The 72,089-nt window shown below is 37.1% G+C and overlaps 1 protein-coding gene and 1 non-coding gene across 6 annotated transcripts; both read left to right on the top strand.

The window, feature by feature from the left end:
* Positions 1–37,889: 37,889 nt before the first annotated feature.
* LOC141707607 (uncharacterized) lies at positions 37,890–68,462 on the top strand. 5 transcript variants are annotated; one of them, XM_074510852.1, is made up of 5 exons: positions 37,890–38,589; positions 38,988–39,138; positions 39,236–40,155; positions 40,310–40,645; positions 59,571–60,312. In XM_074510852.1, exons 1-3 carry the CDS (start codon positions 37,891–37,893, stop codon positions 39,973–39,975), a joined length of 1,590 nt encoding a protein of 529 aa, XP_074366953.1. In that variant the 5' UTR covers position 37,890; the 3' UTR covers positions 39,976–40,155; positions 40,310–40,645; positions 59,571–60,312. The 5 variants fall into 5 exon arrangements, with proteins under 5 accessions (XP_074366953.1, XP_074366951.1, XP_074366952.1 ...); XM_074510850.1 differs by lacking the exon at positions 59,571–60,312 and adding exons at positions 58,178–58,267; positions 59,034–59,504 and having other exon boundaries at positions 39,236–40,645; XM_074510851.1 differs by lacking the exon at positions 59,571–60,312 and adding an exon at positions 68,301–68,462 and having other exon boundaries at positions 39,236–40,645.
* LOC141709728 (small nucleolar RNA R71) lies at positions 50,043–50,149 on the top strand. The gene has a single exon (XR_012570292.1). It is a non-coding gene; the product is annotated as a small nucleolar RNA R71 (small nucleolar RNA).
* Positions 68,463–72,089: the final 3,627 nt, after the last annotated feature.

Genomic DNA, 72,089 nt, shown 5'->3' with positions numbered 1-72,089 from the left:
AATGCTGACCTTAAGAAAACGGTGGTTAGACCTTTATAGATTCCTCAGTCTGTAAAACAGATCTTGGTAAATGTTGATCCTGAAACCTATAGATCTGTTTATCCTGATGTACAACCCACCACCACATCCCAAACACCACAGCAACCATCAGAACATACCACTCATACATTTATAACTCAACCCTCCCTCATAACATATCTCAAATCATATCTCACACCTTCACAGACAGCTCAACCTTCATCCTCAGCACCTACTGTGAAGCCTTCATCTTCCAAGCCCAAGAGGACAAAGACTGTTCCTCAGACACCACAGAAGAGAAGGAGGATTGTTCTGCGAGATGAGTCTGATAGTGAGGAACAGGTTTCTGCATCAGAACCTGTTGTCAAAGAAGCTGAGAAGGTCCCTTCTCATAAGGATTCTGGAATTGGGGGATCTAAGCTTCTCAAAAGGCTTAGAAGAATGACTTTTGCTGAACCTCCCAAGGAATCCCCACCTTCAAAGAGATACAAGAAACATAGAGCAAAAAGGCCAGCTTCAGATGATGAGGAAGCAGCAGCTAAGGAAGGAGATCAGGAATCTCTGATCTTAAAAGGACCAGAAAATGCTGAAGCTACTGCATCTCCCTCTCAATTGTCCCCAACCAAGGAAGCTGCTACAGATAAGACCACCACACCATCTGTGTCTCCTGTACATGAAATTGTATCTCCTGTAGACCCAGGCACAAGTGTTGAAGTTGATTTTCATAACCTGGTTGTGCCTGGGGTTCTTTACTTAGAAGCTCCAACATCAATTACTCCATCACCAACACCTTTTCCTGATGCTACTCAAACTCCAGAATTGTCTACAACACCTTCTCTGCATCTAGATGTTGATGATCAGAATATAGGTGAGCATTAGGATATGGCTGTTGATCAGAACTTGGAACCAGATCAGCACTTAGAGGATGATGCTGAAGCCTCAATTGCTTCTCATACTGTTGCTTTATCAGAACATGTTGATTCTGTTAGTTCTGATGCTTCAAATGCTGATACTACTGGTGATGCTGCTATTAATGCAGGTGCTGATGAAGCTGGTCCTTCAGGACATGCACCTACACACACTGTTCACAAATCTGAACTAGTTGAGAAGTTTGTGACAAGAGCAGCACCAGTTCCTTGGAGTGAAACTCCTAGAGGATAGGAGTGGACTAAGGAATGGAACTCAGTTACCTTTGTTCCATCTGACAAGACTCTTGCTGAGCACTTGGCAAAAGCTGATAAAATGTTAATTAATGAATATTTGAAGACACAGCTTCGAGTCACTGCATTGAGTACTAGACATCTGCAATGTCTTCATTCAACAACTCATGCAGAGTTACATAAAATTCAGGAAGAATTGCTCAAGCAAGAAACAGTTAAGAAAATTGAAAAGAAAAAATTCTTCCAATTTACCTTTGATAGAGTTGCTTATATTGAGAAGACCCAAGAGAAGCAACAGTCTCAGATTAATGATATTTTGAAAAATCAAGCTTCTCAGCAATCTCAACTCGATGAAATCCAAGCTTCAGTGAAATTGCTTGTCTCTCTTCTCTTACCTGCTGATGTCAAAAAGGGGGAGAAAGTAATTAAGTCCAAATGCAAAACTGATCAGACACTGAAGGGGAAGGATGATGACAAAGATGACCAGGAAAACTCTGGAATGGGTGGAGGTCATGGTCAAGGTAGAAGTCTCTCATCAAGAAGGACTGAAATTACAAGTCACAGGACAAGTTCTGATGCTGGAAAAAGAATTACTTTTGCTACTGGTAAAAGGATAAGTTCTGATGAACTTTTGGATCTTGATGAAGAATTATCAAGACAGTTATTTCTTAAGGAGAATCCAGGAATGGACTTTGAGAGTCTGATGGAAGAAGAAGCTAGACTTAAATCAGAAAAGGTCAAATCTAAATCTGAAGCTTCTGTTGGTAAAAAAGAAACTTCCAACGACCAAAGGCATTGTGATAAAGGAAAGAACAAATCCTGAAGCAACTAAGGCTAAATCACAATTGCAGATAGATCCAAGGTCCAAGGGCAAAGAGAAAGTTGGTGAACCTATCAAGGTTTATGTGCCTCCTGTGAATGAAGAAATTACTGTTGAAGATGCTGATCTTGCTCTGACTTCAAGAAAAATTTCTAAGACAACCTCTGACATGGCTCAAGTTGTTCAGAGTAAAGATATGGTTAGTTCTGATATCTCAAATAAGCAAGTAACCTCTGACATAGCTCAAGTTAACTTGAAATCAGAAGATAAATCAAAGGAAACCTATGACATTGCTCATGTTAAACCTTCAAAGATACTCCTACCAGGATTCACCAAAGCCAAACAAACTCAACCTTTAAAGACTGTTGCAAGTGGTTTTGAAGCAAGAGTGGTTACTTGCAAAAACACTGGCCGAAATTGGCCTTACTTTCCGATGACCGTCCATCTTCTCCCCTTTTTGTGACATGCATACATTAATTAGCTGTTTATTGCTTTCGTTGTTTCATATTCGTTGATTACGTATTCCACATACCTTGGATCGTAAGTGATTTCATCTAGTCTTCATAACCTAGACTGGTGTTAGACTCATAGGTCCCTCTGTCTTCAGACCATTGTTCGATTAGGGGTATTCCCCATTTTAGGGTTAGGCCTAAGTCCTTGATACGCCCTATCTTAGGCATATTTATATGTCTTACAGACCCCTAAGATCCAGTTACCCATATCCCAAGTATATGCTTATTTTTGGTCTTTACCCAACTCAAAACTCATCTGTCCCCCTTTCTTTGCTATACGGATGTTAGATATATTTGATAATGTCATGACTAATATGATTTATGTTTAGTTTTCAGATCTTACTTAAACAGGATAAATTAGTACTTAACTGAAATCAGCACTTATACTGAAGTCAGAACTTAAGTCATCAGTACTTAAGGTTCCGGAGATATTTATCAGAAGATAATATCAGGACTTAAAGGAAACGTTCAGATAAGGAAGGCAGCTGATTTACAGGAAGAGAAGATCGAGACAAACATAAGAAGAGATATGCATGAAGAAGGAATTCTATGAAGAATAGAATACTTGGAAAAAAAGATATCTGATTGATATATTTTAGGAAGCAGAATTATATTCCATATCAATTAGCAATTATCTTGTAACTGTGTAGTATATAAACACAGACATAGGGTTTACACTATAAGTGTTATCATTATCGAGAAGATTATTTATTGTAACCCTAGCAGCTCTCATGATATTTGTTCATCACTGAGAGAGGACAGTTCCATACTGTAACAGAGTTTATTGTTTTGAATAAAGTTTGTTTTCTATTACTTGAGTTATTAAAGTTCGATTTGATTGTGTTATACACTGTATTCACCTCCCTCTACAGTGTGTGTGACCTAACAACGGAAGCCCCCTTTTTGCGTCGTGTAAGAAATTTTAGAGTAGGTAATTTACTCTACTTTTTCTTTCGTAGATGTCTACCTCTGGGGCTTTTAGCAATTCTAAGCATTCTTGGTGATGCCTTCCCTTCATTTGAAAACACCGCTAGTGACGCCCTTATCCTGGTCAACCTATCTCAGGCTTTCCTATCTTCGGCCTCTACTGTCGGTGGTCGAACTCGCTCAAAAGTGAAAGTACTGGACCCTTTAAAAGCCCAGATATCCCTAAGAGCAGCCTCTTCCTCCAAAGACATTAGCCCTATTGATTTAGCTTCCTCTGATAATGAGGTAGATTCCCATAACCAGAATACCCCCATAGGTAGGGAAAAACTTTTCACTGAGGAGACCGAATCCTTGGTCCCTGATGAATCCCTTGACGACAAGCCTGTACCAGATGCTGATTGTCTTCATGAGGCTAACGCTGATTCCAGTCTAGCCCCGAAACCATATGACTGCTTAAAGCCTTCCATAACCTTGTTGACCCTTGACAGCCTTTTAGACAAATTAGTCCCAGGGTGCACGTTAGTGGTACCTCAACTCCACGAAAGGTGCCAGAATTTTGATAACCTTCAGTCATACCAGTTTGTTCCTAAGGCGGTGCTATCATCCCAATTCTTTAAGCAGGGGTTCTCTCTCCCCTACACCCATTTTTCCTTGAGATCCTAGATTTCTATGGGTTAGCCCCTCATATCGCACAGCTGCGAGTATGTATATCTTTTATCACCAGGAGTATTCTGAAGCGTTGTCGGCCTACGAATTGGGTTATTTTTACCAATTAAAACCGCTAGTAGGTCTAATGGGTTTTTCTATCTTACCCTGTGAAATGTCCACCATGGCAATTGTATGACTGGTTGTAAACAGAATATGACAGGTTGGGCCAATCAGTTTTTGTATTGTTATGATTATCCTTCGTACCGCACGTCCTTTAATGATACTCCATATATGCCCGTTTAATCCCCCCTAATAGGCGATGAGTTGATTAGGGCTCAATGTATTCTAGAAAAATACAAGGGTCTAAAGGATGACTCTGGTCTTTTCACCCCAGAAAATTTGTTTAAATTAAAATTTGGTTTATTCAAGGAGCACGCAACCCCTACCCCAGGTATTACTCCACTGTAGAGACTCTCCTCCCAAGGGGCTCTGCCCTTTCCTTATATAGTCCTTCAATTTACGATGTTTATTGAAAGATATGTGTTTTTATAAATAATCCATGCATATATCTAAAAAAATTTATATGCCACTCATCTTCTTAATTATTATGGCTAACACATACACATTATTCTGTAGATATGTCTTTCGTGAAGAACCCAACAAGCTACGATGACCTTTTTAGAAAGGACATGAAGGCTGAGGCTGCTTTAAGGGCTACCCCCGTGTCGCAGGCTCCCCCTCGCCAAACCTTAAAAGACCAACTCAGCAGGGCTTCCTAGCAAGAAGGGCATTCGCTCTCCTATGGACCCCCTACAAGCTCCGGATCTTGGTCTATGAAAGACTAAAACCTTCACTAGAAGATGCCCTTTCAAACAATTCCCCAAAGAAGCAGAATTTTTTTGACATGGTGGGAAACCAGATCCCGGAGACGGTTGTAGCAGAATGGGACAAGTTGAGACTGGTGTAGGCTGTTCGTGATCGATCTCTTGCTAGTGCGAAGGCCCTGTTTTTTGACATAAAGTTTGGAGAGCAAATCGTTGAGGTGGCTAGTAGTGATAAGAAGCTGAGGGAAGAAATAAAGCAGCTTAAAACCAGCCTGTTAGTGGCCTCGAAGAGATTGTCACCAAATTGAAGCTATCCGAAGCCAACTTAAAGAAGGAAAAGAGTTCTTTAGCTAAGTCTCTCCAGGCTTGTCAGAAGGAGAAGAAAAGTCTTTCTAAAAAGGTTGAAAGCTTGACTTTGCAAGTAGAGAGCCTATCCAGAGAAACCCGAGTGGCTAGGGAAAAGTTGGTTTTCAACACTGGCCGTGAGGCCGGTATTAAAGATTGTGTGAATACGGCGTATGAGAAGTTCACGGAGATCCCGTGGCCCGAGCTTGGGCCAGAAGCTGCAGAAGTTCTTGAGGAGGTGAAGGCTTAGAAGGCCAAGGAGGGTTGTATCTCGAAGATCGACCATGCTGAGGGTATAATCAAGGATGTTAATAAAAGAAGCCTTAGACACATATATTATGGAGAAAACCCCTACTACAAAGCCTTTGGTCGTTGACCCCCCAGCGGATGAATCTCTAGAGAAAAGCATCACGGAAAAGGAGCTCTCCCCGGCTGTTGACGCGTCCAAAACTATCCCTACCCATGAGGGTCAATATGCTTTTATCATTTTTCTCAGCTATACTATAGACTTTAATACCCTAGTATTGGGTGGATCTTTTACTATCTTAATTTGCATTATCCTAGGCCTTTTTGCCAAGACTTGGTTTTATTTGGATGAGGGTATGGGCACCTCCAAATGCCTCGCGAGTTGTAACTTTGACAACTTGATTTGTTTTAGCTTGCTATCTTCCTCTTTATATCGTACATTGTTTTTCTTTTAGTAATCTCATGTGTATCTTAGGTATAACCTATTAGTTCAATATTAACTCATGATAGATACTTTTATGGTAAGTTTAATGTAACCAGTATATTGGGACTTTATACATTCCCTAGCTACTTTATTATGGCCTAAGACCCATATCAATTCCTACATATCCCACAGGATATAGTGCCTTAAAGTTATTCCTTCCATATACCTTAACACACATAGGCCAACCTTAAGTATGCAGACCACAACTAGGATTTAGTAACCGGCCTTATACCTAATTCTTTTAAGTATTATTACTGTCGATTTCGTATTAGACTATAATTTCCTGTGATATGTTTTTTCGTGGGTAATTTCCTTACCCCTCCGCGGGTAAATTCCTTACCCTTACGCGGGTAAATTCCTTACCCTCCTGTGGATAATCCTCCACGAACAAGCTCGACTTTTGGGGGTATTATTACACAACCATTTTTCCACCTTGCGTACCCCCCCCCCGAGCATTAAACATGTATATAACCTGTCTCTTTAGATTTTACACATCATGTGTGATCATCATATTTCCATATACATCCTTAGTGTATTCCAAACTTATCCATTTTCTAGTGCATTCCACAATTATCCATTTTCTGGGTTACTGAAATGCCTAGTTTTTATAGGATTCCAAGGTAACCATATACCCTTTGGACTTTTCAACTAGCCCTTGGGTTTTCCTGATTAACAGGTCATGAAGTTATCCTACTTCATGTTAGAGACAGGTTTGAAGTATCCCTACTTTATTTTGAGTCTTGCACATTCCTAGCTTTCCCAAGCCATGCGCAACCCTCAGCCATTGTCCGAAATCCGTATAGCCCGGTATCCCCATGTTTTCCAAATACATCCCGACATAATCTATGTTCAATCCATTTTTATCCATTCATAATATCCCATTCTTAACAAAATTATGGATTTTAATTTTCCTTATAAATATTCCATTTCAAGGTTATTCAAGATAGGTGTGTACGCCTATACATTTTTATTCCAAATTATTAATTTCCCTTAAAATTATACCATTTCATGGCCATCCAGGATAAACGTATATACCCATATATATACTACTACCCCCTGAGTTCTTTAGCATTAATAAATTTTATGGTGAAGAACTAAGGCAGACATTATCATATCAGTAAATATTCATGTTCTTTAGAGCAATTGTATTCCAAATAATCATGTTATAATTGTTTCAAACACATAGGCTTAACCATGACAATCATCTAAAAATAAAAAGCAATAGTTGATATTCCAGAAGTAGACAAAATGAGAACTAAGCATAATTTATTAAGGCGAACTGCCACAACGTGTTTCTCCGGAAGGTGTATATGCACTACCTCCTGGCCATCTACCGAAACAGGTTAAACAACTAAATGAATAATCCCTAAAATATAATAGCCCCAGCTAGTAGGCTATCTTTATTATTCCTATAGCCTGAAAGAGGCCTATGAGAGAATTACCTTGATCGGTTACTGATAGTACATATTTAAGAGTTCAACGTTCCACTCCCGCAGAAGTAACTTCCCATCCAAATTTTCCAGATGATACTTGCCTTCCCACAAGACAGTTTTTATCATATACGGGCCTTCCCAATTTTCCCCGAAGGCTCCATGTCCTGGAACCCTCATGTTGGGCAATACCTTCCTTAGAATGAGGTCCCCCACTTGCAATGGTCAGGCTCTAACCTTCTTGTCAAAGTACTTACGGGTTCTTTGCTGGTAGGCGGCTAGCTTCAGCTGGGAGGTTGCCCGTACCACTTCCACAAGATCCAAATATAGCCGATGATTAACTTTATTATCCATGGGGTTATAATTATCATGCCTGAATGACCCATAGCCTATCTCCACCGGAAACATAGCTTCACATCCGTATGTCAAAGTGAATGGGGATTCTCCAGTGGTCGTCCTGGGCGTAGTGTTATAAGACCATAACACAATGGGTAATTCTTCAGGCCAACATCCCTTCTTCTCCTCAATCTTTTCCTTGAGGGTATGCTTTATTATCTTATTCACTGCTTCAGTTTGTCCATTGCTCTATGGGCGACAAAGTGCAGAGAAACCCTTCTGGATTTTCAAGTCATCACAAAGCTGCTTCCCATTGTCCGAGATCAATTTATAGGGGACCCCAAACCTGCACACAATAGCCCGAAAAACAAATTCCTTCAACTTAGCTGCAGTAATGGTAGCCAATGGCTCAGCTTCCGTCCACTTGGTGAAATAATTGACAGATACTAAAGCGTATTTTACCCCGCCTTTACCCTTAGGTAATTCCCCAGTCAGGTTTATTCCCAAACAGCAAAAGGCCAGGGGCTAGTTAAGGGCTTCAAAGTTACAGCAGGGTTGTTATTCAGGTTAGCAAACCTTTGGCATCGGTCACACGCGCGGGTGAATTCATGAGCGTCTTTCTGCAGGGCTGACCAGTAATACCCTTGCCTCAATATCTTGTGAGCAAGAGAAGTTCCCCCAACATTGTTTCCACAAATACCCCCATGTACTTCTCGCATAATATAGTCACATTCGTTCCCAGTTACACACCTCAAAAGAGGCCTGTTGAAACCCCTTTTGTACAGATTCTCATTGTAGATAGCATACCTCGCTGCTTTGTACTTAATCCTTCTAGCCTCATCTTTGTCTGCAGGGAGTGTTCCTTTTGTGATATAGTTCAAAATGGGAGTGACCCATGATTCTTCTTTCTGGACATCTACCCCCATTGTGATGCCCTCCAAACCCAGGTCAGAAGTTTGGGGTTCACAACACACACACACACTCAAATTATAAATACCTGCTTATGAAAGTAATATATACAAAGACCCTTCTTCCCACAACCATGGATCGCAACAGGTTAAAGTATGAAAATAAGCCACAACCTTAACTTTTATTACATCGTACCAAATCCCGACTAGTTCTGCTTACAACTGATAACGATATTGTTTATTTTTCTCAATCTTACACAACTCATCCATATTATAAAGCTCCCGCTAACTCGGTCCATCTTATCCTGAAATCCTAGCTTGCACACTGGACAAGGAATCCTTATTACCAACAATTTCCTTTTCAACTGTAAAATAAGATACACAGATTTGCAAGAGTGAGCTAACTAGCTCAGCAAGTCAAAATAACAATAGCTGAGGTTCAACAATGATCAGTTGAAATGATTCATAAGAATCAAGTTTCTAGATAAGCAATGAATAGAATTGGATATTCTTTTCATTTTTAAAAACCAAGGTTAGGCTGCTGATTAGTCACGCACTAACCCCAAGCAAGGCTCCCAACTTTGCTCTATATACTGGATCCAAGGCACGCATTGGCCTAATATGACCACGAATCTGGTCTGACCACGAATCTGGTCCACATTTATAAAACCATCCAATTCTAAAATAATTCAATAGGATAGCCATTGCAATTCAATAAAATATAATCATAATCAACATTGATAAAACATTTATCTCAGAACAAAAAATATTTCACAGGTATCACCAGGGTGTATCAAGGTGTAAATATGAAGAACGAATTTAAGCCTGATGAAAAATCAAGTATCGGAAGAACAATGGTTCAATAATAATACAGGGTATTGACCTTTGATGTGTTAGGGTATTCCAGGGTGTATAAGTTTTTGCGTACTCAAGAAATTCTGTTGAAATACTTGGTTTACGGTATGTATGTATTTGTGGAGTAGTATCGTATATGTCTGGCTCGTATATGAGAATTCAACAATCAATAGTTTATGAAGAATAAGGCTTATGGCTCAAGATCAATAAGAATCTGGGTTTAAGGTTGAATAGTTTAAAACGCTTGCAGTATAAAACAAGATTTATTTTGAATAATAGCAACATGTTATGAGAAATTTCAGAAATATTCACAATATATCTCGAAAAAAGGTTCAGAAAGACTTGCCTTATCATGAATGATTTCCAACTTCACTTGTACTCATCTAACAGTTCTACTCAGCAATCACTTTCCTTCTTTTTTCTATGCCTTGCTTTTATTCGTCAATCACTTGCCTTCCCTTTCTATGCTTCAATTCTATCTACGCATCATTGACTTTTTTTTATACCTCACTTAATCTGCTAGGCATCATAATCATCTATCAATACTCAATCTCATACTATTCTAATCATCACATAGCAGTCATAAGCTTTTATCTACCCTTCGTTTTACCCAAATCTGATTTACGGATTGAAAGTTACAGCAAAACCCGTAAAAAATAACCACATATGTACATAACACATCAATTAGATATCACGTAGCACATAGCACGCAAGATATTCGATAAAAATATTTTTTCAAAGAAGATTCGGGGTTAAAATGATTTTTCAGGTATTTAATACGAATTTTTGAACATTTTTCGGAATTAAAATTGGACTTCGAGTCATTTTATAATTAAATAATAGGGTTCGAACACCTGAATCTGACTTTAAAATAAATTTATAATAATTATCGAGCCTTGAAAATAATTTAAAATAATAATTTAAAGCTCGAAACTATTTTTCAGAATTTTTAGATCAATTTTAAATAATTAAATCCAATTAAATTATTAATTAAAATTAATTAATAACTAATTAAATTAATTAATCAATTATTATTTAAATTAATTGACTAATTAAATAATTAATTATCAACTAAAATTAATTAATTAAATAATTAGGATTTATTTTAGAATAAAAATAATTTTCAGAATTGAAAATTTTGATTTTTGAATTTTTAAATAAATAAAAACATTTTCTGAAAATAATTTATAAAAAGAGAATATAATTCTTGTAAATTATTAAAACAGGAGTCTGAGTTTGCAAAAACACAGAAACCTTGAGGGCTAAACTGCAAAAACAACATTTCATAATTTGTCTGCAACAAAATGAATCAAAACCGGGTCAAACTCCGGGTCAAAATTGACCCGAATGGGTCACCTGGGTTTTGAATAACACGGCGGCTGAAAAATAATCCAGCGAGGCTAATTCAGACAAACACGGAATCGTTTGATTCGATTCTACACTCGAATCAATCCCTCAACACAGCAACAACTCGGAGATGGGTTCAGTTCGGGTTTACAACCCCTGGACAGTGTTTTCTGGCGAAAACAAATAGAATTTCGGTGAGCTCGATTAAAAACCGGCGAGCTCGATTACGGGTTATCCAGGAATCAGCTGTTATACAAATATACATAAATCAACTCCACATTCAACAAGGAACGCAATGTATTTAACAGAATCAGCTAATTACCCATAATCAATAAATACCTAAAATCGATCAAGAACATTCATATGAATATAACCCTAATTTCTTCAATCAGAGAATCAAACATCATTTTAAGCATGTTATTGAACTCAGTTTTTGACATATAATACACCAAAATGACCAGGAAGAAAATATCTACATGATTATGCCATCAAATCATATCAAAAACATCAAGAACAAAAATTCATATTTTAATCCATAATTAATTCGAATTAAAATAATTAAATCAGAAAAATACCTTGATTTCTTGGCAAAACAGATGGTGGATTCGGAAAGAGGTTTTCGAGAGCTTCGTTTTGATATATTGCACGCCCGAATCGGAGTTCGATAACGCCTTCGTTTGTGCGATTGATTTTCAAGAATATTGTATTGTAATAGGGTTTTCTCTGGTTTTCAGGGATTTTTATTGTCTGATTATGATTTTACGCGTGAAAATGAAATAAGAAAGAGCTATTTATATTTACGGAATATTAGTACATTCTAGATCGTGTTGGATCGATAAATACGTTCGTTTTGGATAAACATTATCCTTTTTGGATAAACACTATCATGTTTTGGATAAGCACTATCCTGTTTTGGATAAGCACTACCCTGTTTTGGATAATTATCAAAACCAGACTTTTATAAAATGATTTGTACGAAGATATCGTTATCGAAAAGGGTTAGCGTATCGAAAATATTGTGTCGGGCCGCACATAGGTCAAACCGTAATCTGGATCGAAAAAGTCAAAACATGGCAAATGTCCGGAATTACCATATTAGGTTATGAAGGAGTTTTCGGAAGAATTTCGGGTTATAAAAATGTAAAAACGGTTGAGGTTGGACGATTCCCGGCTTTATAAAATAATTTTATAATTTTTTAGAAAGTAGTTAATAAATTCATAAATCAATATAAAATCATATAACACTCCAAAATTACCAGAAAATACCTTAATTATCTATATTTTATTCTGTACATAATAAAATTAACAGACTTATACTTTACCACATATAAACATCCACATAACAACACCAAGTATCAGATAATTCACCAAAAATCACATTATAATCACATAATAATCATTTATCAATAAAAATAATTACACGCTATGTCCCGGATATTAAACCCATAACCTCTGCCTGAAAGATACTAGGCTGTTTTTGGATTTCCAGGGGTATTACCCCCAACAGTGTAGCCTCCATTTGAGATCCTAGTTTAGCCAAGGCATCTGCATCTGCTTTTTCCGCACGGGGAATCTGCTCCAAGTTAACTTCCTTGAACTTACCCATTAGCTCCTGTGCATGACTCATGTATAGGTCAGTACGGGAGCCCCTAGCTTGAAAGCCTCATTCAATATGCCCAACCACTAGCACCGAACCACCAAACACATTTAGATTTTCAACCTTCATCTCGAGGTCCAGCTTCAATCCTGCTATTAGGGCCTCGTATCTGGAGTCATTGTTGGTTGCCTTGAATCCAAAGTGAATAGAACTTTGGAGTTTATGCCCTTCGGGGCTAACCAGCACTATACTCGAGCCTTCCCCATTTCCATACACCGCCCCATCAACATACAAGGTCCATCAGGGCGAACAGTTTTCCATGGAGATTACTGTAGGCGTTGGCTCAGTGACACATTCGTTCCCACTTACTTCAAAAGAAGGGGGAAATTCCAAAAAGAAATCGGCCAAGGCTTGCCCCTTAATAGTCGTCCTGGGCTTATACTCCACATCGAATTTCCCTAGCTCGACAACCCACTTCATCATCCTGCCCGAAGCTTCAGGTTTGTGCATAACCTGCCTTAGGGGAAATAAAGTTCTGACTTCCACCCAGTGTGCTTGAAAATACGGCCTCAACTTCCTCGAGGCTATAATTAAGGCATGAGCTAATTTTTCCATATTGGTATACCGGATCTCAGCATCTAACAGCCTCTTTCTTACATAATAGACATGGTATTGCACTTGTTCTTCTTCTCGGACCAATACTGCACTGATGGAGTAGTCAGAGACATCTAAGTACAGTAGTAGGGTTTCCCCCTATATGGGCTTAGATAATAATGGAGGATTCCCTAGCTGTTCCTTGATTTTGGTGAAGGCCTCTTCACATTCGGCCGTCCACTCAAAGTTCTTACCCTTTTTGATAGCTGAGAAGAATTCCTTGCATTTGTCCGACGATTTAGAGACAAATCGGTTTAAGGCTGTTATCCTCCCCGTAAGGCTTTGCACCTCTCGAACATTCCGAGGGGATCTCATTTCCAATAGCGCTTTGATCTTAGAGGGGTTTGCCTCAATACCTCTGTGGTTCACTATGAATCCCAAGAATTTCCCCGACTCTACTCCAAATATGTATTTTTGGAGGTTTAACTTCATCCTGAATTGTCTCAATATGTCAAACATTTTCGCAAGGTGTGTTACATGATCCTTTTCCACCTTTGACTTTGCCAACATATCGTCCACATACACCTTCATGGTTTTCCCAATTTGATTCTTGAACATCATATTGACTAGCCTTTGATAAGTGGCCCCAGCATTAATCAGGCCAAAGGGCATTCCAATATAACAATATAGCCCTCTATCAGTAATGAAGGATGTATGTTCTTGATCCGTCTCATACATCGAGATTTGATTGTACCCCGAGTACGCATCCATGAAGCTCAGAAGGGCGTGACCTGCCGTTGAATCAACTAGTTGATCAATACGAGGCAGTGGAAAACTATCTTTCGGACATGCCTTATTCAAATCAGTAAAATCCACACATGTACGCCATTTCCCATTAGGATTCTTAACTAAAATAGGATTTTCCAACCACATGGGGTAGAATGATTCCCTCACTAGGCCAGTTTTCAACATTCGGTCAACTTTTTCTTTCAAAGCCGAAGTCCTTTCACCACTCATAGCCCTTCTTTTTCTGCCTTACAGCCCTCCTATTAGGGTCAATATTTAGATGGTGACACATGACTCTGGGATCCACCCCTATCATGTCAGAATGACTCCATGTAAAAACATCCAAGTTTTTCTTCAAGAATGAGACCAGGGATATCTGCAAATCAGTATTTAGCTATTTACCAATTCTGAGTTCCCTTGTCAGATCAGAATCATCTACCATAATCGAGACGGTGTCTCCAGAAGCGCTTGCCTTTTCGTTCAAATCCGGCATTCGAGGATCAAGGTCTATTTCCACCCCAGGTTGAGTTTCTTTAACTTCCTCTTTATCGGATAAACCATCGATAGCCTCAAAGCCTTCAAAATCCCTGTCATTGACCTCTTCAACTACCCCATCCACCAGGGGTTCTCCGACTTCCATGATTTTCCCAATTTTCTGGGCCTCAAACAATAATACTTCTTTCCAGGTAGCGACCCCCTGAAAAGATGCGACAGCCGTGTATGGCTCCTCACCAGGGTGTTACACAATCATAATTGCATTGCAAGATTCCCTTCTTGACTTTACTCTCCACTCTTGAGGGGTATTTCCATTTTTCTCATTGGTCGGCCCCAAGTATCGGTAATACTCTTAACTTGAAACCCCATCAAATTGATGCCTACTTGCACGCATTTTCGTATGCAGAGCTCTGTTGTAACACTCCCTAGAGTCCACATGACAGCCCTTTACCCTTCCAATTCCATTAGGGGTAGGGAATTTTATAAAGAAATGGTGAATAAAGTAATAATTCTCATTTTCCTCAGTAGGGGCCTGCCAATAATCCCATTATGGGAGATATCTTCATTTACCACTACGAACTTGGTGATTTGTGTGGCTGTCCGAGGCTCTTCCCCCAGAGTAACAGGCAATTTAATTCGCCCCACCACCAAGACAGGATTTCCAGTAAATCTGTACACGTCATTGTAGCAGGGTAATAACTCTTTGTCTAATAGCCTCATTTTCTGGTAGGTGCTATAAGCCAAGATGTTGATGGAACTCCCATTATCCACCAACATTTTGAATACGTTAGTCCCTCGAATTAAAGCATTCACGACTAAGGCATCGTTGTGAGGGTGATGAACGTGTTGAGCGTCTGCTTCTCTGAAGGTTACATCGGCTGATTCCCCCTTAAAATAATTGGGGGGCCTATCTGACAGGTTGTAGACATTAGTGAGGATCAACCCCCTAGCCTCATGAGCATAATTTTTCATAGCATTTCAGCTTGAGCCACCAATATAAGAACCTCCTATGATCGTGTGGATGCTTTTGGCCCTTGCGGGTCTCTCGGGATTTCCTTTTTCCCCATCTTTTCCCACTTTATCATCCTTATATCTTTTGGCCTCTTCAGCTACAAATTCTGTCAGAAATTCTTTTCTGATTAGATCCTCTATGTGGTCTTTCAATTGACGACATTTTGTCGTCTCGTGTCCATTAGTGTCATGGAAAGCTCAATATCGAGCCATATCCTTTCTTCCGGGTGGCCCATTTCGGGTTGGTTTACGAAAAATACCACTTTTGTCCTCAACTTCAAGGATATGCCCTATTGGGGCAGTTAATGGGGCATACTCCATATACCTAGCAACCTCTCTTTTGGCGGGGTACTAATAATTCGTTCTCCTTTAAGAGCCAACAGTATTCACCGTAATTGGGGCCTTCTTATCATTCTTCTCTGAACCGTCCACTTGGTTTCCACTATATAGGGTCGTCCCATACGAGGTCCTACGAGCATATCCCCTTCCTTTAGGGCTATAAGACCTATTCCTCTTATTTTTGCCCCAATTTCCTGAGCCTCCTGGGTTATTATCCCTTTTGAGTTTAGCCAATGATTCATCCACCACCTTATGGGGCTCTGCCTTGGCATAGAAGGATGCTAAAGTCTTTGGCTCGCGTTGCTGGAGCTCTTTCAAGAAATCTATCCCTGGCTTAACCCGACTATCAGAAAATTCTTATAAGTTTCTTCTGAAGCTTTCCTCACTTTGGGTACTTCGTCATTAAAACACTTCAGGTACTCGTTCAAAGTCTCATTATCCTTTTGCTTGATATTAGCCAGCGTATTAGAATGTGGAGCGTATGCTACCGAAGCTCGAAATTGGGATAGAAACATTTCGCTCATTTGCCTCCAGGATCTGATCGAATTAGCTGAAAGCCTCTTAAACCATTGGTGGGCATTGTCCCTCAGTGTGGCAGCCAGCAAATGACACTTAGTTAAGTCATTTATTTGGTATACCTCCATCTCCGTGTTAAAATGGCTCAAATACTCCACGGGGTCTGTGACCCCACTAAACTTTAAATCCCCTACCCCCCTGTACGAGCATGGAAGGGGGGAATCCCTCACCTTCCTGGTAAAGGGGGATGTGACAGCCAAATCAGAGCGTGCGTGCTTTTCGGCCTTTAGCCTCCTCAAGGCTACCCTCAAGTCTTTCACTTTATATTGCTTGTCTTCTTCATCCGAGAAGAAACTTCCCTCAGCGTCTGAGTTATCAGTGGAATCCCCACTGGAGGGTATCGCAGAGTTATGATGAGAGCTAGCACTGCGCTCTTCCTCTTCCACGATCAGGGTCTTCGCCGAACGGGATCTTCGATCTTGAGTGTGAGACCGAGAATCTGATTTCTCCCTATGAGATGCCCGAGAGACTATTTTTTCCCTCTTAGACCCCTTTGAGGCTGATTTCTCCGTTTGCTTTCTCCACTCAGCGTTATCTCGCGTCTCGATCAGCTTATGACGCAGGTCCTTATTACTCAACTTCTCCCCCATTCTATCAAACACGCTGATGCTACGCGTGAGGGAGCTCTCGGACTCGTGATAGTCCTCCTCATCGGTATCCCAATCGGGATTTTCCTAATCAGTTTCAACATCTGAAAACGTTGGTTTCTTCTAATCGTCCTCCAAGTCCTCCTCATCGTCAAAGTTAAGGCGAACCGGCGAAACTTGAGCCTTTTTAGCCTTCTGGCCACTACCGTCATATTTTCGCCTCCACCTTTTCATTCTTAAAGACTTCTTCTCCAAGGAAACAATCTTTTGGCTCGTCTGTTCAATCTTCCTTAGGAGCTCCGAATTCGTAACTCATCCATCTCCTTCCTCGCGGTCGCTACGACTCCCGCTTGGTGTTCGCTCATTACCGGAACTTCCCGACATATCTCCTCTCTAGAGATTAATTCAAGCACGGTAGTCTGCCCCTCCTTCTAGCGCCAGAAATGTTGTGAGAGGAAAATGGTACAACACTTTTTGGAGGAAATCGCTGAAATAACGGGAAGTATGTCTAGATTTAGGCCTGATCGTAGGCATATTCGTAATAGCTGTATACGCCCAACTCGCCGGAATCCGGTGGCAAGTAAGCCTGTGTTTGGACTGAATTTGCAAGGTTTCCGAGATACGATGACTAAATAATTCCTACTCAGTCGTAAATATACTCGAATGATCTCACAGAGTGTTTCTACTTGATGATTAGTAGAGAGAATATGTGTGTAACCCCCGCAAATGGCCTACATATCCTATATTTATAAGAATCAAGTCCTTATGTAGTTCTATTAGCCTTAGGACTCCTCCTTTGATGGGCTAACCACATTTTTTAAGCCCATGGTTGCCCTCGATCCCTATCCAGCTAGGTTTAGGTTATAATAAGAGAGTCCTACTCCTAATACACCACTAACCCTTATTTATCCTTTTTATCATTGTATTTATCCATTAAATATATGCATGTTCCATACATATATTGTACAAATCCGTTTACGTGTAGTTGTAGCACGTTTGAAGTCGTATCCCTCTTTCTATCTCATTGTAAAGTTCATTTTTAACTAGAACACTGCATCTACAGGCCTCTTACCATTATCTGTATAGCCCAGCTAAGTGCACTTCTACGAATACCCTGGTGTCTTAGCATATTACAGAGACCCTGGGGCATTAGCCTACCGCCAAGTATGCTCCTAGCCCAAGTATGCTCATAGCTCCCTCTTGCTAATACCCCTTCAGGAAGGCAATTACCATCTTCCATATACCCCACAATGATAATCCATTCGAATCCAATACCTCAGCTTTATCATTCACAAAGCCCAATTCTCCGCCATCGGCCACGGCTGATTTTAGACACTAACATTCTATAAAAACTTGCATAGGTGTTGGCGTTGCTATTTGATCATAATAATAACTACTATCATTATGATCAAGTACCTGAACTTATATATATAATCCACCATTAAAAGAAGTCTGAGCATAAATATCCGAAGGATCATTCAATATCAAAGAATCATTCAACCACAATTCTAAAGAGGAGATGAGTTCAAATATACGCAAACAAATTTACTCAACCAGGCCACTCTATGCACCTCTTACATTATCAATCTTGCATGTCTTGGAAAGATACATGTAACCATAAGAAAGCGACTACTCTAAACGCTACACCTAACCTTTAATTTCAAAACCAGGTTCTGATTATTATTTCGACAACAATGCTCGGTAATATTTACATTTACTTGAAACTCAGCTAATAGTACTGAAAATGGTTGATTTATCTCCAAAAACATTCCAATTTCAGGCTATATATATTCTCAACATCATAGTTTTAATGGTTCTGATTTTGCAAGTGCACGTCGCTGTTGTTCCAACTGTCCCACGATCACCGCTCATTACACACTGGTACTATGTACAAATAGAGCCATTCATCATTTTTGTCGTGTTAAACAATTCATTTTTTATAAGATTAAGCATATTCATGCATAAAATATTATTCAATTCTGATTGCCGTATCATACGCACGAGATGATGGGTTGAATATTATTACAATGTCAATATTCTAGATTAAAGTTCGTAGCTCAATGATAATAAGATATGATACAGCAATATTAAAATGTAAATGAACCGCATGTACATGCATCAAGGAGCATAGCAATATGGGATTTGAAACAAAAACAAAAGCAAGATCACGCAGCGGTGTGGAGGTGGGGGCTTCGTGCATTTTGTTAATAATTTGATACAATTCATAATCAAACGGAGAGCATAGTCTAAATATTCTACATTGTCCTTTAATTTAAGCTTTACTTTTAATTGTCTGTATTTGACGTTCCATCAAATCACTTATTCGTACCTTCACCAAGGATAGTTTATCACAAATTGTCCCTGATTATATATTTATATCGTGATTACACGGTACATATCTCAACATCAAAAATATTTTAATATGATATATAAAATATTATTATTTGTGGAAATCATGTGGGTTGACATTATTTGCGAGGAAATTATATCGTTATATATAATTAGAGTAAAGGAGATAATACGGTACGGTATGTGATGGTATGTGATAGTTTGGTCGTCACAGTCCCTCATTCACCAAACAACTAAACTTATTTAATATCTAATAAAGACTCACTACCTATATCTTTACTAAGAAGAAGATTTTTATAAGTTTGTTAACACTCTTTTGAAAAAACAAAACTAATACCCTAATATGCATAATGTAGGCTATTAATTTATACAAAAAATTATAATTTAACAAATTAGAAAAAAGTTATAATTTGGTCAAGAGGTTTTTTTATATTTAGTTATAAAGGAAAAATAATAGGAAGATATATTTTATATAAATATAAACAAAGAATGATTTTTTATTAAAACTAAAAAAATTGAAAAAAAGGACACCATTAAAAATACATAAAAGTTACAACAATATAAATTATATGACTTTTTAACTAAACAACTAAACTTATCTAATATCTAATAAAGACTCACTACGTACATTTTTACTAAGAAGAAGATTTCAAGAAGAAGATTTTTATAAGTTTGTTACACTATTTTGAATAAACAAAACTAATACCCTAATATGTATAATGTATGCTATTAATTTATACCGAAAATTATAGTTTAACAAATTAGAAAAAGTTATAATTTGGTCAAAAGAGTTTTTTAATATCTGGTCATAAAGGAAAAATAATAGGAAGATACATTTTATATAATTATAAACATAAAACTAAAAAAATTGAAAAAAGGACACCATTTGAAATAAATAAAAGTTACAACAATATAAATTATAATTATATGTGTTAGATATATTTGATAATATCATGGCTAATGTGATTTATGTTTAGTTTTCAGATCTTACTTAAACAGGATAAATCAGTACTTACTGGAAGTCAGTACTTAAGGATTTAAACAGGATAAATCAGTACTTACTGGAAGTCAGTACTTAAGGATATCAGTACTTATATTATCAGGAGATAATCATCAGAAGATGGATATCAGAACTTAAGTACTGAAGGACGTTCAGATAAGGACAGCAGTTGATTAAAGGAAAGAAGATCGAGACAAACATAAGAAGAGATATGTATGAAGAAGGAATTCTATGAAGAATAGAATACTTGGAAGAAAAGATATCTGATTGATATATTTTAGGAAGCAGAATTATATTCCATATCAATTAGCGATTATCTTGTAACTGTGTAGTATATAAACACAGACATAGGGTTTACACTATAAGTGTTATCATAATCGAGAAGATTATTCGTTGTAACCCTAGCAGCTCTCGTGATATTTGTTCATCACTGAGAGGTAACAGTTCCATACTGTAACAGAGTTTATTGTTTCAATAAAGTTTGTTTTCTGTTACTTGAGTTATAAAAGTTCGATTTGATTGTATTATACACTGTATTCACCCCCTCTACAGTGTGTGTGTGTGACCTAACAAGTGGTATCAGAGCCATCTGTTAACGTACAAACAGTTTAAGACCCAAACACAATCATGTCTGAAACAGAAACTTCAACTAAGCCCACCAAAACTGAAGAACCTCCTAAAACACAAATTCAAAGCCGATATGAGACCATCAGAGTTCCCATATTGAGACCATCTGAATATCCCATATGGAAGGTGAGGATGACCATGTTTTTGGAAGCAATAGATCCAGAATATCTTGATAGAATCAAGGAAGGGCCTCACAAACCAACCAAGCTCGCGATTGCAGTTGCAGGTGAAGCAGCAAAGACTGTACCAAAGGAGAAGAGTGATTACACTGCTGAAGATATCGCATCAATTGCTAAGGATGCTAAGGTACGACACTTACTGCATAGTGCCATTGATAATGTAATGTCAAACAGGGTAATAAACTGCAAGACTGCAAAGGAGATATGGGATGCCCTGGAAACAAGGTGTCAGGGAACTGATACGATTAAGAAGAACATGAAGACAACACTCACTCAAGAGTATGAACAGTTTGACTCAAAAGCTAATAAGTCATTGACTGATTTATATGATAGATTTATCAAACTCTTGAATGATCTGTCATTGGTTGATAGGGAGTATGATCTTGAAGATTCAAACCTTAAATTCCTGTTAGCTCTTCCTGAATGCTGGGATTTGAAGGCAACAACAATAAGAGACAACTACAATCTTGATGAAACAACTCTTGATGAAATTTATGGAATGCTCAAGACTCATGAACTTGAGATGGAACAAAGAAGCAAGAGGAAAGGTGAAAAGTCAAGGACAGTTGCTCTTAAGGCTGAAGAAGAATCCCCCAAGGCAGTTACCTCAAAGAAAGACAAGGATAAAGCTCTTTTCACAAAGTCTGATACTGAGTCATCAAGTTCTGAAAGTGATGATGACTCAGAATCTGAAAGTTTGCCTGAGACTGATGTTGATGAGGAGATGATGAAGCCGTGTGCTCTTATGGTGAAAGGGATCACAAAGATTGCATACAAGAAGTTCAGGAAGGGAAATAAGTTTTCCAGGAAAGGCACAAGTTCTGATAAGAAGAATTTCAGAAGATCTGAGAGCAGAGGTGGAAAGTCTGACAGAGGAGATTATACAAATGTCAAATGCTACAAATGTGGTGAGAAAGGCCACATATCTCCTGATTACAAGAAAGTGAAGAGTGACAAAGGCAAGGCTCTTGTCAGAAAGAAGAAAAGCTGGACAGACACCTCAGATTCTGAAAGTGAGAAGAATTATGTCTTGATGGCAAATGCTGATAAGGCAAGTGCTGAAAGCAGTTCTGAAGCTGCTGAATCAAAGGTACCTCAAACTACTTATGCTTTTCATACTGATGATATTAATGAGTTGAGAAGATATCTTAAACCCATATTTGTTAGTTATAGAGATCAAACTTTAACATGTGAAAGATTAACTTCTGAAAATCTTGCTTTTAAGAAAAGAAATGATTTCTTAGAAAAGGAGTTAGTTATGTTCCATCAAACTCAGAAAGATAGAGATGATGCTTTTTATGTTAGGGATGAAGTGCTAAAAATGAATGAATCTCTAAAAACTGAGTTAGAAAAGGAAAGAGAGGTTATCAGGACTTGGACTAACTCTGGCAGAACAACTCAGAATTTATTAAGTAGTGAAAACTGGAAAGAGGGCTTAGGTTATGGAGAGGATAAGAATGATAAAGGAACTGAAGGTATTAAGCCTGTAGTTGTTAAACAAAAGCCAAAGTTAAAACCTGTCAAGTTTGTAGCTGTAAAGTCTGATAATAAGAAATCAGAAGTTAAAAAGGAATTAACTTCTGACAAACTAAAACAGGAAAAGACAGCTGAAGTAAACATAGGCTTAATGACTAAGAAGCAGCTTAAGCATAAGCTGAAAGATGTTAAGAATGCAAACAAGGTAAAGTCACCTAGGAAAAATAGGAATGGAAAGGAAGGTGTGAATAAAAGCAATGATTATAAGCCTGATCCTGAAGCTCCTAGGAAAACATGTCATAACTATGGAAGTTCTAACCATCTGGCTTCTTTTTGCAGGAAGAATAAGAACATAAACTCCTTACCTTCAAAGTCAGGAGTTAAGAGTCAGTCTGTTAGATATAAGCCACAAAATCCTTGTTTTCATTGTGGTAGTCTATGGCATTCCATTTATACTTGTAAGGAATATCATAGTTTGTACTATGATTATTATCAAATAAAACCTTCTTTAAAGAAAGTTTCCATTGTTCCTTCTAGTGTAAGTTCTGATTCAAAGTCTGATAGTGTAAATTCTGATAAGAAAAATGTTAACATAAACTCTGATGCTAAATCCGCTGCAAATGTTAACAAACTTAATAAGGCCAAAGGATTCAAGCAAGTCTGGGTCCTTAAAACTAATCATTAGTGGTCTTTGTGATTGCAGGGCAACAAGAAAAACATCCTAGTTCTGGACAGTGGATGTTCAGGACATATGACTGGAAATAAAGTCCTGCTATCAGACTTTATGGAGAAAGCTGGCCCAAGTGTTTCTTATGGAGATGGCAACATTGGAAAAATATTGGGATATGACAATATCAAACTTGGGAATGTCATCATTAAAGAAGTAGCTCTGGTCTCAGGACTTAAACACAATCTGCTGAGTATAAGTCAAATCTGTGACATAAGTTATCATGTGGATTTCTTTGAAGAACACTGTGAAGTTGTAAGTAAATCTAAAGGCAAAGTTGTTCTAAAAGGATACAGACGTGGTAACATTTATGAAGCTAAGCTTTCAACAAGTACTAATGGTTCTGCAATCTGTCTGGAACTTTCTGCAGGAATTTTCTACTCCTGGAACTCCACAGCAAAATGGAGTTGTTGAAAGGAAGAATAGAACTCTCATTGAAGCTGCACGTACAATGCTTGATGAAGCAAAGCTTCCAACCTATTTCTGGGCTGAAGCTGTGCAGACTGCTTATTTTACTCAAAATGCAACACTCATTAACAAGCAAGGAAAGACACCATATGAGATGGTGAAGAAAAATAAGCTAAATCTGAAGTATTTTCATTTATTTGGATGCAAGTGTTTTGTTTTTAAGACTCATCCTGAACAGCTATCCAAATTTGATCTAAAAGCTGATGAAGGAATCTTTGTTGGATATCCACTTTCCACAAAAGCCTTCAGAGTCTATAACTTGAGAACAAGAGTGGTCATGGAATCTATCAATGTCTCTTTTGATGACAAGAAGATTACTGGACTTGAATATTTTATTGATCATGATCAGCTGAGATTTGAAAATGAAGACTCAAATTCTGATACTGATAATCCTGACAATCTAAGTCCTGATACTACAAACTCTGATGGATTAAACTCTTATGTTATTGAAACTGTGGTGACTACGCCAAAGGCAGATGCACCTATGCAGGAGGAGCATACTCAAGATCTAACCACATCTCAAGAAGCATCAGAACATACATCTGGCTCTTCAAGTTCTGATTCGTCAAGTTTTGATAAGCCAAGTTCTGATAGTTCTAAAAATCTAAATTCTGAAGAATCCAACTCAGAGAGCATAGTTTCAGGGGGAGCATCAGAAAATGAAAATGAAGACAACATGGATCATGGGGGAGCATCCAGTTCTAGAGAAAACCTTCCATCTGCAAGGAAGTGGACTAAATCACATACACATGATTTAATAATTGGAAATCCTGATGCAGGTGTCAGAACTAGAACAGCTACTTCAAATGAATGTCTTTACAATTCGTTTCTTTCTCAGACTGAGCCAAAGAAATTGGAAGAAGCTCTTTAAGATGTTGATTGGGTGCAAGAAATGTAGGAAGAGTTAAATGAATTTCTTCTTTTAAATAAAAAAACATCAATGAAAAGAAAAAATTCCATTTTTTTAGACCATCGAATGAAAAAAGTGAAAGAAACAAAGTCTGGACCCTAGTACCAAGACCAAAGAACAGATCTGTTGTTGGTACAAAATGGGTATTCAGAAACAAAACTGATAGTGATGGCATAATTATAAGGAATAAGGCAAGGCTGGTTGTAAAAGGATATTCTCAACAGGAGGGAATTGATTATGATGAAACATTTGCACCAGTTGCTAGATTGGAAGCCATAATGATATTTTTGGCTTATGCTGCTCACAAAAAGGTTACTGTCTTTCAAATGGACGTAAAAAGTGCTTTTCTCAATGGAGAATTGGAGGAAGAAGTATATGTTGAACAACCTCCAGGCTTTGTAGATTCCAAATATCCAGATTATGTCTACAGTCTTGATAAAGCACTTTATGGACTTAAGCAAGCTCCAAGAGCATGGTATGAGACTTTAGCTCAGTTTCTTCTGGAAAGTGGATTTAACAGAGGAACTATAGACAAAACACTGTTCTACCTCAACCATGGAAAGGACTTACTTCTGGTCCATATTTATGTTGATGATATCATTTTTGGTTCTACAAATGACAGACTTTGCAAGAAGTTTGCCAAACTGATGCAGTCAAGATATCAAATGAGTATGATGGGGGAACTTAGCTATTTTCTGGGCCTTCAAGTCAAGCAGAATGAAGAAGGAACTTTTATTTGTCAAACTAAGTATACCAGAAATTTGCTGAAGAAATTTGGATAGCAAGATTGTTCAAGTGCATCCACTCTCATGGCCACTACAACAAAACTGGACAAGGATACTGGTAAATCAGTAGATATTACTGATTACAGAGGTATGATTGGCTCACTACTCTATCTAACTGCTAGTAGACCTGATATCATGTATGCTACCTGTCTTTGTGCAAGATTTCAAGCAGATCCAAGAGAACCTCACTTAACATCTATGAAAAGAATATTCAAGTATCTTAAAGAAACAGCTGATCTGGGATTGTGGTATCCCAGAGAATCAGATTTTAAACTAATAGGTTACTCAGATGCAGAATTTGCAGGTTGCAAAATTGATAGGAAAAGCACAAGTGGAAGCTGCCAATTTCTTGGAGGCAGATTGGTTTCTTGGTTTATCAAGAAACAAAAGTCAATTTCCACATCAACTGCAGAAGCAGAGTACATTGCTGCAGGAAGCTGTTGTGCACAGATTCTTTGGATGAAGAATCAGTTACTGGATTATGGGTTAACATATTTCAAAATCCCTATTTACTGTGATAATCAAAGTGCTATTGCTATGACAGGTAATCCAGTTCAACACTAAATGACAAAGCACATCAGCATCAGGTACCACTTCATAAGGGAACATGTGGATGAATGTACAGTGGAATTGCACTTTGTTCCAACAGATCAACAATTAGCAGACATCTTCACCAAACCACTGTGTGAAGCTACTTTTACAAGATTGGTAAATGAACTTGTCATGGTTTCAGGTTCTGTTTCTAAATCTGCCTAGTTTCGTTCTGATGCATCAGACTTTATGATCAGTATTTACAGAAATTACTCTCCTTGTGTATTATGTGCTTAATTGAAAATTGCTTAAGTACTGAATGTTGTCTGATGTGACCTTCTAAACTCTGACAGTGATATGTCTGTTTGTGTAACTATTCTATCCTATGAGGATATCTGTGCTAGATGCTGACCTAGTAGTTTTCAATACACTAGAAATCCCATGTTAGAAGTAATTATTTATGTGGAAATCCTTTGACACAAGCAAATTCTGATATTGAGCTTAGTTAAGTTTACTTTGTCTATCTTATTACTAAGTCAAAAACTAGAATAATGCTTCTATTCTGTTAAGTTCCGATGCTAGTAAATCTGTTGAATGTACTAAGTGCTGATAAACCTCACTTATCAAAAGAAAAAGAAAAAGAATCAAGGATTAAAATCAGGTACTCCTTTGAGATCTAGAGTAAAAATGTGGAAGGGACGACCCAAGTGCATTGCTGGTATTAAGTAAATATGCATCAGAAAAGTAAAATATTTTCTTGGTGACTTTTCACACTCTATGATTACTGGAGAAATACTCTGATAATAGCATAAATTCTGATAAGCAGTCGTGACTCACTTACACTGAGAAGCCACTGTACAATTGAATTTCAAAAGATGCACAAAATTAGCATAAAACAGTTGAGGTGGACTCAAGTATGAACTCATTCAATAGTAGGCTTCAGAATAATGACAGGTTTTTAGTAAAGTTTTAGTTATGTCTTATTCTAAGATGTACTGAAGTAAATCAGACTTTACTCTTTGTCTGATATTTAGCTTAATGCACACACTAAACACTCCATATAAATGGTGAAAATTACTATGGTGATTTATGTTATTTTAGATGAACAGTTTCTGTGTCACATTGCACAAATTCTGAGGACAAGTTCTATAGAATGTTCCGATGACTAAGTTCTGAAGAATCTACATCAGAATTTGTGTGAGGAATTACAAAAATAGGCATTCATTTTTCGAGTTAAGAAATCATGTTCTGATAACTGTTAAGTTCTGATATAAGTCTAAGTTCTGATATTAAACTCTGATCCTTTGCAGTGAAAAATAATTGAATAAGTGGGAACAGTTTAAATTTTGAATTAAAACTGATTTACCTCGATTAATGGAATTACTGGGTAAGTGGAACGGTTTTTCCTTGAAAAACTGTAAGTGGGTAAGTCATGATTACTGTTTTCCCGTGTCCATTAACTATTCATTATTGCTGCATGTCTGACAGGTGTCCAACGGTTATATTTTTTTACCAAGTATAAGTAAGAGAGAGAGAAGATTATATAATCTTTTATTTACTTTTACACTTTTTCTCTCTTTCTTTGCTTTTACTCTCTCTCATCTCCTGACGTTGGTTTTTCATACAGACATTTTATCAAACACCTAACAGGCACTATTAAATCTCATTTTTTCTCATGGCACCTAAGGATTTAATCATTGATGGAGCTAAGTTCGTTCCAAATAACTATGCTACAATTCTCGATCATGCTGAAGCTCCGTCTGAGTTGCATTTTGTGCAAGATCTTCTTGCATACAGTGAAATTGGGTATGCATTGACCCAGCCTTCAGTCTTTTCAAGCCAACAAGTTCTGACATTTTGGCGGACTGGGCACTTTGATAATGGTGGTACAAATGGTACTCCCAGTATTGTTTTCGAAGTGGATGATTCAACACATGTGGTAACTCCTGGTACAATTCGCAAGGCCCTACATTTACCAGAAGGATGTACTTTTTCAACCCCGGAGAAATTAGCTCTTCAAGAGTTAATGGCCAGTTTGGGGTATGAGAAGAGTTTGGCTAAGCTTGGGCAGTTGAAACGGGCTCATATCAGAAAGGAATGGAGCTTCTTCTTCGACTGCATCACTAAAGCTTTTGGGAATAAGTGTTCCAACTTTGATGTCATCCCTATAATGAGTCAGCACATCGGGTATGCTATCATTAACCAAACTCATTTTGATTTTGCAAATATTGTGATAGGTTTTATTGGGGATAGGATGACAGAGGATAGGAATGTAGTTTACTTTGCTAGATTCTGTTAGCTTATATATAGTTTTTGTTGTGCTGATGAACCCCAACCTGCCAGTACCTTAACTCCACCTTTCACAACTGCAAAACGAGCCTTTAATGACTTGGTAAATGTTGATACTAAGAAAAAGGTGGTTAGACCTTTACAGATTCCTCAGTCTGTAAAACAGATCTTGGTAAATATTGATCCTCAAACCTATAGATCTGTTTATCCTGATGTACAACCTACCACCACATCCCAAACACCGCATCAACCATCAGAACATACCACTCATCCATCTATACCTCAACCATCCCTCGAAACATATCTCAAATCATATCTCTCAACTTCACAGACAGCTCAACCTTCATCCTCAGCACCTACTGTGAAGCCTTCATCTTCCAAGCCTAAGAGGAAAAAGACTGTTCCTCAAACACCTCAGAAGATAAGGATGATTGTTTTGCGAGATAATTCTGATAGTGAGGAACAGGTTTCTACTTCAGAACTTGTTGTCAAAGAAGCTGAGAAAGTTCCTTCTCAGAAGGATTCTGGAATTGGGGGATCTAAGCTTCTCAAAAGGCTTAGAAGAATGACTTCTGTTGAACCTCCCAAGGAATCCTCATCTTCAAAGAGATACAAGAAACAAAGAGCTAAAAGGCCAGTTTCAGATGATGAGGAAGCAGCAGCTAAGGAAGGAGATCAGGAATCTCTGATCTCACAAGAAAAGGAATCTGCTCAAGCCACTGCTTCTCCATTAACTCCAACTCAGGAAGCTGCTACTGAAATGGCTAACACACCATCTGTGTCTCCTAAGACTGTATCTCCTGTTGAACCAGGCACAAGTGCTGAAATTGAAATCCAGAACCTGATTGTGCCTGAAGTACGTTACTTAGAAGCTCCAACAGCAACTAATCCATCAACAACACCTGTTACTGATGCTGCTCAAACTCCAGAATTATCTACTACACCTTCTCTGCATCTAGATGATGATGATCAGAATATAGGTGAGCATCAGGATATGGCTGTTGATCAGAACTTGGAACCAGATCAGCAATTAGAGGATGATGTTGAAGCCTCAATTGCTTCTCATACTGTTATTTTATCAGAAGATACTGATTTTGTAAGTTCTTATGCTGCAAATGCTGGAGATACTGGTGATGTTGCTCCAAATACAGATGCTGATGAAGCAGGTCCTTCAGGACATGTCCCTCAACAAACTGTTTTTAAATCTGAACTAGTTAAGAAGTTTGTCATCAGAGAAGCACCAGTGCCTTGGAATGAAACTCCTGCAGGACAGGAGTGGACTAAGGAATGGAACTCAGTTACATGTGTTCCATCTGCAAAGAATCTTGCTGAGCACTTAACAAAAGCTGATGAGATGTTAATCACTGATTATTTTAAAATACAGCTTAGAGTCACTGCATTGAGTACTAAACATTTACAAGGTCTCCATTCAACTACTCATGCAGAGATACATAAAATTCAGGAAGAATTAATGAAGCAAGAACAAGTTCAGAAGATTGATAAGAAAAAATTCTTCCAACCTACCTTTGACAGAGTTGCTTATATTGAGAAGACTCAAGAGAAACAACAAGCTCAGATTGATGATATTCTGAAAAATCAATCTTCTCAGCAATCTCAACTTAATGAAATCCAAGCCTCAGTGGAATAGCTTGTCTCTCTTCTCTTACCTGCTGATGCCAAAAAGGGGGAGAAAGTAATTAAGTCCAAATGCAAAACTGATAAGACACTGAAGGGGAAGGATGATGAAAATGATGATCAGGGAGACCCTGGAATGGGTGGAGGTCATAGTCAAGGTAGAGGTTTATCATCAAGAAAAGCTGAAATCACAAGTCACATGACAAGTTCTGATGCTGGAAAAAGAATTATTTCTGCTACTGGTAAAAGGATAAGTTCTGATGAACTTTTAGATCTTGATGAAGAAATGTCAAGACAGTTATTTCTTCAGGAAAATCCAGGAATGGACTTGGAGAGTCTAATGGAAGAAGAAGCCAGTCTTAAATCAGAAAAAGTCAAATCTAAATCTGAAGCTTCTGGTAAAAAGACACTTCCAAAACTCAAAGGCATTGTGATAAAAGAAAGGACAAATCCTGAAGCAACCATGGATAAATCACAACTGCAGATAGATCCAAGGTCCAAGGGCAAAGAAAAAGTTGGTGAACCTATCAAGGTTTATGTGCCTCCTGTGAATGAAGAAATTACTGATGAAGATGATGATCTTTCTCTGACTTCAAGAAAAGTTTTTAAGATAACCTCTGACATGGCTCAAGTTGTTCAGAGTCAAGAGATAGTAAGTTCTGATATTTCAAAGAAGCAAGTAACCTCTGACATAGCTCAAGTTAACTTGATATCAGAAGATAAATCAAAGACACTCCTACCAGGATTCACTAAAGCAAAACAGACTCAACCTTTGAAGACTGCTGCAAGTGGTTTTGAAGCAAGAGTGGTTACTGGAAAGGAAGCAAGAGATAAAACTGGATTGGGAAGTGCTGATGAAAGAAAAATACAGAACACTACCAATGATCCAACTTCCTTAAGTGAACCAGGTATTGGAGCAACTCCTGAAAGATTGAATCAACTGGAATCTGTACAAATGGTTTACCATACCTACTTGAAAGAACACATCTTGTTGTACTTCATGACAGATGGTAGGGTTTATCATATAAGGGAAAATGCCATTCCACTGAAGTATTTTGAAGAACTGGAGCATGTATTATTCTTACTTTAAGTGAATGACAAAATAACAGAAAGTGCTGCAAACTATTTGAAGAATCAGATTCAGAGACAGAAAAGGCTTTATTCTGTTAAGTCTGACAACACATATCTTCCAAAGTACAGAGATCACAAGGGTGATATAGTTGAAATGAAGCCCAACACTGCTAAGATTATAACTACCTTTCTGGGTTATAGGGCTGTGGAATTCAATCTTGAGTCTGACAAGGCATATTTGATCAGACTGGATCAGGATATAAGAAAAGCTAAAATTAATGATCTCAGGGTTGCAATCTTTCAAATTGGTGAAAATACTGCAGAACTTAAAGATGCTAAAAGGAGGATGATTGATGAACTCAGATATGCTGAGAGATGTTTGTTGAAGAACTATCTCAGAACAACTCCTGACATCAGAGAGATCAGAAGATGAAGCCAAGTCAAGATCCACAACTGCTTAAATTCTGATATGAATACAAACTGAAGTTGTTATCAGAAGTTAAAGATTTGTAAAGCTTTAAGGACTGTAAGTTGTAGTTATCTAGTCTAATTCTTATGCATTTGTACTTAATGTTTTTGACATCATCAAATATCTGTTAAACTTGTATATTATGCTAATTTACAAGTTGGGGGAGATTGTTAGATATATTTGATAATGTCATGGCTAATGTGATTTATGTTTAGTTTTTAGATCTTACTTAAACAGGATAAATCAGTACTTATTAGAAGTCAGGACTTAAGGATATCAGTACTTATATTATCAGGACATAATCATCAGAAGATGGATATCAGAACTTAAGTACTGAAGGACGTTCAGATAAGAACATCAGTTGATTAAAGGAAAGAAGATCAAGACAAACATAAGAAGAGATATGCATGAAGAAGGAATTTTATGAAGAATAGAATACTTGGAAGAAAAGATATCTGATTGATATATTTTAGAGAAAGTCCAATTTACATTTAGTTTTATAGCTCTTATATTGAACTAAGTGCACGTTTGTGAAATTTTAAAATAAATAATTTATAACTTAAAATTAATAAGTGGCTTAAAAGTGATAAGTAGATAATACTTATAAGTTAGTTAAGTGTTTGGTTAATTTTATTTATAAGTCATAATTTTTTTTAACTTAAATGAACTAAAATAAATAATTTTTCAATATGATTATCTTAATTCATGACTTTTAAATTACTTAATATTTAAAAACATAAATTTAAAAACTAAAATTAATAAAAAAGTGAAAATCAAAATAAGCTGAGAAAAAATACGTCATTATTAGCATTCAACTTATCAGCTTATAAGTTGTAAATTCGAATTATAAGTTGGGTCGACAAATACTCATCGATAAGTACTTACGGACTTATAAGCCAATAAGCCACTTATTTACTGGTAGCCAAACAGGCCCTAAAATCAAAACTTAACTCCAATCCATAGCTAAACATTGATATATAAATGCATAAATGGATATTTGGTTTTATATTTGAGACTAAGTATGGCTCTAGTGATCCTTACCCCATCATCAAATAACCAATAATTGAGTGTAAAAAGATCCACTTTAAATTAAAGTGAACGAGTTGGACAAAATATTAGCTAAATATGCAATTATTTAATTGTAAAATATAATTAGAATTGGAGTGCAAATACTATTTAGCACTAAAATCCACTTTTTGGTACCATATCCTAGCAATAACTATAGACATTTCTACATCTATTATTGGACTTACTCTTAGTATCAAATATAGTTGATCAATATTCCATCTCATATATTAAATTCATTTTCTATTAAAATTTTCTATTTTTATAGTTTTATTCTTAATTTGATCATTTTATAAGTTTCTGACTGCTTTATCTCGATTAATTTAGCCTAATTACTGACCAATAAATCCTGATTTTGATCGCATAAATTATTTTTTCCGATTTTGACCAAATTTTATGAAAAATTGCCTTATTAAGCAATTAACTCCGCCCTGATGAGTTTTGGTGACACCTAACTAGGGCTGAGCAAAACCGAACCGAAACCGAAAAACCGAACCGAACCGTGCTAATTCGGTTCGGTTCGGTCCTAAATTATTCAGAAATTCGCTCTATTCGGTCCGGACCGAATAGACCGAATTAAAATTCGGTTCGGTTCGGTTCTTTTCACAAATATTTCGGTCCGGACCGAATAGACCAAATCATAAATACTATAATTTTGTATTATATATATTTTACATATATCTTAAAAATTATAATCAAAACTTTTAATTTGTAATTATATTTATGGAGTATTAGAAGTCTACATATCACATTACTTTAATTATATTTTAAAATTTATAATTTCTGATTTAATTTATAATGCAATTTTATTTTTGAAAAAAAATTCGGTCTATTCGGTCCAAAACCGGACCGAACCGAATTATTTCGGTTCGGTTCGGTCCATAATATAACTTCGGTCCGGTTCGGTCCAAGAAAAAATGACTATTCGGTTTTTCGGTCTATTCAGTTCGGTCCGGTTTTGGACCGAACCGACCGAATGCTCAGCCCTACACCTAACGCTTAGACAACATCTAGGCAACCGCCTTTGGCGATTTTTAGAATACTGGTTTTAATACTCTATTATTTCTCATCTTTTCATTGTTACGCTAAAGTTTGAGAGATTTTAATGTGCCCGTTTGAGAAATCTTAAATTAAGTAACTTATGACTTAAAATGAATAAGTGACTTACAAGTGATAAGTAGATAAATACTTATAAGTTATATAAGTGTTTGGATAATTTTACTTAAAAGTTAATTTTTTTTTACTTAAAATTAATAAAAAGTGAAAAAATTAAAATAAGTTCAAGTACGTCATAGTCAATATTCAACTTATCAGTTTATAAGTTATAAATTCAACTTATAAGTTGGGTCGACAAACAGTCGCCGATAAGTACTTACGGACTTCTAAATGAATAAGTAGCTTTTAACAGACCCAATATTTGATCAAAATGAGAATTTTTGTACATTTTTATTTAGGACCTGTTTGGGTAACCCAAATAAGTAGCTTATTGGCTTATAAGCCCGTAAGTACTTATCGACGAGTGTTTGTCGACCCAACTTATAAGTTGGATTTACAACTTATAAGCTAATAAGTTGTATGTTAGTAACGACGTACTTTTTCCCAACTTATTTTGATTTTTTATTTTTTTTATTAATTTTAGTTTTAAATATATGTTTATAAATATTATTTGAATTTAAATTCACAAATTTAGATAATTGTATTTAAAAATTATTTATTATATTTCATTTAAGTAAAAAAATATTTTGACTTATAAATAAACTATCCAAACACTTATATAACCTATAAGTTTTCATCTACTTATCACTTATAAGTAACTTATGCATTTTAAGTTATAAGTTACTTATTTGAAGATTTCACAAAGGGACACTTATTTTACAAGATGCTAGATGGGAAGTATACAGGAAAATAGCTAAAAAACAAAAAGTATAGGGGACATAAACAGAAAGATCACCCTGTACAAACTGTACTCCTATCTAACTGTAAAAGTTTTCTCTCTCTCTGTATAATAGATGAACGAGAATGAACAAACGCAAATCAACTATAACTACTTGTCGGTGAAGACAATTATGTCTTTATTAATCTCCGGCCACATTCTTTACCGGAATATAAATTTCCGGCGACTTCACACTCTAACTCTTCTACTATTATTGTAGCTCTTTTATCGAGGTGCTGTGTTTGCTAGCTCTCTAGTCTTGCAGTGCTTTAATCAGCGACGCCGATTTGAGCTAATAATACTATCTGACTTGCTTCAACTCTACTGCACTGTAAGGAATTGCAGCCTTTTTTTTATTCCTTTTTATTTTTGGTTTTGTCTTGATCACACTTTTTAACTTGATTTGATTTGTTATTCTTCTTGTTTAAAGTTAAAGATGGAAGCTTTAATCATCAATCTGTCACATTTTGTCTGTTTTGTCTTAATTAGAATTCAAGAGCCGTATAATTTGACGTAATAGTCGAGCGTCGTACTTATTTTCCGAAAATATGGCTCAGGTCCTGGAAATTATGAAAAAAGATACAATTGTCACTTTTTTGAGTCAAATGGCTCTCAATGTCACTTTTTGAAATGTTGACTCCAGATGTCAGTTGAAAACGAGATTTCGGTTGAAGTTTTTCAAAATAAACAAAAAACGTAATGTCATGTTGAGTTTTTCTATAACAATTTTTTTTAAAATAAAAGAAAAACGCAGTTTCGTTTTGTGTTTTTGTTTAAAAACGTGGTTTTAAACTGTGTTTTTGATGAAAAAACAATTTCAGAAATTGTTTCGGTCAAAAACGCAGTCTCGTCTTTGATTTATGGATATAAAAACAGGGTTTCAAACTTAGTTTTTCGTAAAAAGCAATTTCTAACCGAGTTTTTCTCAGGATGCGGAAAAAAACACAAAACGCAGATCCAAAATGAGTTAATATGAAAAACTTAACTTGAGGTTGCGTTTTGCCCCCTAAACATGAATTTGCGTTTTCATTCTTTTAAAAAAAAAAAATTATTGAAAACGAAACACGAAATTGCGTTTTTTATTAATAACAAAAATTTTAATTGAAACTCCATTTTGGAATGTTATTTAGGGCCAATTATTTAGAAAGTGATATTGAAGCCCATTTTAATAAAAAAGTGACATTTGAGCCCAACACCCCAAATCTTGTAAGCTGTCCACGGACTTTTTAATATATGTGAAAGGTCGATTTTTACTAAAGTTTAGGTCAAATTCACTAAAAATGGGTAGGTCAATTTTAAGCATGTAATTTGGGCAATGATGTTTTTTTTGCTAAGTAATTTACCTAGTGTTATAATTTTTATTTAATAATAATATTTATTATTTTAAATTGGGTTTATTTTACAATGTGATGTGAGGTTTCATGTGAATATTCTGAAATTTCAGAGGCAAAAAGCAGTCTTGTAAGTATTGGTTATGTTTTTATTCCACACAATTCTAGGTATAAACAACTATGTGATGTGAGGTTTTTTGGCATTGGCTTTTACATAAATCTAGGCAATTTTGCATAGTGTTGTACTCCCACCGTCTCATAATATTTTTCCCGTTTTGACTTTTTGTATTGTTCATGTTAAGCGATTGACTACTAATTTACGTCTAATTTATAAAATGAAACATAGTCTTGAAATGGAATTCAGAATGGCAAAACTCGAAGTCTTGAAATACCTTTTCCCGGATGCTTGGGAAAAATGGTTAACCTTTTTGATCTGAGTGCAGGCATGCCACGAAACCGGCTGGTAACTGAGAGACCTTATGGAGATGGTATATTTCTTTGATTTATGTTTACAGATTACTTAAATTTCACCCCCCACTATTCAGCATTCAACTTTTATCTTCATGACGTAAAATTAAAATTTCTTCTTCAATTGTAGAATGTTATTCTAAGATTTATAGTTTCATAACATATTTTTTACTGTTATTTAACATACTCTGGTGTGGTGTCTCCAACTTTCCAAAGTTTGAGGATTTATATTTTAGGCACTTACTAACAAAATGGCATCTACGAGCAGGTTCTCCATTGTCAAGGAGCTGTTCGGATGTGTCAAAAATGAGTCCGATCCGGGATCTTGTACAAGATAAAGTGGTAAACTACTTCCCCAATTTTTTGCAATACTTACATTACCATCAATGCAACAAACACGCAATTATTCACGGATGATACTTTTTTTTATATATACAAAACATATAATCAGTATCTTCTAGAAAAAAAAAATACTTAAATAACTCTTTAGCTTGGCGAAAATTTATATTAAAATAGATATCAGTTGTCTTTCTAATAAAGTAGATGGTGTGAAAAATATATAGAGGTGATTCCTTTCGATATTTAGGTCAAGCTTTTTCTTTCAAGGCAGCTTGATATGTATTAATTGGTTTTGAGATGTACAGATTTCATCTGAATCAAGAAGAACATCATTGAACAAAAGATCAAACAGCAAGCCCATAAAGATGCACATGGCCGAACAAGTGTCAAAGGAAGTGGTTTCTTCAGAAAATTTACCAAATGTGGTTGCCAGGTTAATGGGCCTTGACGCCATTCCACGCCAGGTGCCTCATTCAGCTTCACAAAGAAGCCACACAAGAAGTTATTCCCTGTTTGACGTCCCCTTGGATTATTGGCAGCAAGGACACCAGCAGCCGGAGACAGAAGAGAGACCCGAGATTTGTCAACATCAGGAGCTGAATGACTTCAAAGATGTTTATGTGATGTGGCAGTCACACAAAGCCTGTGTTAAAGATAATTCATCTCAAAGGGAAAGATCTAGGGGAAGTGAAAGCGATAAAAAAATGGCTCTGGTTCATGAGAAATTTACAGATTTGAAGCGTCTGGGGACTGATGACAAACTTCGCCAGTCTAAAAAGTATAAAGATGCATTAGAAGCTTTAAGTTCAAACAAGGAATTATTCCTCAAATTTCTCCAGGAACCAAATTACATGTTCTCCCAGCATCCAGATGATTTGCAGTCCATCCTACGGCCTTCTCATACAAAGCATATTACTGTTCTCAGGCCTGCTAAGATAATAGATAGTGAAACAATTGCTGGATCTCAGAAGCAATTTCCAATTAAGAAAACTTATCAAACTGAGCAGGTCGATAGGGACAGAAGAAGTGGGTTTTCCACACCAACAAATTGTAAATTTGAGGATCCTCGTATTCAAACAACTCGCATAGTGGTACTAAAACCTAGCCAAGGAAAGTCGCATGACATTAAGACTGTTGTTTTGCCGTGTTCCTCATTTCCAAGTGCAGTAAGTATTGAAGACCATCAAATAGAGTTTGAGGAGGACAATTCACGAGAATCAAGAGAATATGCAAAGGAGATCACACAGAAAATGCATGAAATTTGGCTGGACACAGAAGAGATGAAACCTTGCTCTCCTCTGTGTTTTCCAATGGCTATATTGGCGATGAAAGCTCATTTCACAAATCAGAAATTGAATTTGCTGTGGAAAACATCAGTGATCCTGAACTTATTATGTCCCCTACTTCTAGGCATTCGTGGGATTACATAAGCCGGGCTGATAGCCCTTCTTCTCTTTCCTCCTTCAGCCGTGCATCTTATTCACCTGAGTCATCAGTTTGTAAAGAAGCAAAGAAGCGATTGTCTGAAAGGTGGTCCATGATGGCATCTCATGGAAGCTGTCAAGAAAAAAGACATATGCGGAGGAGCTCTAGTACTTTGCGTGAAATGCTTTCTATTTCAGATATGAACAACTTCCCAAGACCCGAGGAAAATTCTAGTCATGGACAAGAGACTAGGGAATCTACCTCATCTTTAATTACCATATCAAATGGAAAAAATAATTGTGATGATGCTACTCCTAGAGACTTTTCAAGGTCAAAATCTGTTCCTGTATCTTCTACTAGTTATGGTACTAGGCCTGAATTAGAAGTTTCTGATCCTAAGATGGAGAAAACAGAAATCATGGAGGTGACAAAGGCCAAAAGTGTTAAATCATCATTAAAGGGAAGAGTTTCAAGCTTATTTTTTTCAAGGAACAAAAGATCTTCTAAACATGTATTAAGTGAGTCCAATGGTGCAACTGATTCTGCTACATTTCCCAGAATTGACGCTAAACCATCTGAACACAACAGTGACATAGTACCATCAAACAAAGCATTTTCTTCAGTTTTATTTAGAAATGAATCGAAATCGACGCCAAGTCCTTCCAAGGTATCTCAATTATGCAATTTACAGTGTACCCGTTGCTCTTATTTATATGTTGCTACTGTTAACATTAACATCAGTAACTTTCTTTCTTGTGCCCTCACATGTTATCCTGCTAATTGCCAAACAACCCACCAACCACACCCCTCCTCCGGTTCATTTATATACTTTCAGCAAAAAACTAGAACTTACCCAAAAGTGGAGGAAAATTTTCAAATAATATGTGGTTAGTGCCCTCTTACACTGGATAACGACCTACAGATGATTCCAAGAGATAAAAATGTTCCTTGTAAATATTCCTGCTGATTTGCTCAAAGATTTAATTGTGTTTAATTTTCATTATTACTCTGTAATGTCTTAAAGCTCGAAAATATCATTAAACAAGCATTCTTTGCATTATGCAGGCTGGGTTTTCAGTATCAAAGTATTTGAAAAATGAAAGTTGTAGTGAGAACCAGGAGCAACCAAGTCCAATATCAGTCTTGGAACCATCTTTTGACGAGGACGACCAAAGCATACCTGAGTTCTATAACAATTTAAAGGCAGATGAAAATGGTAATTAATTACTAAATGTTCTTACAAATGAAGATCTCCAACTGTATTTTCCAGCTTCATGTTTGTTGAGTTTGATTATTTGATTTCCGTTAAACAGGATCAGAGCATTCGTCAAATTTCACCAAATTAAACCTGATTGATAAGTCACCACCGATCGAATCCATTGCTCGGACTCTTTCATGGGATGATTCTTGTACAGAAACAGCCAACCCCACCCCATATCCATTGAAATCCGCCATGTTGCCGATAGGAACAGAGGAAGAAAAACAAGAATGTTTTTTCTTGGTTGAGGCACTATTGTCAGCAGTTGGCTTGAATAGTGAGGTGCAATCTGACAAACTTATTTCTAGCTTGTATTCCCTTGACAGCCCTTTAGACCCATCATTAAGAGAAAATTACATAGATCTGAATAACTGGGGAACACTTCACGGGGTTCAGCAAAGGCAAAGAAAATCTACACTAAAGCTTGTGTTTGATTGTGTCAATAGTGTATTGACGGATCTAGGTGGCTGCGGGTCAGCTACATGCCAAAGAGGAATGTTCCATAGTGATTCCCCTTGCAAGATTCACGATCATACATCATCAACAATTGTGGACAGTGTATGGAACCAAATCAAGGAATGGTTTTGCGGTGAGGTGATGGGTGTTTTTGGATATAACAGCCTGGTTGTGGAGAGGGTAGTGAGTAAAGAGGTAGCGGGGAAGCGTTGGGTCGAACATTTGACAATAGAAATAGAAGATATTCTAAAGGAGATCGAAAATAACTTGCTGGAAGAGCTTGTGCAAGAGGCTGCGGAAGAATGTAACTATCTAAGCAAGATAATTAAATTAAATTAATAAGTTATTTACTTACTAAGGATAACAGCCGTTACATTGTCGTTTTGGAAGCACGGGAAGAGAATATATTGGATCACCAGCCCAACAACATGGATAACCGACCCGCGTCCACGAGTTGCTACTTATAGGATTGGAGGGTATTGCATAGAGCAGACTTGGAAAACAATTTTGCTCTTCTTTGTATTTCATTTCTCCTGTTCTCTTTATCTTTATCTTTCAATGAAACTTTTAGTTCTCTTTTAATACTGCCTTTACTTTATTTGCACCTTTGCTTTTATCTAGTTCGATCCTCTGGTTGGTTACAAATTGATATTTGGTTACAAATTGATATCAGAGCTATTCAATCATCGTCACTAATTGGATGGCAGAAGGCACTCGTTGACGAACGATGGATGAGAAATTATCATCTTATGAGAGTAAATTGATTGCGTTACGTGAAGAGTTGAGCTCTAATAAAGAACAAGCTACCCAGTATCCGGTAGAAATGGCTCTAAGGATGGATGGGTTGAGTCACCGTATTGCTAAAATGGATAATTGTTTCGATAAGCTAAAACGATTGATATCAGGGATGCAACCTTCATCGGAGAAATCAGCCCCAAAGGTGCCCACTCATATCGAGAGAGTTGATATAGAAGACACAACTGAGCAAAAGTTCAATTCTAAATCAGAGGTAATAAATACTACTCACTCTCCTTTCCATTCTACTATTATTCCCCATAATACTATACCTTATATGATGCATCATCCACCAATCTCTATACCATACACACAATCACAGTTGACCCCAATACCTATTCCGGTGTATACACAATCATTTAATACACACACACTACTACATCTGGTATGGATGTTAGAGCGAAAACACGCGCTAATATTCACGCAAGTATACGCGATCGCAAGTAATATAGAATTAATTTTAGTTCATTCCCACAGAGACTCTATCAAGATTAACTTCAATATATGCACTTATGCAACAATGGTATGGTTATTATTTAATGCTAAGATGATAACAAATTGGGAGTGTTTATAACTACGATTAACTAAGAGATTATACTAATTAATATTAACTAAGAGATTAAAAGGATTGATTAACTATATGACACCAACATGAGATTCTAGATTCATTAAATACTTCATTCAATAGCCTTTTTGTTCTTAACCTTAGCATGCAATGGTGATGACACTAATTAGATAACACGAAACTAGTAAACGCCAACTTTCGTTGTACGAATACCCTACTACCAAACATCCACAAAAGAGATAGAAGCTGAATAGACATCAATTATATTGAGACCCTATATGTCTATAGAATTTGACAACATAACGGTTTAATGTGCAAGTTATCTATCTTGATTACATAGGACAAGTAAGATGGTTAAAATTACCTACGAATCATGCGTATCAAATACATGAACCTATGCTAGTATGGCAAGTTCTAAACCTCTAAATTCACTTTCGCTTCATTAGAGATTAACACGCTATCTTATAAGTTCGCGATGCTCGTAAGTCGAATAAGCACAACTAATACTAGAATATCATACAATCACCACACACTAAGGTATCGAAACAAATTAACTAAAGAAATCCATAAGTAAATCCGCTAGAACCCCACGATAACGATTAGCCCATAACCGAACTCATCATCACTGTGGGTTCCGATGAAAGCATAGTATAATAAACTAAGTCTTTATAAATACGAATAATAAAACCAAGTACGTTAAACAAGAGTATAGGTTCAACAAATAAGAAAACTCGCATCCAAGATTACAACTTAAAATAAAGAATCGCAAGAATAAACTAGATCCTCTTCGCCTTGGTTGAATTGTGCTATACGGTCTTTTTACGCCTTCTCCTTAAGCTCTGGTACGTCTTGTTATGAAAAACGATTTTAAGTTATCATTATATAGCAGCCCTGATTAGCAGAGAAGTCCAGAAATCAATCTTCTATTCAAAACAGGATTCTTGAAACCCGGCCTGGTGCGGCCGTGCGCTTCACCAGCGCGGGCGAGCTGTCCTTTTGTTCATCCGGCGCGACCGCGCGCTACTACAGCGCGGGCGCGCTGACCTTCTGGAAAAAAATTATGATTTCTATTTTTCTTGTTGATTTGAGATGGCGATCCACAAACAAACTTCCGGGACACATTCCTAGCACCAATTTAGCACCAAAATAATGCTAAATCTCCTGATTCTTTTAACTATACTTGAAATGCAAAAACACTACAAAAACGCATCATATACATAAGTAACTCGAGTACAAAACACCAATTCAAGCCTTTATAGAGCATTCTAAGTGGACATAAATGCCACTTAACACACCCCCAAACTTGAACCGATGCTTGTCCTCAAGCATAAATAGACTCAAAGAACAAGAAATAAAAATGCATGAATGCAATTTATATGAATGCAACGATCCCCTCAGAATAACTAAACCAACCGACGAGTAACATCTCAACAATGCAGTTATTCGCACAAAAATCAATCAAATCCCACAAATCAACTAACAAGCTAGAAACGTGCGTGTATGCAAATATTTACGGATATACTATCGCAACTAGATTAATAATCATGACTCACTACTCCTCAAGGCAATCCCAAGGTTATAAATAGAATAAAAGCTAAACTCAAAATGACTTATAACACTTCAATTCTTATATCGGAGTTATTATATGGATCATGCTTTTATTCATAACAACACAAATATGCTTATTTGATCGTGCAATGAGTGAGGTCCACAAAAGACTTATACAATAATACCCATGTAGCGAGCGTTAGGTTAGTGGATCTCAAACTATAAAAGCATTAGGTCACTAGGCACAAAGTCCCCTATGAACTTAATAACTCGAGTATTAAAAAGCCCACTCGTGATCAATTATGCACAAACACATATTTTTTTTCTTTTTTTTCTCTTATCTTTTTTTTTTCTTTTTTCTACAAATTTCTGAACGAGTGCGTTTCGCTCCATCTCGCTCAACCCTAGACTACTCATATAAAATGAGCCGGCTACTAGCCATTTGACACCTAACCACAACAACTAGCAATGAAATCCATTTTTTTTAATTTCTAAATATCCATGTTATATTATCATTAAGAGAATATCCTAAATTCTAAATATAAACAAGTGATTAAACCTTGATAAACAAACAAACCATGACCATGATCTAGCCCTCAAGCAACCTATAAGACTTAGTGAATATTAATTGCTTCTAGCATGCAAATCAACTTGATAAGACTTAACATCACTAAACACGACATCACTACACTAGCCTCAATATCACAAATCAATCGAAAAAATAAACTTAAGGGATCATGTTATAATGCACATGAATGAAACTATATGCAACATACTATCATGCAAAATAAAAAAACTACTATCATGCAAAATAAAAAAAACTACATGGCAAATATGCAACTATATGAACTAAACTATCATGAATATGCAAACTATATGAGACACACACAAATATATATTCCGTAACTACTACCGCCAAACTTAAAATATTCACTGTACTCAGTGAAGGTAATAGTAAGGAATCAGGCATACCTACTCAGAATCAGGGTCATCACCCTCATGGGGTGGTGTGTTAGGAGTATCTAGAGGCGGGTACACAGAGTCCTCGCCGAACACTGGCCACTGGATTTCAACTCATGTAGCTCTGAATGCAATCCCCAATGCCTGGGTAAGGTCCTGTGCAAACCGACTATGAATGTCATGCATCGCATCCATCCTCCTCATCAAGCGCCTATATTGCGCTGAACTCAAACCAGTATTATCATGTGCTTCCTGCTGCTGCTACTGCTGCTGCGACCGCGAAGGACCAGCCTCCTCTCCCAACTGAGCTCTCCATGCTATCATGCTCACCTGAGTCGTGCTACCAGCATATGACTGATCAGCTGGACGGCCACCCGGCAAGTGGTCATAAGAATAACCAAGCCCTTTCAGATCAGGCTTACCACCGTACCACTCCTGCATGCTCAACAACGTCGAATTATCAATCGGGGCATTCGGAAGCTGTAGCTGCTCGTGTACGGGCCAATAAACTCCAACCTTCATACACAGATTCGTCACAATGGACGCATAGGGAATAGAACCCATAGTACTACCTCGTAGAAACCTCAAGATACCCTGATAAATCACCATCCCGAGATCCACATAATCTTCCTGAAGAATCCCCCACAATAACTATGCACGCTCCACAGTAACATCATGCACGTGAGAAGATGGCATGATATTGGCACAAATAAAAGAATTCCATGCATGTGCAAATCTGTTCATACACGAGGCAGGAACTGTGGCATACTCGTTTGTGCCCTTCTTAAACTTCCAGTGAGTCTCTGGCACACACAACGTAGCAACTATCAAATCCAAGTAAAAATCATCATCGGTCTTCGCATTCCAATCCTCCTGCTCAGGCTGTCTCTCGGGCTGATTTATCACCCGATGAATCGCCTCCGCACTGTAATCCACCGTCAACCCCCTCACCACAGTAAACCGTTCTTATCCGTCTTTGCATTCGCGTAAAACTCGTGAACCACACTCATAGGCATTGCAGTCGGTGTCTCACAAAAAGCAATCTAACTCATCTCCACAATCATCTCCAACAACTTACCATCCCTCCCCGATGGAAGAAAACCTCGCTCCTTGGCTATGGGCTTCGAAAGCATCCTCGTATACTCCGCCTCAGCCTCCAGAGTTGGAAACCTAGGCCTCACACCACCAACACTAGTAGAATCGGTAGTGCTGCTGCTAACGTGAGTTCGTTGTCTTTTGGGCGCCATTGAAAGTGAATAAGAGAGAATAAGAGATGTGTGTATAAGAAAAATTTGTGTTTGAGAGTTTGAGAAATGATGGAGAAATTTGTGTATAAGTGTATGTATATATAGGAGATTAGGAATTAGTTATAGAAAAGAAGTGGGATTAATGGGAGTAATAGGGGTAATGAAATTGATTTGGAATAGAAATTATGGGAAGTGGAGGAGGGAATTTCGGCTGGGAATTGATTTTGTGTTGAACTCCCAGATTTTCTAGTTTCTTTTGTTTTTTTTCGACTACAAGGATGCAGTGTGGCCGCCCCGCCTGACAGCGCGGGAGCGCCGTGTTACTGGAAAACCAGCGCGGCCGCCCCGTATACCAGCGCGGGCGCGCGCACCTACTGGAAAATCAGCGCGTTCGCCCCGCTTCTCAGCACGGGCGCACCATGCTTCTGTAGTTGAAACTGAATTTTTTTCCTTTTCTGATTTTTTTGTATTTTTCTCCTTGTTTTCTTCTTCCTCTATCTACTAATGTACAACAAACTTGGGTTGCCTCCCAAGAAGCGCTTGTTTTACGTCGTTAACTTGACGTAGAATCTCGAGATCAAGTAGACAATAAAATGGCACTAACCACCTCACGGTTTGTCGTATCCCTATAGTAATGCTTCAACCTCTGTCCATTCACTTTGAACGCTTGGTCTGGATCATTTTCAAAAATCTCCACCGCTTCATGTGGAAACACAGTTTTGATAACAAACGGCCCTGACCACCTCGACTTCAATTTTCCAGGAAAAAGACGAAGACGAGAGTTGAACAAAAGAACTTGTTGCCCCGGCACAAATGATTTGAGCACTAGACCCCTATCGTGCCACCTCTTGAGTTTCTCCTTATACATTTTGTTGTTCTCATACGCTTGAAGTCGAAACTCATCGAGTTTATTTAATTAAAGCATCTTCTTCTTACCAGCTGCATCCAAATCAAGGTTTAACTTCTTCAAAGCCCAATATGCTTTGTGTTCTAGCTCCACAGGCAAATGACACCCCTTACCATAAACCAGCTGAAACGGTGATATACCTAACGGAGTCTTAAATGCTGTTCGATACGTTCAAACAGCTTCATCTAGCTTCAAAGACGAATCCTTGATGGACATACAACTTTCTCTAGAATACGCTTGATCTCTCTGTTAGATACCTCAGCTTGGCCATTAGTCTGAGAATGGTAGGCTGTAGCAATGCGATGATTCACAATATACCTTTGCATCATAGCAGTGAACTTGCGATTGCAGAAATGCGATCCCTCATCACTGATTATGACTCTTGGAGTTCCAAATCTTGTAAATATCTGCTTATGAAGAAAATTAAGAAATAAATTCACATCATTTATCGGCAAAGCCTTGACTTCCACCCATTTCGAGACATAATCAACCGCCAACACGATATACTGATTATAGCAAGATGAGACAAATGGCCCCATAAAGTCAATTCCCCAAACATCGAAGACTTCAACCTCGAGAAGCACATTAAGAGGCATCTCATCCCTCTTCGACATATTATCCACACGCTGGCAGAGATCACACTTTAAAATAAACTGATGCGCATCCGTAAATAATATAGGCTAGAAGAATCCCGCTTGAAGGATACGAGATGTTGTCTTCTCTCCATCATAGTGGCCTCTAAAAATAGTCGAATGACATTCTCGCAAGATACCCTCCATCTCGCTGTACGGAATACATCTCCTGATGATCTGGTCAGCTCTTTGCCTAAAAAAATGGCTCATCCCATACGTACCACTTCACCTCATGAAGAAACTTCTTCCTTTAAGCAGAAGACAAGTCTGGAGGCATAATATTACTCACAAGGTAGTTCATAATGTCTGCAAACCACGATTCTTCTTCTTGCACTCCAAACAACTGCTCATCGGGAAAAGACTCATTTATCAATGTCTTATCCTGTGAAGTCACACTCAGATCTTTCAAACGAGAGAGATGATCAGCAACTTGATTCTCAGTACATTTCCTATCCTTGATCTCTAACTCAAATTCCTGAAGTAAAAGAACCCATCAAATCAATCTAGGCTTCGAGTCCTTCTTCGAGACGAGATAGCAAATAGCAACGTGATCAGTGAAAACTGTCACCTTCGTCCCAAGCAAATAAGATCGAAACTTCTCAAAACCATAGACAATTGCCAATAGCTCTTTTTCAGTAGTAGTATAGTTTAGTTGAGCACCATTGAGGGTCTTACTAGCATAGTAGACCACATGAAATATATTTTTCTTTCTCTGCCCAAGAACTGCTCCAACTGTATAGATACTTGCATCGCACATCATCTCAAAAGGCTAATTCCAATCAGGTGCAGTTATGACAGGTGCCATGATTAAATTCTTCTTTAAGATCTCAAAGTAGCAAGGAACTTGTCATCAAACTTGAAAGGAACATCTTTCTATAGAAGGTTGCACAAGGGTTTAGAGATTTTCGAAAAGTCCTTGATGAACCGCCTATAGAAACCCGCATGACCAAGAAAGCTGCGGACTCCCTTAACAGAAATTGGTGGAGGAAGGTTTTCAATAACCCCCACCTTGGCTTTATCCACTTCAAGACCCTTAATAGAGACCTTGTGCCCTAGAATAATGCCCTGTCACACCATAAAGTAACATTTCTCCCAGTTGAGAACCAGATTGTTCTCAACACACCTTTTAAGAACGATACCAAGATTTTGCAAGCACTCGTCAAAAGAATCACCGAACGTAGAGAAATCATCCATAAACACCTCCACATTCTGACCAATCATATGAGAGAAGATAGCCATCATGCATCTCTGAAATGTGGCAGGTGCTCCACACAAAACCAAAAGAAAATCTTCTGAAGACAAAAGTACCAAACGGACAAGTGAAGGTAGTCTTTTCCTGATCTTCTGGAACGATACAAATCTGATTATAACCCGAATAGCCATCCAGAAGACAATAGTACTAATGCCCAACCAACCTGTCAAACATCTGATCAATAAAAGGAAGAGGGAAGTGATCCTTCCTTGTGGCCTTGTTCAGCTTCCTGTAATCCATGCAAACTCTCCATCCCGTGACTGTTCGAGTAGGAATGAGCTCATTTTTCTCATTAGCAACAACTGTGATGCGTTCTTTCTTCGGCACTCACTGAACTGGACTCACCCACAAACTGTCAGAAATAGGGTAGATGATCCATGCATCTAGCCAGTTGAGAATTTTCTTCTTCACAACCTCTTTCATTATCGGATTGAGCCTTCTCAACTGCTCCACAATTGGCTTGCTTCATTCCTCTAGCAGAACTTTGTGCATACAATAAGAAGGGTTGATTCCCTTAATATCTGCTATAGTCCATCCAATTATCGATTTGAACTCTCTCAGAATTCTCAAAAGCTTTTCCTCATCACTATCTGAAAGGTCAGATGCAATAATAACAGGAAAAGTAGATGCATCACCTAAAAATGCATACCTTAAGTGTTCAGCCAATGGTTTAAGCTCGAGTGTAGGAGCTTCCTCAATAGAAGGCTTGAGTCGCCCCTCATTATTTTTCAATTCTGACATTCCAAGAGATTCAAAAGGCATATCCAGCCTTCTCTTCCAAGGAGAAGCTTCAGATATTGCAACTGCTCATCACCTTCGTCATCTTCGCTATCTGAAAAATCTCCAACAAGGCCTTCTCTAAGGCATCATACCTTAACATTTGATCAAGTTCTGAAGTAACCACAGAATCAACCAACTCCACTTTTAAGCACTCCTCATTTCAGTAGGGAATTTCATGGCATTGAACACAGTAAAAGTCACATCCTGATCCAGCATTCGCATAGTAAGCTCACCCTTCTGCACATCTATCAAGGTTCGGCCAGTAGCCAAGAATGGTCTTCCCAAGATTATGGGAATCTTCTTATCCTCCTCGAAATCAAGAATCACAAATTTAACAAGAAAGATGAGTTTGTCCACTTTGACCAATACATCCTGCACATTCTCGTGGATATGTAATAGAGCGATTGGCCAACTGCAAGGACATATAAGTATGCTTTGGATCAGGTAAATCCGACTTTTTGAAGACAGACAAGGGCATCAGATTGATGCTAGCTCCCAAATCACACAAACACTTGTCGAATGATAAGTTTCCAATATTGCAAGGAATAGTGAAGCTTCCAGGATCTTTAAGCTTCGGAGGAAAAATATGTTGCAGCATAACACTGCATTCCTCCGTAAGAGCAACTGTCTCTAAGCCATCAAGCTTCACTTTCCGAGAGAGAATACCTTTCATAAACTTCGCATAACTAGGCATCTATTCAAGAGTTTCAGCGAAAGGTATGTTAATATGAAGTTTCTTGAACACCTCTAAAAACTTCTTGAACTTCTTATCCAATTTTTTCTTCTGCAGCCTCTTAGGAAAAGGAAGTGGAGGATAAATCCGTTTCTCCCCTGTATTACCCTCAGGAGGAGTGTGTTCTATAGTAGTCTTCCTCGGTTCCACTTCTACTTCCTTCTGCACTTCTTCTCAGCCACAGTTTTTTCTTCCGAAACTTGAGATTTTTCGGGATTTGCAACTTTTCCAGACCTCAATGTGATTGCCTTAATCTGCTCTTTAGCTTCCTTCTTTCCTGGAACTTCTGTGTCACTAGGTAGTGAACCGGGTTGACGATTCAGCAAGGCATTGCCATTCTGCCCAATTTGATTCTCCAAGGTCTTGATAGACACCGCTTGGCTCTTGCACATGAGCCTCAACTCCTCCAATTCAGATTTTTCATTATATTGTTACAGCTGGAGTTGTTGTCATGGTGCATATTGCGGTTGCTGAAAACCATTAGGGTTGTATTGCTTTACTGCATACTGTTGATAAGGCTGTTGTACCGCATTTTGAGTATTGCTCCAGCTGAAGTTAGGATGATTGCGGTTGTTGGGATGATAGGTGGATGGAACAGGCTGCTGCGACCTCTGAAAGTTGCTCACAAACTGAGCTGATTCAGTAGAAATAGCACACTGCTCTGTCTCATGGGCACCAGCACAAAACTCACATACACTAGTGATCTGATTAACTCCATAATTATCCAAAGAATCCACCTTCATCGTCAAAGTCTTAAGCTGAGCAGCTATAGCAGTAGTTGCATCTACCTCCAGAATTCCTGCTACCTTGCCTTGAGTTAGTCTCTGAGAAGGATTCTGGTATTCATTAGCAGCCATCGGTTCAATCAATTTATAAGCTTCATCGTAGCTTTTAGCCTACAAGGCTCCACCTGATGCTACATCAAGCATGGGTCTAGAAGTTGCACCCACACCGTTATAGAAACAGTTAATGATCATCTAGTCAGGCATCCCATGGTGAGGTCACTTCCTAAGCATCTCCTTATATCGCTCATAAGCCTCACACAAAGACTCTCCAGACTATTGCGCAAATTAAGTAAGAGCATTCCTGATTGCAGCAGTCTTCGCCATAGGAAAGAACTTAGTAAGGAACTTTTGAGCAAGTTCTTCCCATTTGGTAATAGATCCTGGTGGTAGAGAATGTAACCAGCTCTTAGCTTTATCCCTCAGAGAAAACGGGAAAAGCCTTAGCTTAATAGCATCTTCAGTAACATTGTTGAATTTAAAAGTGTCACAGATCTCGATGAAATCTCTAATATACATGTTGGGATCTTCCGTTGGAGAACACCTAAACCGAACTGACTTCTGTATCATCTGAATCGTGCTAGCTTTGATTTCAAAAGTGTTAGCTGCAATGGCTGGTCGGACAATTCTAGACTGAATATCATTGATCTTCGGCTGAGAATAATCCATTAAAGCCTTTGTATTCGCTTTTGGTTCACCCATTGCCACAAGAGCTTCTTCTTCTTTCTCAACTAAGATTTCTTCTTCAACTTTCTCCTCTACAAGAACTTCTTCTACTACTTCCTCCTCTGCTTTTTCCAGTATTCTCTTTCTAAGTTGAGAACGCGTTAGCATACACGCTCTCAAGAGTACCTGAAAAAACAACAAACAAGTAAGTAAAATATCCGAGTCAATGAACTTTAACAAACACTAATGTCAAGCACATAAACTAAAAATAACCACGAGTCCCCGGCAGCGGCGCCAAAAACTTGTTAGGTCGAAAACACGTGTTAATATTCACGCAAGTATACGCGATCGCAAGTAATATATAATTAATTCTAGTTCGTTCCCACAGAGACTCTATTAAGATTAACTTCAATTTATGCACTTATGTACCAATGGTATGGTTATTATTCAATGCTAAGATGATAATAAATTGGGAGTGTTTATAACTACGATTAACTAAGAGATTATACTAATTAATATTAACTAAGAGATTAAAAGGATTGATTAACTATATGACACCAACATGGGATCTTAGCTTCATTAAATACTTCATTCAATAGCCTTTTTGTTCTTAACCTTAGCATGCAATGGTGATGACACTACTCAGATAACACGAAACTAGTAAACGCCAACTTTCGTTGTACGAATACCCTACTACAAGATATCCACAAAAAAGATAGAAGCTGAATAGACACCAATTATATTGAGACCCTATATGTCTATAGATTTTGACAACATAACGGTTTAATGTGCAAGTTATCTATCTTGATTACATAGGGCAAGTAAGATGGTTAAAATTACCTACGAATCATGTATATCAAATACATGAACCTATGCTAGCATGGCAAGTTCTAAACCTCTAAATTCACTTTCACTTCATTAGAGATTAACACGCTATCTTATAAGTTCGTGACGCTCGTAAGACGAATAAGCACAACCAATACTAGAATATCATACAATCACCACACACTAAGGTATCGAAATAAATTAACTAAAGAAATCCATAATTAAATCCGCTAGAACCCCAAGATAACGATTAGCCCATAACCGAACTCATCATCACTGTGGGTTCCGATGAAAGCATGGTATAATAAAATAAGTCTTTATAAATATGAATAATAAAACCAAGTACGTTAAACAAGAGTATAGGTTCAACAAATAAGAAAACTAGCATCCAAGATTATAACTTATAACAAAGAATCACAAGAATAAACTAGATCCTCTTTGCCTTGGTTGAATTGTGCTATACGGTCTGCTTACGCCTTCTCCTTAAGCTCTGATACGTCTTGTTATGAAAAACGATCTTAAGTTATCATTATATAGCAGCCCTGATTAGCAGAGAAGTCCAGAAATCAATCTTCTATTCAAAACAGGATTCTTGAAACCCGTCCTGGTGCGGCCGCGTGCTTCACCAGCATGGGCGCGCTGTCCTTTTGTTCATCTGGCGCGGGCGCGCGCTACTACAGCGCGAGTGCGCTGACCTTCTGGAAAAAATCTGATTTCTGTTTTTTCTTGCTGATTTGAGATGGCGATCCACGAGCAAACTTCCTGGACACATTCCTAGCACCAATTTAGCACAAAATAAATGCTAAATCTCCTGATTCTTTCAACTATACCAAAAATGAAAAAATATTACAAAACGCATCAAATGCACAAGTGGACATAAATCAGGAGATTCTTAGTGGACATAAATGCCACTTAACAATGGTATAGTTGTTAATCCACTCAGCTCCGTACTCAACCATTCCTCAACCCACAACTCATGTTGTAAGCCAAGGGAGTAATCACCAAGCATTCATTCCACCATTTAACCCATTCATTTATCAAAACCACAGTCAATCTATGCATTACTCTAATTCACCCCCAAGTCCTTATGGACAGTATCATCATGCCATGTTTAATTTAACCCCAAAATAGAGTTTCCCCATTTTGATGGTAGTGACCCCAAAGGTTGGGTAATTAAGGCGGAGCAGTACTTTGATTTTGTGAATATAGAATAAGGGAAGAGGGTTAAAATGGCTAGCTTGCACTTTGAGAGTAAGGCCACTGTTTGGTTTCAGTATTATCAATCTAGTAGGGGTATAATTAATTGGAAGGTGTTTGTGAATGATGTAATTACCAGGTTTGAGAACACTGATAACAGAGATGGCCAAGAGTTATTTAACAAGCTCAAACAAACTTCTATTATTTCAGACTACGAGGACAATTTTGAAGAGCTCAGGGCTCTGGTTATAGCCAGGAATAAGGGGTTTAGTGAAGACTATTTTGTGTCTAGCTTTATTAGTGGTCTAAAAGAATCAATTAAAGGCACAGTTCGAATGTTCAGACCCCAGACACTACTAGACGCTGTATTTCTGGCCAAACAAGAAGAAGTCAGGGGCCATAAATCACATTCTACTTATGATGCTAAGCCTAGTATAAGAGCCTCACAACCTTTCACCCCTGTAGTTAAAAACAATCCATAGCCAATCAGAAAATGGAGTGGATTGGGAAATGGTATTATTAATCTAAGATCCACGTTGAATAGTAAAGAGATACTGGAAAGGAGAGAAAAGGGCCAATGTTTCCATTGTGATGCTCCATATCATCCGGGACAATAATGTAAATCTAAACTCTTTATGTTAATTGGAGAAGAGCAAGTACTAGAAGAGGTAACTAAGGTTCACAACTTGGTAAGTGAGATGGAAAAAGCGCTTCACAACCCTGATTTACCTGGTGAAATTTCACTAAATGCTCTATCTAGGAACAACTCATCCAGCACCATTAGCCTACAGGGTAAGTTCAAAGGAAGGAAGCTGAACATTCTAGTAGATAGTGGGTCTACCCACAACTTTATTGATGGAGGCATTGCTATACAAATGGGAGTGTTAACGAAAATGAAGGCACCTTTGATTATCATTGTCGCTGATGGAACAAAAGTATTGGTGGACACCATCTGCAAGTAGCTACAGTATGAAGTACAAGGATTTAAATTTGCTACTGATATGAGGCCCTTCCAATTGGGCGGTTCTGATGTAATTTTAGGCGTTGACTGGCTTAAACATTATAGCTCAGTGACTTTTGATTTCAACAAATGTTCTCTAACTATTTTAAAGGAAGGCCAACCTGTCACCTTATAGGGCATAATCCCTGACAGCTCACTGCAGTTCATTACTGGGAAAAAGCTTAGTAAATTGTTGAAATCTAGCAAAGGCATTATTCAGGGTTGTATCTGTATGATAACAGGTCACCAGCTAGACAATAATCTCACAATTGGAAATGATAGTCCACCTGCAGTGAATGCTCTCTTACAGAAGTATCAACAAGTCTTTGAAGTACCTACAGGACTACCTCCTCCTAGACATCATGATCACAAAATTCCTTTGTTAGAGGGCAGTCAACCAATAAACCAGAGATGCTATAGGGTACCATATATACCAAGGCGGAGATTGAAAAGCAAGTAAAGAAAATGCTCCAATCTGGTATTATTCAAGAAAGTTCTAGCCCATTTTCTTCACCTGTCATTTTGGTTAAAAATAAAGATGGGACATGGAGGATGTGTGTTGATTATAGGAAGGTGAATGATATCACAATCAAGAATAAGTATCTGATTCCTCTGATTGATGAATTATTGGATGAACTTAAGGGAGCAAGCTGGTTTACCAAGATGGATCTCCGATCAGGTTACCATCAAATTAGGGTGGCTCAAGAGGATATTTATAAAAATATTTCAAAACTCATCAAGGTTTATATGAGTTTAAGGTGATGCCTTTCGGGCTCACAAACGCTCCGGCCTCATTTTAATCCCTGATGAACAGTGTGTTTAAAGAGCAGCTCAGAAAATCAGTTCTAGTCTTTTTTTGATGATATATTAATTTACAGCAGAACCTTTGAGGACCACCTATTACACCTGGAACAAGTACTTCAACTCATGACAGATCATCATTTATTTGCTAAAGCAAGTAAATGTATGTTTACTAAGAAGCAACTGGAGTATTTGGGTCGTATCATTTCCACTCAAGGTGTGTCCACTGACCCTAAGAAGATCCTTGCACTGAAGAACTGGCAAGTTCCTCGAAATGTGAAATAATTAAGAGGATTTTTGGGTCTCGCGGGTTATTATAGAAGATTTATCAAGGGATATGGAGCTATAAGCAGACCTTTAACTCAGTTGTTGCGAAAAGACATGTTTTCTTGGGATAATGCAGCAATAGTGGCCTTCAATTCCTTGAAGAATGCTATAATGTTAGAATTACCAGACTATAGCCTTCCTTTTGAATTGGACAAATATGCTACTAGAAGTGGTGTTGGGGCAGTCCTAATGTAAAAGGGCAGGCCATTGGCATTTCTAAGTAAGAGCTTAACTAAAAGACAACGGGGCTTATCAACATATGAAAAGGAGTTGTTGGCACTAGTGATGGCAACTCATAAGTGGCATACCTATCTCCAAGGCCACCATTTTATTATAAGAATAGATCATCAAAGCCTGAAATACTTGTTGGAACAAAGGTTATCTACATTACTATAACATAAATGGCTTGCTAAGGATTATGAGATAATTTATAAGAAAGGTAAGGAAAATGTGATTGCAGATGCATTATCCAGATTGCCAGAGTACAAACAATGCACCATACACGAGATTTCTGTTGTGCAACCTACATGGCTTAAAGAGGTGATTAACAATTATGTACTCGATGAGGATTCTCAAAAAATAATTACTAGTATAGCTGTTCAAGACCCCCAGTATGCTGTATACACCCTTTCAAAAGGTCTGATTAATAAGGAAGAAAAGATTTATATTAGTAGCCAGGGAGACTCCAGGAATCTGATCATGTGGGAGATGCATGATAGTCCTTATGGTGGGCACTCGAGCCAGGAGACTACTTGGAAGAAAGTAGTGCAGTTTTTCTACTGGCTAGGAGTTAAAAAAGATGTGATGACATATGTGGCTGCTTGTGATCTTTGTCGAAGAATTAAATGAGGTAATCACCTACCTGGTGGGTTGTTACAGCCACTGCCTGTACCAGTTCAAGTATGGGAGGATATATCATTAGATTTTATTGAAGGCCTTCCAAACTGTGGTGACAAGGACTGCATCATGGTTGTTGTAGACAGATTAACTAAGATGGGTCATTTCATTCCTTTATTCCATCCTTTCACTTCCACTACAGTTGCTCAAGCATTCTTGGACAACATATATAAATTGCTTGGCATGCCTAAAACTATGGTGTCTGACAGGGATAAATTGTTTACTAGCAATTTTTTAAAGGATCTCTTCAACTCGGTGGGTACCAGATTGCATATGAGTACTTCTTACCACCCTCAAACAGATGGCCAAACAGAGCGTCTAAACAGATGTGTGGAGCAGTTGTTGAGGGCCATGGTAGGGAATCGACCAAAATCTTGGGTGAAGTGGTTGGTGTAATATCCGGGATATATCGTGTAATTATTTTTGTTATTATATAATTATTATGTGTGTTCAGTATCTATCCTGTGAGCTAATTGTTAAGTGTTATCTGTACTTAAATATTTAAAAATAATATTAATTGAGTATTTTAATTTTTATATGTCCAAAATAAAATATAGATAATTGTCATATCTTCCTAATTATTTTTATGTTGGTTTATGGATTTATAAGAATCATATGAAATTTCTAAAATCTTTTTTCGGGTAATTAAAGTCTATTTTATAAAAACGGGAACCAACCGACGTCACCCGTTGTTACATTTTTGGAACCCGAAACTCTTTCGAGAACTCCTTCCTAACCTAATTGTAATATTCCGAGCATATTCCATGTTTCGATTTTTTCGATCCGGCGTACGGTTTGTCCTGCGCGGGTCCCGGCGCAACATTTTCGATACAATATTCGTTTCGGTAAATCAATAAAACCCGTATTTTCGATAAACGGGAGATTTTTATTAAACTATCCCAATTATCACTTCGTAGTACGTGTAACCAGGCGCTGAGACCAAGACCGCAGTACAAATTGTACTGATTTGGATAATTATCCCGAAAACCGATACCGTTTGGATCAGTTTTTACAAATAAACGTACCGTTTTATATCCGGAATGATCCAACGGGATACTAATTTTGTGTAATTATAAATAGCCTTTTACCGTATTTTATTTCGTATCAAAATCATTTGCAGATAGTTAATTCTATAATTTTCAGAGAAAAACCCTAATTACATAAACTGTTCTAAGAATCAAACAGCAAAACGAAGGCGTTACCGATCTCTGTTTTCAAAGCTTGAGTAACCAAAACGAAGGATTTGAAGTGTTCTATCAGATTCTGAGCTTTGTTTCACTGCAGAAATCAAGGTTATTTTTCTAAAAATTTATTTATTTTCGAATTTATTTTATTAAAAATATGAATTTTTGTTCGGATGATTGTTTGTATGATTTGATGATTTCATGTTGTAGAGCTTGTTTTCCTGATGATTTTCATATGTCATACGTCTGATTTGGAGTTCAATAACATGCTCAAAACTGGGTTTAATTTTCGAATTTCAAAATTAGGTTTTATAACCCGTATTAATGTTCTTAATTGAAATTTGGGGGTTTCTTATTCTGTGATAGATTGATGTTGTGTTATGGTGGGTTGTGTTCTCTGTGAAATTTGCAATCTAGTCGTATAAGTTTCATGAACCAACGAGGTCTGTAGAGAAGGGAGTTGTGTTTTGAAGTTTTCCGATGTTCGCCGGAAACTGGAAAACTTCACGGCCAAATTCCGGCCAACTCAGGGATTGTTGGGTTGTTTTGATTGCATGATTGTATTCCTGGTAATTTGTAGATGTGATCTGGAGCTTGTGGTAAGGTGAGGAGGTCGGAATCGTGTTCTCCGGCGAACCCGACTGTTTTCCGGCGAAGGACTGGAAAATTACAGTTTAGTACCCCAACTTTTGAAAACGATGCAGTTTGGTCCCTGTAGTTTCCAGAGTTTGCAAAAGTTGGATTCCTGTTTTAAAAATGTTTAAAAATCATATTTCCTATTTATTTTTATTATAAAAAATCATTTTTAATTTCTGAAAATTCTAAAAATTATTATTTTAATTCTGAAAATTATTTTTAATTCACAAATAAATCTAAATTAATTAGTTAATTAATTTCAGTTAATTTCTAATTGATTAATTGGTCAATTAATTCGAAAATTAATTGATTAATTAATTTAATTAATTATTAATTGATTTTAATTAATTATTTAATTAGATTTAATTATTTACAAATGATTTAAAAATTCTGAAAAATAGTTTCGAGTTTTAAAATATTATTCTAAATTATTTCCAAGGCTCGATAATTATTCTAAAATTATTTCGGAACTAGAATTGGCCAACCGAACCCTGTTTATTAACTCAAAATTGATCCAACGACCCGTTTTAATTCCGAAAAATGTTTTAAAAATCATTTTAAATACCAGAAAGCCTATTTATGACTCGAGACTTCTTTATAAATAATATATCATTGATTACGTGATGTATTATGTGCTATATGTGACTTGTTAATTGACTATCGATCTATATATTCGGTGTTTACTTGATTATTGCATAACTTTCAATCCGTTAATCGGATTTGGGTAAAACGAAGGGTAGATAGAAGTATGTGTTGAATAGAATTCTATGAGTAAATTATTGATAGATGCTTATGATATATGAGCAGAAGAGGCAAGACGTAGGAAAGGGAAACAGATAGTTGAGGAGTAAGACGCTTGTGATTGGAAGCGAGTGCAGTGTAGTAAGCTAATATCAGGTAAGTGTTCTGAACTTTCTCGAGATATTGTAGTATTTGATAGTCAGATTGATATTGCAAGTGCTTTGAAGCACTGAAACCTAAACTCTGATTCCAGTTATTGTTCTTGAGCCATAAACCTTATTCTTTCTTAGACCGTTGATTGTTGTATACCCAAACACGAACCTCAAGTATACGATACTATTCCACAAATACATGCAAACAAAATCCCAACCACTGAACTGAATTACTTGTACATTCAATCATTGGATCCTATGCATTGAAAGCCCAAATCTTTGAAACCCTGAAATGTTGATTCCTTTGTTATCCAATTCTTTCATTGCCCAGCATCCAAGCTTTTAAATTGCCTTATTGATCCTTACAAGAATTGAAACCCTTTCATTGTTAAACATTTATTGTTGATAATGATTTCGGTTAATTGTTTATTATTGCATATTCTGTTATTATGTTAGAATTGGATTGGTTTTTATAAAATTGTGGACCAGATTCGTGGTCAGACCATATAATGGTCAAGTTAGGCCAATGTGTGCCTTGGATCCAGTAGTTAGAGCAATGCTGTGTGCCTTGCTCGGGGTTAGTGCGTGACTGATCAGTAGCCTAACCTTGGTTTTTAAATTAAAAGTATAATATCCAATTCTAAATCATAATCCAATGTTCACTTGATATCATAATCATATTCACCTGATGATCATTATTCTCAGTTTTGTCATTTTGACTTGCTGAGCTAGTTAGCTCATTTGTACGATGTTGTTTATATTCTTTCCAGTTAAAAAAGAACCAGTTGGTAGCAAGGATCCCCAGTCCAGCGCAAGAGCTAGGGGTTTAGGTTGAGAAAGCTGAGCTAGTAGGCTTCTTTTGGGATAATTTAAGTTTGTAAAAGTTTGTAATAATGTTTAATACTTAGTTTGAGTTTGAAATAGTTGGGATTTGAACAGTTTGTAATATATTAGTGTGTTTGGATTGTGTGCATACTTTAACCTGTTGCGGTCCGTGGTGGTTGGTAAGTAGGGTCACTGCATATATTATTATTATCTTTATTATTGTTATAAGCAGGTTATAATTAAGGTGTGTGTGTGGACCCCAAACTTCTGACCCGGGTTTGGAGGGCGCCACAGGTTTGGTATCAGAGCTACAGGTTATAAGTCACTGACACAAGCCTAGGTTGACGGGAATGGGTAGAGGGATAGGATTAGAAGTAAGGTATAGGATGATAGAACGTCGAGAGGTTGAGTGTTATGGTATAACTGGTATTAGTATAGTTTGCGTCGTGGTACGAGATTCTTATATTACGATATGATTTCAGATAGCAGAGATGGCCGACTCTTTTATTCCCGTATCAGCTGATCACTCAGAGTCTTCAGTTAGAGTACCAGCATCGGATCCACGTCCTGTTATTCCACCAGCATTGGCTATTCTACCTCCACCGGTGTTGCAGAACGTACCATTGCAGGCTATTCCACCTCCAGGCACGAGGCCACCTGTTAGAGGACCCCCACCAGCTGATTCAGATTCCACTGGGCATTCAGTAGCGAGTGCCCCATTCCAGTCTATATTGCCCCCAGTTCCTTATTACCGTTATGAGGCTCTTCTATTGGAGCGTGATTCCTTGTTGGCTCAGATTAGAGAGTTACAACATATCATCAGGACTACAGATATTGATCGTGGTGTGAGGGAGCTTCGAGAGGAGATTCATGTGACACGGAGGGTTCTTGAGGCTAGGCTACATGGAGCTACACTACCTGGCAGAGGCCCTGATGCACTGCTGGGCTGGGCTACTGAGGTGATGGAGGACTTTGAGAGGCTGGCAGGACCAGAGTTTCCTTGGAACTGAGTTAGAGATTCTGAGATGGAGATGTTGAGCAGTGTTGTTATGATTATGTAGTATGTATAGTAGTGTGTAGTGTGTATCAGTAGACTCTTGAGTTGTATTTATAGACTAGCGATGCCGACTAGTGAGTAGGTTGTTGTACCCTTTTTTGCTTTTACTTTTGAAGCGTCTTTACGCTTGTACTACCTAAAACTTTTGATCTATATATATCAGTACCTTTTTCCTTTCCAACACTGTCATTTACTTTATTGCACCTGTTTTACTTTACCCTATTTATTGTACCAGTATACCCTGTGATACCATGTACCCTGTTTTCCATAACTGTTTATATTCTGTAAAGAAGCATGTAATTTACTTAGTTACAACTGTTTTCAAAAAGAGATATTCCTATTTTACAAAACTTTTCTTTTATATAAAGATTTGATTCAAAAGCTAAATAAATTGATTGATTCTTTACAGAAAATGCCTCCTAGAAGAAATACCCGCACCAACACCCAGAATGAAGAAACCAACAATAATAACCAAGATGATACAAACCAGAATGTGAACCCAGGACCCATGGACCCAGCAATAGCCCAGATTCTTCAAATCTTGGCCCAACAAACAGTTCACCTGGCACAACAACAGCAGAGACAGACCAATCCCCAGGTAACTTTCAAAACTTTTCAGGCAGTAAACCCACCAGAATTCAAGGGTTCCTTAGAACCAATTGAAGCAAATGTGTGGCTAAAGGAAATAGAGAAGGCATTTGCCTTGGTAAAAGTGAAAGAGGAGCAGAAGGTTGAATTTGCAAGTTACTATCTGAAGAATGAGGCCACCTATTGGTGGGAAATGGTGAAGACATTGGAAAGCACAGATGTTATTACTTGGGAAAGGTTTAAGGAATTGTTTTTAGAAAAGTATTTTCCTCAGTTTGTTCAGGATCAAATGGAGCTGAAGTTTGTAGAATTAAAGCAAGGGAACATGTCGGTAACAGATTATGAGGGGAAGCTTGAGGAATTGTCAAGGTATGTGCCGTCGTATGTTGATACTGATAGAAAGAAAGCTAAGAGATTCCAGCAAGGCTTGAAGCCATGGATCAGAGGGAAGGTAGCTATTTTTGAATTGGATATCTATGCCGGGGTTGTACACAAAGCTATGATCGCAGAGACAGAGAGTGAGATGTTCCAGAAAGAAAAGGAAAGCAAGAAAAGGAAGTTGAGGGAAGTGAGGATCAGTCACAAACAGGGAAGTTTCCAAATTTTAAGAAGGGCAAGTTTCAGCCAGGGAGAAATTTTAGTTTCAGGAGACAAAATGCAGGAGACGGAGGCCAGGGCAATCGTCCAGCTAATGTGAATCAGCCGAATCAGTTGAGATTAACTTTTCCAAATTGTCAAGTATGTGGAAAGAAGCATGGAGGAGTTTGTAACAAGTTGAATGTGGTATGTTTTAAATGCAACCAGAAAGGGCACTACTCGAGGGAGTGCCGAAATCAGCCAGCAAGAGAGCCAACAAATAAGGATCAGCCTATCCGGAATCCAGCAGTGAAGGTTCCAGCCATTGGATTTACATGCTTTAAATGTGGGAAGCCAGGACATATGGCCAGGGATTGCAAGACACCAGCCTCAGTCAGTAATGCATTGAGGATTATGGGATCTACTCCAACAGTGAATGAGACTCCGAGGGCTAGAGTTTTTGACATGTCGGTGAAGGATGCGATCCAGGATACGGATGTCGTGGCAAGTACGCTTAATGTGAATTCTTTATGTGCCAAAGTGTTAATAGATTCGGGAGCAACTCGATCGTTTGTTTCACAAGATTTTGGTAGTAAGTTAAATTGTCCAGTTGGGTATTTAAATGAAATAATGACTGTGGAATTAGCAAATCAAGAACGTGTAACTGTTAACCAAGTTTGTGGGAATTGTGAGATTGAGATTTCTGGTAGTAAGTTTTGTGTAGATTTGATACCATTTAAGTTAGGAGAATTTGACGTTATATTAGGGATGGATTGGTTATCTAAGCACGATGCCCAGATAGATTGTCGAAATAAGAAGGTAATGGTGAAGACGCCTGACGATAAGATAGTAACGTTCAAGGGACAGAAGCAGGTAAATAAGTTCTTAACGATGATTCAAGCCAAGAAGTTACTACGACAAGGATGTGAGCATTTCGTAGCATATGTGATTGACAGAAGTCAGGAGCCAGCAAAACTTGAAGATATTCCAGTTGTGAAGGAATTTCGAGACGTGTTTCCCGACGAGTTACGAGGACTTTCTCCAGATAGAGAAATTGAATTTGCAATCGACTTAGCACCTGAAACCGAACCAGTATCCAAGGCCCCGTATAGAATGGCGCCCGTTGAAATGAAAGAGTTAGCAAAGCAATTACAAGAGCTGTTAGAGAAAGGAGTAATCAGACCCAGCGGATCCCCGTGGGGTGCACCGGTATTATTTGTTAAGAAAAAAAGATGGAAGTATGAGACTGTGCATCGACTATAGGGAGCTCAACAAGCTTACGATCAAGAACAAGTATCCGTTACCCAGAATTGATGATTTATTTGACCAATTGAAGGGAGCCAAGTATTTCTCCAAAATCGATTTAAGATCGGGAAATCATCAACTGAAGATCAAACCAGAAGATATACCAAAGACAGCTTTCAGAACAAGGTATGGGCATTATGAATTTCTAGTAATGTCTTTTGGATTGACCAACGCCCCAGCAGCATTTATGGACCTAATGAACAGAATTTTCAAGGAATATTTGGATAAGTTCATTATTGTGTTTATAGATGATATTTTAATTTATTCAAAGACGGAAGAGGATCATGAGGAACATTTAAGGACAGCTTTGGAGATTTTAAGGAAAAAGAAGTTATATGCTAAATTGTCGAAGTGTGAGTTTTGGCTACAAGAAGTTCAGTTCTTAGGACACATAATCAGTAATGAAGGGATCAAAGTGGACCCGACAAAGATCGAGGCAATTACGAATTGGGAAAGACCGAGAACACCCACTGAGGTAAGAAGTTTCTTGGGATTGGCAGGATATTATCAACGATTCGTTCAGAATTTCTCAAGAATTGCAACACCATTGACAAAGCTTACACGAAAGAATGAAAAGTTTATATGGAATGACAAGTGCGAAGAAAGTTTTCAGGAATTAAAGCGGAGATTAATCACAACACCTGTTTTGTCACTTCCAGACGATCAAGGGAATTTCGTAATTTATAGCGATGCTTCTTACAAAGGATTAGGATGTGTTCTTATGCAGCACGACAAGGTGATTGCGTATGCGTCAAGGCAATTGAAACCACACGAACAGAAGTACCCTACTCATGATTTGGAGTTAGCAGCTATAGTTTTCGCTTTGAAGATTTGGAGACATTATTTGTATGGAGAAAAGTGTGAGATTTTCACGGATCATAAAAGTTTGAAATATATATTTACCCAGAAGGAACTTAATATGAGACAAAGGAGATGGTTAGAATTGATCAAGGATTATGATTGCTCGATTAATTATCATCCCGGTAAAGCGAACGTTGTAGCAGATGCGTTAAGTCGGAAGGAAAGGTTAAATATGTTATCCGTACCTGAAGAGATATATAAAGAATTTTAAAAATTGGAATTGGAGATTAGAATTTGCAAGCCTGAGGAAGCAAAAGTGTACGATATGATTTTCCAACCGGAGTTATTGGAGAAAATAAAGAAATGCCAGAAAGAGGTAATGGATCAAGATATAAATAGTTTGGTAGGTGAGGAATTATGCACGCAACAAGATGATCAAGGTATTCTTAGGTTTTCTTCACGAATTTGGATTCCACCAGTAACGGAGCTGAAAAATGAAATTTTACAAGAGGCACATAGTTCAAGATATTCCATCCATCTAGGGAGTACCAAAATGTACAGAGATTTAAAGAAGAATTATTGGTGGCCAGATATGAAGAGGGAAATTGCGGAATGGGTTAGCAAATGTTATACCTGTCAGAGAGTTAAAGCAGAGCATCAGAGACCAAGCGGATTACTACAACCATTGGAGATTCCAGAGTGGAAGTGGGAACATATTACCATGGATTTCATAGTTGGATTACCAAGGACAAGGACTAATCATGATGCCATTTGGGTTATAGTAGATAGACTTACCAAGTCAGCTCATTTTCTGCCTATAAATGAAAGATTTTCGCTCGACAAATTAGTTCATATGTACTTGAAAGAGATCGTAGTTCGTCATGGAGTTCCAGTGTCTATTGTATCTGATAGAGATCCAAGATTTAATTCAAGATTTTGGAAGAGTTTTCAAGAATGTTTGGGAACAAGATTGAATATGAGTACGGCCTATCACCCCCAAACGGATGGCCAAAGTGAAAGAACGATCCAGACAATCGAGGACATGCTACGTGTTTGTGCTATTGATTTCAAAGGAAGTTGGGACGAGCATTTACCCCTGGTAGAGTTTGCCTATAACAACAGTTATCACGCCAGTATTGGGATGCCACCTTATGAAGCCCTTTATCGACGCAAATGTAGATCTCCAGTATATTGGGATGAAGTAGGAGAACGCAAAATACTCGGACCTAAATTGGTGCAGCAGACAAAGGAAGTTGTTGAAATTATCCAGAAAAGATTAATAGCCGCACAAGATCGTCAGAGGAAATATGCAGACCAGTCAAGAAAAGACATGGAATTTGAAGAAGGAAGCTTGGTATTATTGAAAGTATCACCGTGGAAAGGACTAACGAGGTTTGGGAAGAAAGGGAAGCTAAACCCAAGATATGTCGGACCTTTTGAAATCCTAAAGCGTATTGGCAAAGTAGCTTACGAGTTGGCGTTACCTCCGTACAATACATTCAAAATGTTTTTCATATATCAATGCTTAAGAAATATAATCCAGACTCCAGGCATGTAATAGAATATGAGCCAATAGAACTTCAAGCAGATTTATCATATGTAGAGAGCCCGGTAGAAGTTCTAGAAGAGAGAGAGAAAGTATTGAGAAATAAAGTGGTAAAGTTAGTAAGAGTATTGTGGAGAAACCCAAAGGTTGAAGAGTCAACCTGGGAGTTAGAAAGTGATATGAGAGAAAAGTACCCTCATTTGTTTTCTTAGAGATTCTGAGGATAGAATCCTTTTAAGGGGGGAATAATGTAATATCCGGGATATATCGTGTAATTATTTTTGTTATTATATAATTATTATGTGTGTTCAGTATCTATCCTGTGATCTAATTGTTAAGTGTTATCTGTACTTGAATATTCAAAAATAATATTAATTGAGTATTTTAATTTTTATATGTCCAAAATAAAATATATATAATTGTCATATCTTCCTAATTATTTTTATGTTGGTTTATGGATTTATAAGAATCATATGAAATTTCTAAAATCTTTTTCCGGGTAATTAAAGTCTATTTTATAAAAACGGGAACCAACCGACGTCACCCGTTGTTACGTTTTTGGAACCCGAAACTCTTTCGAGAACTCCTTCCTAACCTAATTGTAATATTCCGAGCATATTCCATGTTTCGACTTTTTCGATCCGGCGTACGGTTTGTCCTACGCGGGTCCCGGCGCAACATTTTCGACACAATATTCGTTTCGGTAAATCAATAAAACCCGTATTTTTGATAAACGGGAGCTTTTTATTAAACTATCCCAATTATCACTTCGTAGTACGTGTAACCAGGCGCTGAGACCAAGACCGCAGTACAAATTGTATTGATTTGGATAATTATCCCGAAAATCGATACCGTTTGGATCAGTTTTTACAAATAAACATATCGTTTTATATCCGGAATGATCCAACGGGATACTAATTTTCCGTAATTATAAATAGCCTTTTACCGTATTTTATTTCGTATCAAAATCATTTGCAGATAGTTAATTCTATAATTTTCAGAGAAAAACCCTAATTACATAAACTGTTCTAAGAATCAAACAGCAAAACGAAGGCGTTACCGGTCTCTGTTTTCAAAGCTTGAGTAACCAAAACGAAGGATTTGAAGTGTTCTATCAGATTCTGAGCTTTGTTTCACTGCAGAAATCAAGGTTATTTTTCTAAAAATTTATTTATTTTCGAATTTATTTTATTAAAAATATGAATTTTTGTTCGGATGATTGTTTGTATGATTTGATGATTTCATGTTGTAGAGCTTGTTTTCCTGATGATTTTCATATGTCATACGTCTGATTTGGAGTTCAATAACATGCTCAATAGTGGGTTTAATTTTCGAATTTCAAAATTAGGGTTTATAACCCGTATGAATGTTCTTAATTGAAATTTGGGGGTTTCTTATTCTGTGATAGATTGATGTTATGTTATAGTGGGTTGTGTTCTCTGTGAAATTTGTAATCTAGTCGTATAAGTTTCATGAACCAACGAGGTCTGTAGAAAAGGGAGTTGTGTTTTGAAGTTTTCCGATGTTCGCCGGAAACTGGAAAACTTCACGGCCAAATTCCGGCCAACTCAGGGATTGTTGGGTTGTTTTGATTGCATGATTGTATTCCTGGTAATTTGTAGATGTGATCTGGAGCTTGTGGTAAGGTGAGGAGGTCGGAATCGTGTTCTCCGGCGAACCTGACTGTTTTCCGGCGAAGGACTGGAAAAATACAGTTTAGTACCCCAGCTTTTGAAAACGATGCAGTTTGGTCCCTGTAGTTTCCAAAGTTTGCAAAAGTTGGATTCCTGTTTTAAAAATGTTTAAAAATTATATTTCCTATTTATTTTTATTATAAAAATTCATTTTTAATTTCTGAAAATTCTAAAAATTATTATTTTAATTCTGAAAATTATTTTTAATTCACAAATAAATCTAAATTAATTAGTTAATTAATTTCAGTTAATTTCTAATTGATTAATTGGTCAATTAATTCGAAAATAATTGATTAATTAATTTAATTAATTATTAATTGATTTTAATTAATTATTTAATTAGATTTAATTATTTAAAAATGATTTAAAAATTCTGAAAAATAGTTTCGAGCTTTAAAATATCATTCTAAATTATTTCCAAGGCTCGATAATTATTCTAAAATTATTTCGGAGCCAGAATTGGCCAACCGAACCCTGTTTATTAACCCGAAATTGATCCAACGACCCGTTTTAATTCCGAAAAATGTTTTAAAAATCATTTTAAATACCAGAAAGCCTATTTATGACCCGAGACTTCTTTATAAATAATATATCATTGATTACGTGATGTATTATGTGCTATATGTGACTTGTTAATTGACTATCGATCTATATATTCGGTGTTTACTTGATTATTGCATAACTTTCAATCCGTTAATCGGATTTGGGTAAAACGAAGGGTAGATAGCAGTATGTGTTGAATAGAATTCTATAAGTAAATTATTGATAGATGCTTATGATATATGAGCAGAAGAGGCAAGACGTAGGAAAGGGAAACAGATAGTTGAGGAGTAAGACGCTTGTGATTGGAAGCGAGTGCAGTGTAGTAAGCTAATATCAGGCAAGTGTTCTGAACTTTCTCGAGATATTGTAGTATTTGATAGTCAGATTGATATTGCAAGTGCTTTGAAGCACTGAAACCTAAACTCTGATTCCAGTTATTGTTCTTGAGTCATAAACCTTATTCTTTCTAGACCGTTGATTGTTGTATACCCAAACACGAACCTCAAGTATACGATACTATTCCACAAATACATGCAAACAAAATCCCAACCACTGAACTGAATTACTTGTACATTCAATCATTGGATCCTATGCATTGAAAGCCCAAATCTTTGAAACCCTGAAATGTTGATTTCTTTGTTATCCAATTCTTTCATTACCCAGCATCCAAACTTTTAAATTGCCTTATTGATCCTTACAAGGATTGAAACCCTTTCATTGTTAAACATTTATTGTTGATAATGATTTCGGTTAATTGTTTATTATTGCATATTATGTTATTATGTTAGAATTGGATTGGTTTTTATAAAATTGTGGACCAGATTCGTGGTCAGACCATATAATGGTCAAGTTAGGCCAATGTGTGCCTTGGATCCAGTAGTTAGAGCAATGTTGTGTGCCTTGCTCGGGGTTAGTGCGTGACTGATCAGCAGCCTAACCTTGGTTTTTAAATTAAAAGTATAATATCCAATTCTAAATCATAATCCAATGTTCACTTGATATCATAATCATATTCACCTGATGATCATTATTCTCAGTTTTGTCATTTTGACTTGCTGAGCTAGTTAGCTCATTTGTACGATGTTGTTTATATTCTTTCCAGTTAAAAAGGAACCAGTTGGTAGCAATGATCCCCAGTCCAGCGCAAGAGCTAGGGGTTCAGGTTGAGAAAGCTGAGCTAGTAGGCTTCTTTTGGGATAATTTAAGTTTGTAAAAGTTTGTAATAATGTTTAATACTTAGTTTGAGTTTGAAATAGTTGGGATTTGAACAGTTTGTAATATATTAGTGTGTTTGGCTTGTGTGCATACTTTAACCTGTTGCGGTCCATGGTGGTTGGTAAGTAGGGTCACTGCATATATTATTATTATCTTTATTATTGTTATAAGCAGGTTATAATTAAGGTGTGTGTGTGGACCCCAAACTTCTGACCCGGGTTTGGAGGGCGCCACAGTTGGCACTCGCAGAATTGTGGTACAACTCCTCTTACCACAGTGCAATTAAGATGAGCTCTTTTGAGGCTTTGTATGGGACTGCACCTAGACAGGTATGCTCTCCTGCAACTCACCGATCCTCTAATGACCTAGTGCAATATTTCCAGATCAAACGTGAGGCTATGAACCAATTGCTTTGTGATGCAATTTTGACTGCTAAATAGAAATACAAGTATTATGCATACACTAAAAGATAAGAGGTACAATATCAAGTAGGGGACATGATCTTTTTAAAACTACAGCCTTATAGACAATTGTCCGTGGCCATAAGGAGGTACCTCAAATTATCACACAAATACTTTTGTCCATTCAAAGTCCTGGAGAAAATTGGTAATGTGGCTTATAAACTAGAACTGCCTCCTGGAAGTGTTGTACATCCTATCTTTCATGTGAGTTTACTCAAGAAGAAATTTGGTAGTAAATACGTAGTAACCACCACCCTGCCTAATCTGGGTAGTGAAGGACAAATTTTGGTTCATCCAGTCGAAGTCTTGGGCAGGAATATGATTAAGAAGGGTAATTCAGTTATAGTCCAGTGGTTGGTACAGTGGTCCAATATCGTACCAGAAGATGCTACTTGGGAGTTGGCTTCAGTTATCCAAGAACAATATCCTGACTTCAATCCTTGAGGTCAAGTATTAATTTAAGGAGGGGATATTGTAACTATCTAAGCAAGATAGTTAATTAAATTAATAAGTTATTTACTTACTAAGGATAACATCTGTTATATTGTCGTTTTCGAAGCACGGGGAAGAGAATATATTGGATCACGAGCCCAATAACTTATAAAATGCAAATGAATGGATAACTGGCACGCGTCCATGAGTTGCTACTTATAGGATTGGAGGGTATTGGATAGAGCAGACTTGGAAAACAATTTTTCTCTTCTCTGTATTTCATTTCTCCTGTTCTCTTTACCTTTATCTTTCAATGAAACTTTTAGTTGTTCTCTTTTAATCCTGCCTTTACTTTATTTGCACCTTTGCTTTTATCTACTTTGATCCTCTAGTTGGTTACAAAGAATTCACTGGTGGATGGTGAATTGAACTTAGGCTCTTCATTTAGCTTAATATATCCACTCAGTTACAACTCTAAATTTTGTATTTTTCAGTTTTTTTAATATGTTTCTGCTCATAATTATTACCAGTATGTATCTAGTGATGCAATATGAATTCCCACAGAACATGAAACATTTTTGGTTCTTTTATCTACCACGGGGACCAAGAATATCAGTGATAGAAGAAACTGAAGAAAAATAATATCAAATAGAACCATTACCTGAGTTTGTATGTGAACTAACTTCAAGGTGTAATTTTTTAGCTTTTTATCGCAACGCGTGGACTATTAAGTAGGGTTTGGTGCTAAATTTGCAATTCACATAAACACATTTATATGGTTGTATTATCATGTATGGATGTGATGAAGCATTTTAGCAAGTTGCTACTACTAGCAGGGGATTTGTAAAGATTAGACATGTAGTATTAAAACACATAAAAAGGTTGTAGTTGCATCATTCCATGTTTGGCTATACAACAGTGTTAACAGAATCTACAAAATCAGCAGGTACTTCCCAAGTCTATCTATACTTATTAAGAATATAGAATTTAATGTGAGGTGTCCTGTTTAGAGAATTAAAGTCTGTAGCAATCTTTTCTTTCTAAAAAGTTAAGATTATTAAATGGAACATGTACTATCAAGAATCACACCAATACAGATTCCCGTCATCTAAACACAACATGTTTACTTTATACTTCTTCTCCCATATTTCAGGAAGATAACTGAGGTTTATCTCCACATATGGAACTGCCAGTGAGCTTAGCCACTAGGAACATCAAATCACAGTTTGATATAGGATTACAAAGAATTAAAATCTACACATCTGTATCATAATTTATCATTTTTCCGCCATTAATTCATTCTAAACTTTCGTTATCAGTGATACATGCCCGAAATGTTCAGTTTCAGTCCAACAATATCTATGTCACATGAGACAACTTGAAACGCTTTACATATGGTCTACTACCAATCATTACTAAACATTTTTAGTTGTTATATATCAATGTCATTTATGTATCAGATCTGGCCTTTCAGATGAAAAGTTATTTGACAGAAAATATATTTAGGAAAATATACAAGAAGTTTCAGGTTGAATATTTCCATCACACTATGTAATGGTATTTATGTATATCAACCTATCTTTTAGAATACTATAGTCTACAACTAATCAGATGCAGTAATGAAAATTGACGTGTAAAATAACTGCAAGTGCACAACAGTTAATTGTAGCAAATACAGGTCGATTCTCCGAGACTATGAATTTTCAAAATCCTAACAATTTAAATCAGGCGAACTAGACAATAAGATTTGAGAGGAGTTTGAATTAACCTAATTAGCAAATAGATCAAATAATATGAAAAAACCTAGGAATCCGAATCTGTTAATCAATCACAATTAATATCAACCCGCCCTAAAATTAATTCTCTTTTCTTCACAAAAATAACGTATATCAATTAACGAGACAAGCACATACTATAAAACTTGCTATCTAATAATAACCCATCAAAACTTCATGGATTAAGCATAGATTATGAAAAATAAATCTGGTAACAATAATATATCAAAATCACTTTGTCAATTGAACAATTAAGCATCAAGAAAAATCTTGAGAATCAAATAATATGAACGAGAAGATATCAAAGCAATAAAATTAACTTCATCTTCATCCTAGGGAACAAATTTAGCTACACATGATAAAAAGATGAGCAAGACAAATATCTAATTAGGTATCTTGGGTTGTGTTAGGGTGTTGGATGTCTTGGGATTTGTAAATACAAGAGGGGAGACCCATATATATAGGGAAAATATGAGGGTTTGGGTCTTGGAATACATTAGGATTCTTAAAGTAAATCCTTCTTCTTCTATAATAAGTATTCTATTTATCTTCCAATTCCCTTGACTTCTAGAATAGTCCACCTCCTTCCTTATTTGCACGTTTTCCAACTCAAAATCTAATTTTATTTATTTTCCTACAAAACAAAGTAAAACAATTTATTTAATAATAAAATTACGAAAACAAACATAAAATAGGTATTAATAATATGCAATAATATGGACCTATCAAATGCCCACATACCTATCTTTTGCTCGTCCTCGAGAAAAATTAAAAAGAAAATCCTAACTAAAAAAAGTCTTATGCTCCTTTTCGTGGGCGTGACGGAAAATTTTAGGTTTACCAACCTGTTAAACTCATAGACGATCTCTAGAAGAGAAGTGTTGTCTCCTAAGGGTTCACAGAAGATATGCCCATAAAATCTTTGAAATACTTTAGTAAGTATCCAAACTCTATCAACAATAACATTTATCGGTGTCAACAAGAGAATTTTTAGGAAAATATAAGCCT

The sequence above is a fragment of the Apium graveolens genome, chromosome 2 (assembly GCF_009905375.1).
Source record: "Apium graveolens cultivar Ventura chromosome 2, ASM990537v1, whole genome shotgun sequence".
NCBI classification, from domain to species: Eukaryota; Viridiplantae; Streptophyta; class Magnoliopsida; order Apiales; family Apiaceae; genus Apium; species Apium graveolens.
Note: the sequence above shows the minus strand (reverse complement) of the source record. Positions and strands in the feature narration are given on the sequence as shown.

Bases quoted from the DNA above. Each gene is read 5' to 3' on its own strand.
- LOC141707607 (XM_074510851.1), top strand. From the start codon at position 37,891: ATGTCCCCTACTTCTAGGCATTCGTGGGATTACATAAGCCGGGCTGAT. The intron at 38,590-38,987 runs GTATCTCAATTA...TGCATTATGCAG, and splicing joins CGACGCCAAGTCCTTCCAAG to GCTGGGTTTTCAGTATCAAA. The intron at 39,139-39,235 runs GTAATTAATTAC...TCCGTTAAACAG, and splicing joins TTTAAAGGCAGATGAAAATG to GATCAGAGCATTCGTCAAAT.